The following is a 51090-nucleotide window of genomic DNA, read 5'->3' as shown; positions in this document are numbered from 1 at the left end:
GAGCTGAGATAAATTAAATAAGAAAAAGTCAAGAGAATCAATGAAATCAAAACTTGGTTCTTTGAAAATTGGCAAACCTTTGGCTAGGCTGACAAAGAAAAAAGAGAGAGAGAACACAAATAACTAAAATCCAAACTGAAAGGAGGGATTTTACCACTGATTTTGGAACTTAAAAAGATTATAAGAAAATACAATGAACAACTGTAAGCTAACAACTCAGATTATCTAGAGGAAGTAGATGTGTTCCTAGAAAAACACAATTTACCTAAACCGACTCATGTAGAAATAGAACATCTCAACAAACCCATAACAAGTGAAGAGATTAAATCAGTTATCAGAATCCTCCCAACAAAAATAGCCCAGGACCAGATAGCTTTGCTGACGAATTTTACCAAACATTTAAAGAAAAATGTGTTAATAAATCCTTCTCAAACTCTTACAAAAACTTGAAGAGAAAGGAACTTTTCCTAACTCATTCTGTGAGGCCAACATTAGCCAAACATCAGAGCCAGATAAAGACAAAACAAGAAAAAACTACAGAACAATTTCCCTCATGAATAAAGCTGTGAAAATCCTCAATAAAATTCTAACAAATTGAATCCTATAGCACATAAAAAGGATTATAAAGAAGCATAAGCCAGTTAGATTTATCGTAGGAATTAAGGATGATTCAGCATATGAAAATCAATCAATGTAATATACCATATTATTTGAATGAAGGAAAAAATCACAGTTATCTCAATTTATGCAAACAAAGCATTTTACAGTAATAAAACACTCAGGAAAAAAAAACAGGAATAGAAGGTAAATTCCTTAACATGATAAAGGATGTATATGGAAAACCCATAGTAACATCATACTCAATGGTGAAAAACCAAAAGTCTTCCCCTAAGGTGAGGAACAAGACACTCTCACCACTGCTACACAGCATTATACTGGAGGTCCTTGCTAGGGCAATTAGGCAGGAAAAAGAAATAAAAGGCATTCAAATTGGAAAGGAAGAAGTAAAATTATCTCTATTTATAGACGACATGATCCCTTATATTAAAAAATTCCAAGGAATCCACAAGAAAACAATAGAACTGATAAACAAATTCAGCAAAGTTGCAAGCTACACACATAAAAATCAGTTCCATTTCTTTCTCTCTAAGATGTGGAACAGACAAGAATGCCCACTTTCACCACTGTTATTCAATACTGTACTGCGAATTCTGGACAGAGCAATTAGGCAAGAAAAAGAAATAAAAGCCATCAAAACTGGAAAGAAGGAAGCAAAACTTTCCCTATTTTCAGATGACATGATCATATATATAGATAGATAAGTCTTAAAAAATCTACAACAGGGGCAAGATGGCAGCTTAGTGAGCTGTGGAATTTAGTTCCTCCTCCAGAGCAGCTAGTAAACAGCCAGGAACAGTACAGAACAACTGCTGGGGCTACATCAGTGACTGGACACACAGCATATACCAGTCTGGACAAGCTGGACCAGCTGAGACTCCACACAGAACTGTGAATACCCCAAGTCGTGGAAGCCAGTGCCCCTCCCCCATGGGCACTGCAGGCTGTTTCCCCCAAGGGGAAAGGAAAAAGACTTTACTAGCAGCAAGGGCTTAGCTCAACCAAGCTCCACTTGTGAAATTAATTAACAAATTCTGACTACTGATAATAGGCCTCTAGCACAGAGAAATCTGGAATAAGTGCTAAAGGTGCTAAGAGTTTTTGCCCCAGCAGAGAGGGAGTGGGGTTGACATTAAAAAAAAAAGCAACCCACGCCTTTTTGAGTTGGACAGCACAAAATACTGCAAAAAGGCTGGACCCCAAGAAAAAGGGGCACATAGAGCCTGGAGATATATCACCGTATAACAACTAAGCTCTTGACTAACAAACCCAAGGAGTATGGGTCCTGATCTGAAAAGGATTTTTTTTTTTGCTCTGTTTCTATTACTTAACACCTCATTAGATAGAAGTGGAAACCTTCTCAGGTTCCAGTACTGCTCCAGGCAAGGACAGAATCAAGCTTGTCTGAGAGACAAAACAACTAGTCATGTGAAAGGACTTAATTCCATAAAGGGTGTATTTTCCCCAAGAGAAAGGTGTGGCTCAGCTCAAGTGGATTTCAGGAATTCAGGCCCCAGGACTGGAAAACTGAAGCAATTAAAGCCATTTTGCAACCTCTCCTCTGTCTCAACCATGCCCCTAGCAGGGAGAGTCTGCTGAAGTTAAAGGCACTACATTTCTTTACCTGGTGGGAAACCATGCTGGGCAGAATAGGAAAAGCACAGAGTTCAGAGACTTTGTAGGAAAGCCCATCAACCTGCTGGGTCCCATCATCAGGGAAAATGGATGCTGGCTACTCTCTCCTCCTGAGACATGGGCCAGCCCAATCTGGGAAAATCTGACTGAGGTCTGTAATATAAAAGGAGGCCTCCTCAAAAAAAAAAAAAAGGCTCCATATAGACAGGGCAAGAAACAGAAAAACAAGAAATGAAAAATTCTGAGTTAAATAGAGCCTATGCCAGAGGTCTAGAATAGGCTGAACTGAATGCCAAAGAACAGATAGAGAACAAAGCCATACAGCAAGAAAACCATAGGTGAAAACAACTTCCAGAATAAACTAAGGAAATCAAATGCCTAGATGCCAGCAAAAAATTAGTCATACTAGGAAAATCGAAGATATGGCCCAATCAAAGGAACAAACCAACAATTCAAATGAAATACAGGAGTTGAAACAACTAAGTCAGGATGTTTGAACAGACATGGAAAATCTCATCAAAAATCAAATCAATGAGTTGAGGTAGGACATAAAGAAGGCATTGAGTAAACAGAAAGAGGAAATAGAAAGTTTGAAAAAGCAAATCACAGAACTTATGGGAATGAAAGGCACAACAGAAGAGATGAAAAGAAAACAATGGAAATCTACAATGATAGATTTGAAGAGGCAGAAGAAAGGATTAGTGAACTGGAGGCCTGGACACCTGAAATCTGACACACAAAAGAAAATCTAGGGGAAAAAAGGGAAAATATGAGCAGGGTCTCAGGGATTTGAATGACAACATGAAGCACACAAATATACATGTTGTGGGTGTCCCAGAAGGAGAAGGGAAAAGGTGGGGAAAGACTAATGGAGGAAATAACACTGAAAATTTTCCATCTCTTATAAAAGACATGAAATTACAGATCCAAGAAGTGCAGCAAACCCCAAACAGAATAGATCCAAATAGGCATTCTCCAAGATACTTACTAATCAGACTGTCATATGTCAAAGAGAAAGAGAGAATTTGAAAGTAGCAAGAGAAATGCAATCCATCACATACAAGGGAAGCCCGATAAGACTATGTGTGGATTTATCCATAGAAACTATGGAGGAGAGAAGGCAATGGTATGATATATTTAAGATTCTAAAAGAGAAAAACTGCCAACCAAGAATTCTATGTCCAGCAAAATTGTGCTTCAAAAATGAAGGGGAAATTAAAACATTTTCAGACAAAAAAAATCACTGAGAGAAATTGTGACCAAGAGACCAGCTCTGCAAGAACTAAAGGCAGCACTACAGGCAGATAGGAAAAAGCAGGAGAGAGAGAGGTTTGGAAAAGAGTGTAGAAATGAAGACTATCAGTAAAGATAAAAAGAGAAAAAAAATAGATATGACATAAAATCCAAAATGCAAGATGTTAGAAGAAAGTATTGCCTTTACAGTAATAACACTAAATGTTAGTGGATTAAACTCTCCAATCAAATGCACAAGACCTGGGTTCGGTTCCCAGACCATGCACCTAAAACAAAACAAAACAAAACAAAAACAACAACAACAACAACAAAACCTCTCCAATCAAAAGGCATAGTTTGGCAGAATGTATTAAAAAATAAAAAACAAAGGCAAACAAACAACAACAACAAAATAGAACCCATCTATATTCTGTCTACAGGAGACTCATTTTAGATCAAGGACAAAAATGGGCTGAAAGTGAAAGGTTGGAAATATATATTTCATGTAAACAACAATCAGAAAAGATAAGGAGTACCTATATTAATATATAACAAATTAGACTTCAAATGTAAAACAATTAAAAGAGAAAAAGAAGGACACTGTGTATTAATGAAGGGAACAGTTCAACAAGAAGACATAACAGTCATAAATATTTATATTCCAAGCCAGAGTGCCCCAAAATACATGAGACAAACACTGACAGCTCTGAAGGGAGAAGTAGACACTTGACCATAATAGTTGGAGACTTCAATTCCCCTCTCTCATCAGTGGATAGAATATCTAGACAGAGGATTGATAAAGAAAGAGAATTTGAATGATACAATAAATGAACTAGACTTTACAGACATTTACAGTACATTATATCCCACAACAGCAGGTACACATTTTTCTCAAGTGCTCATAGATCATTCTTTTTTAAAAAATTTATTTATTAATTAAAAAAATAAAGAAACAAAATAAAACAACATACATAATCAGTAATTCACAATATCATCACTTAGTTGCTCTTAGATCATTCTTAAGGATAGACCATATGCTGGGTCACCAAGCAAGTCTCAATAAATTTTAAAAGATTGAAATAATACAAAACACTTTCTTGGATCATAATGGAATGAAGCTGGAAATCAATAACAGGTAGACGGCCAGAAAATTCACAAATATATGGAGGCTAAACAATATGCTCTTAAACAACCAGTGAGTTAAGGAAGAAATTTCAAGAGAAATCAGTAAATATCTCGAATGAAATGAAAATGCAACATATCAAAATTTATGGGGTGCCAGAGGTGTAAACCTCCCTGGCAACATGGGTGAACTCCATTGGCCTTTCTTGAGTGAAGGTAACTTCTTGTTGGTGCCTTAATTTGGACATTTTATAGACTTGCTTTAATTGGGACATTTTCTCAATTTTAGAACTGTAAACTTGCAACTTATTAAATTCCTCTTTTAAAAAGCCATTCTGTTTCTGGTATATCGCATTCCAGCAGCAACCAAACTAGAAGTTGTGGGATAGGGGTTAGAACTTGTTGATATTCTGGAGAGGCTGGCCCCTCTGCATTTCAGGACTTCTCCAGCCTAGGAACCCATCTGGAGGTTATAGGTTTCCGGAAAGTAATCATAGCGGGTGGAACCTTTGTAAAATCTCAACCCTAGCTGTTCTTTAGGGTTGGAAGGAATGGTTGGGTTGGAGTTTGGCAAACCATGATAGTAGCAATATCTAGCTGAAGCTTCCATAATAGTAGCCTGCAGAGAAGCCTCTCAACTCTATTTAAACTCTCTCAGCCACTGATATCTCATTTGTTACAATTCTTTCCCCTCTTTTGGTCAGGAAGGCATTGATGATCTTCCAATGCCAGGGCCAGACTCATCACTGGGAGTCATATCCTACATTGCCAGGGAGACTTTCACCCTTGGATGTCATGTCCTACATAGGGGAGCAGTTAATGATTTCACTTTCAGAATTTGGCTTAGAAAGAGAAAGGCCACATATGAGCAACAAAAGAGGTTTTCTGGAAGTAACTCTTAGACATAACTATACATAGACGAAGCTTATCCTCTACCTAAATAAGCTTCACAAGAGCAAGCCTCAAGATCAAGGGCTTGTCCTATTGACTTTGGAGTCCCTAATGATAAATTAACTTTTGACAAGGCTGCCAAGCCAACCTGCCTGGGAAAGAATAGTGTTTTCAACAAATGATCCTGGGAGAACTGGATATCCATATGCAAAAGAATGAAAGAGGACCCCTATCTCACACCATATATAAAAATTAACTCAAAATGGACCAAAGAGCTAAATATAAAAGCCAGGACTATAAAACTCTCAGAATAAAATGTAGGGAAACATCTTCAGGATCTTGTGTTTGGCAATGGTTTCTTAGACTACACCCAAAGCACAAGAAACAAGAAAATACATAAATGGGACCACATCAAAATTTAATACTTTTGTGCATCAAAAAATTTTGTCACAAAAGTGAAAAGGCAACTTACCCAATGGGAGAAAATATTTGAAACCACATATCCAATAATATTTGGAATATACAAAGAAATTCTACAAGTCAACAATAAAAGACAACCCAATTTAAAAATGGGCAAAAGACTTGAATAGACATTTCTCCAAAGAGGATATACAAATAACTAAAAAGCACGTGAAAAGGTGCTCATCATCAGTAGCTATTAAGTAAATACAAATCAAAACCATAGTGTGATACCATTTCACATCACGTCCACTAGAATGGCTACTGTTTAAAAAACAGAAAATTACAAGTGTTAGAGAAATAGGAACACTCATTCATTGCTGGTGAAAGTGTAAAGTGGTGCAGCTGCTGTGGAAGACAGTTCTGAAGTTTCTCAGAAAGCTAAGTATAAAATTACTATATGGCCCAGCAATCCCTCTACTAGGTATATACCCAAAAGAATTGAAAGCAGGGATTCAAACAGATATTTGCACACTGATGTTCATAGCAGAATTATTCACAATTTGCCAAAAGACTGAAGCAACCCAAGTGTCCACCAGCAGATGAATGGGTAAAATAAAATGTGGCATGTACACAAAATGAAATATTATTCAACCGTAAAAAGGAATCCACTTCTGATACATGCTACAACATGGATTAACATTGAGGACATCATGTTGAGTGAAATATTCCAGATACAAAAGGACAAATATTATATGATCTCACTTATATGAAACACCTAGAAGAAGCAAACTTCAGAGAGACAAATGGTAGTTTATAGGTTGCCAGGGTGTGGATAGGGTAGAGGTTGGGCAGGAATAGAGTCTTAGCTTTATGGGTGAAGAGTTTCTGTCCATGGTGATGAAAAAGTAGAGATGATGGATATAAGTGATGGTAGCACAATATTTTGAATGTAGTTAATACAACTGAATTATACACTTGACTGTAGTTAAATGGGAAATTTTGACTTTTACATTTGATACTCCAGGAAACATTTTTTAAGATAGGAGATTAGATAGTAACTTGGTTGTCCATTGCCAATAAATTTTTGAATATGTAGCAGAATTTAGTCTGAGATTTGCTATGATTGTCAACCTGACAGCTGTTGAAAGCAGGTGATATTAAAATATTTAATAACCAGTGAGCCCCAGAGGGTGTAGTGCTAGATCAGGTCCTAGGGGCTTCTGGCAGCCTGGCAATATCCCTTTTGTTTGCTGGATATGGAAGTGGGGTTGGTGAGGGGTATCAGGACAGGGGTTAGAGCAGCTGGGAAGGAGTGGCTGCACTTAGGAGCGGAGGCCTTTGGATGATAGCTACTTGCCAACTAGTAGGAGAGTATTTCAATATTTTATCATCAGATCCAACTTCCCCGGGGCATCCTGGCTCAGTGTCAGCTCTGGTAAAAGGCCAATTTTGGCCTGTGCTGATTCTTATCATTGTTATATACTTCACTTCTCATCTCTCTTTTCCCTTTTGCTCTTCTGCCCCTACTTTTCACCTTTCCTTTGTTCCCAAGTGCTATTCCATTTCTCCTATCCACAAGAAGAAATATTTTCACTAATGCCCCCACCACTCCAGAGGTATCTGCATTTGAAAAGAGAATGTCTAGAAAGCAACTCAGTCTTCAAACTCCTGACTAATGGTGGGACTTCAGACACATGTGGAAGAAGAGGTAAGGGTAGAACCTTCTTGGTTTTCTTCCGGGGTATGTGGGAGGGAATGGAGACTCCCTGGTTCAGGACAAAGAGAAGTGACTGGTTTTATTTGAAATACCTTTGTCCCCATGAACTCCCAGAACCAACCTTATCTGTAGACAGAGAATAGAATCAATAAACCAGAGCAATGTCCTAGCCCTGGCTCACAGGCAGTATTGGAAGATGAAGGAGCTTTCAGGTTAGGACAGAGAGTTTTCAGGAGGAATTTACTTCATGATAAAGAAAGAGGACACTTGTGGCAACTCTCTTTAAGGATGGGTGAGGCAGAGAGAGTGGCAAGGTAAGTCAACTAGGGCGAACCATCCCATCCCACCTGGGCTGGCTTGGGATCTCCAAGCTGCTGTTGATGGAACTTAATGCTGGTAGCGCTGTCAGAAAGTTAGGATAGTGGTTTGTGTGTTACCTTGCCAGTCATGCTCTCAGTCTGTTACCACTGACTTTTTAGAGTCTCTTCTGGATGGATCTGTGTAAATCTCAGCCCCAAAACTAGGTGTACAACAAATACAGCAGATCTCCATTTTCCTTAAGTTACTTAATTTTTAATGCAATTTTATTGAGATATATTTACATACCATACAATCATCCAAAGTATACAGTCAATGGCTCATGGTATCATGATATAGTTGTGCATTCATCACTATAATTAATTTTAGAACATTTTCCTTACTCCAAAAAATAATAATAAAAATAAAAAAGAACACCCAAAATATCCCATATCCCTTTTTCTCCCCTATTATTTATTCATCCCTTTGCCTTTATTTTCTTACTTATCTACCCATACACTGGATAAAGGGAGTGTCAGTCACAAGGATTTCACAGCCACACAGTCACACCATGTGCCGGTTTGAATCTGTAATGGACCCCAGAAAAACCATGTCCTTTAATCCTCATCCATTATTGCTGGGTAGGAGTTTTTTGAATGTTCCCGTGGAGATGTGACCCACCCAATTGTGGGTGGTAACTTTTGATTAGATGAGTTCCATGGAGATGTGTCTCCACCCATTCAAGGTTGGGTTATTTACCGGAGCCCTTTAATAGGGTACCATTTTGGAAAACATGGCAGAGCCCACGCAGCCAGAGACCTTTGGAGATGTAGAAGGAAAATGCCTCTGGGGGAACTTCATGAAACCAGAAGCTGGGAGAGAAAGCTAGCAGATGATGCTGCCATGTTCACCATGTGCCTTTCCACTTGAGAGAGAAACCCTGAACGTCACTGATCTTCTTGAACCAAGGTATTTTTCCCTGGATACCTTAGATTGGACATTTCTAGAGCCTTGCTTTAGTTGGGACATTTTCACAGCCTTAGAATTGTGTACTTGCAACTTAATAAATTCTCCCTTTTAAAAGCTGTTCTGTTTCTGGTATATTGCATTCCGACAGCTAGCAAACCAGGACACACAGTAAAGCCATATAGTTATACACTCATCATCAATCATCAACCAAATCAATAATAGGGGGAACAAATGTTAAAATAAATTGAGTAGGTTGAAATACAAATGATCAATGAAAGGTAATGGTAAGGGGTTGTTCTAGTTTGCTAGCTGCCGGAATGCAATATACCAGAAATGGAACGGCTTTTAACAAGGGGAATTTAATGAGTTGCTAGTTTATAGTTCTAAGGCCGAGAAAATATCCCAATTAAAACAAATCTATAGAAATGTCCAATTTAAAGGCATCCAGGGAAAGATACCTTGGTTCAAGAAGGCCGATGAAGTTCAGGGTTTCCCTCTCAAGTGAGAAGGCATATGGCGAACATAGTCAGGGCTTCTCTCTCGGCTGGAAGGGCACATGGCAAACACGGCGTCATCTACTAGCTTTCTCTCCTGGCTTCCTGTTTCATGAAGCTCCCCAGGAGACGTTTTCCTTCTTCATCTCCAAAGGTCACTGGCTGGTGAACTCTCTGCTTCGTGGTGCTGCAGGACTCTCTGCTTCGTGGTACTGTAGCATTCTCTGCTCTCTCTGAATCTCTTTGTCCAAAATGCTTCCTCTTTTATAGGACTCCAGTAAATCAATCAAGACCCACTCAAATGGGTGGAGACATGTCATCCCCTAATCCAGTTTAACAACCATTCTTGACTAAATCACATCAACCAGGGAGATGATCTCATTACAGTTTCAAATATACAGTATTGAATAGAGATTATTCTACCTTTATGAAATGGGATTTATATCAAAATATGGCTTTTCTTAGGGGGCATACTTCCCCCTAAGAAAATATATTGAGTAGATGAAAATACTAGTGGTCAATGAGAGGGAGGGATAAGGGGTATGGTATGTATGAATTTTATCTTTTTCCTCTTTTTATTTATTTTTCTGGAGTGATGCAAATGTTCTAAGAAATGATCATGGTGATGAATATACAACTATGTGATGATCTTGTGAGTCACTGATTATATACCAAGAATGGAATGTTCACGTTAAGAATGTTCGTGTTTGTTTGTTGTTATGTTGTGCTAATAAAAATATCTAAAAAAAAAAAAAAAAAGAATCACGGTTACTGGGTTGCAATTCAACAATTTCAGGTATTTTCTTCCAGTTATTCTAATACATGCGAAACTAAAATGAAATATTCATATAATGCATACCAATAACCTTCAGAATGACCTCTCAATTCTATTTGAAATCTCTTAGCACTGAAACTTTATTTTGTCTCAATTCTTTTCCCCCTTTTGATTAAGAAGCCTTTCTCAATCCCACAATGCTAGGGCCAGACTCATCCCTGGGAGTCATGTCCCACATTGCCAAGGAGAATTACACCCCTGAGAGTCATGTCCCATGTAGAAGGGGTGGATATTAAGTTTATTTGCAGCATTGGCTTTGAGAGGGAGGCCACATATGAGCACAAAAGAGGTTTTCTGGGGGTGACTCTAAGGCATAATTATAAGTAGGCTTAGTTTCTCCTTTGCAGGAATAAGTTTTATAAGGGCAAGTTCCAAGATCGAGGGCTTGGTTTATTAAATTGGAGGTCTCTAATGCTTGCAAAATATCAGGAATTCCCCAGTTGAGGAAGTTTAATATTTCCACATTTTCCCCAGGCCCTCAAGGGGACTTTGCAAATACTTTGTTATTCTATGTCTAAATTACTCTGGGATGTATCAGGGTATTACATTAATCTGTCAAAATAACAGGATCTCATTCCTTATTCAAGGTTCCATATAATTATGTTGTTTGAGTAAACTAACCATACTGGTTAAATTAGATAGTGTACTACAGAAAATATAAGTTTTGTACCAAATAAACATCTCTTCTTTTGGTCTCACACCAAAGTTGAAGTTTTAAAATACAGTCAATACTATCCTTCACTATTTAGCCTGATTTACCTTAGTCCTATCCAGATCAGCTTCATTCATATCTTTAACTGAATTCTGATCTCTTTTTCAGCTTCTTTAACACTTGCTCTATTGGCTAATTCTGACTTTCATAGCTGAAGAACTCTAAGTCTCAGGTGTCACACAAATACCCAAAGTTCCAGGGAATGACCAGCTTAGACACAAAGAGCTCAGCATCTCAGAATTTAGAAATTACAGTTAAAACTCAGGAACAGATATGACTTCTGTAAGAGCTTTGAAAGGTTTTGGAGGTGAAAAAGAGAAAAGCAGACCAAGAAACCTTAGCATGAGGAGGTTTATTCCTGCGCTCCCAGGCAGAGCTCACAGAACCCAAGGTAGGGCCTGGTGAGACTGTGCCTGGGCCTTGGTACTCACGGTTTTGAACCAAGGGGGTCAGGTGACATTTGGTGGGGTCTTATTGCCGTGGTTCATCTCCTTGTTCCGGGAACTGCTTCTGCCTGCATCCAGAAGGGGCAGCCCACTTTGCACAGCTTGAGTCACGGTGACCTTCCCTGTTCTCCGGACCTAACATTCCAGCCTTTTTGTGATAATAGGGTGCTGAGATCTTTCTGGCTACTTCCTGCTGTATTGGGGCGGCGTGGGATTATAGGCTGGAACCTTCAGTCAGGAGAGGGGGCAGGTTAGCTATAGGAAAAAGCAGGTGGTGATAATGATGTAGGAGCATTTGGTTGACTGCCACCCATGACAGTTCCTTTATGCGTCCTTGAAGGAAGTTGAGGAGACAGGGAGCTAGGAGAAAGAAAAGACAGATTAGGATAACTGGTCCTAGTAGTGGGAGGAGCCATGTTGCCAGGGGAGTAGAAAACCAACTCAGGGCGAAGTTGGTTCCCTGTTTTCTATGGTAGAGATCTTCTTTCAGTTTGTTCAGGGTTTGAATATTGTGTTTTACCAGATCCAACTCGTTGACGTAATAGCAGCATTCTTGGAGGAATATGCACGTTCCTCCTTTTTCGGCTGTCAGCAGGTCCAAGGCCTGTTGGTTTTGAAGGATCACCAATGTTAGCAGGTAAGCTGACATTGCAGAGAAGACAGGGATTCTGAGGTTAATTCCAGGGCCACCTGTAATCAAGTCTCAAAGTTTCGAAAGGTTAAAATACCATGTCCCAGTGCCCCTCCCGCTGTAGCTGAGGCTGCGACTGAGGCAGCCAGGCTGACACCCACCAGGATAGGAAGGAAAGCAGCCCTTTTGGAGTGGGGGTGGGGGGACAACAGCCAAGTTAGCTCAGATTCACCACAGAGGGTTAATTGAGGAACTATGGTCACCAGGAAGCATGGTCCTGGAGTAGTAAGGTTGAGGCACTTGGTAAGAGTCCTGTTACACCAGAAATATTATCCTTTAGGGATGTGGGTGGATTTGTGGGTGGTGAAGTTAGTTTGGCATTTTCCATGGAGCTCCGTTTGACCCACAGTTGTGTGAGTAAGGTAGCAGACCCTTAGGGGGTATGGAAGGTTGTTGGGCTCTGGTCCCATAGGGGGATGTTCTTTAGGGTGATATGGCAGGGATCAGGGTTTCGATTGTGTACCTGGGTATGATTTATAGGGACGGCTGCCAATAGGGGCCTTCCCAACGAAGCACAAAGGAAACAGTGGGTTATGTCGGGAAGTATTTGTGTTTGGTTGAGGAATTGTAAGGTACGTTGGAGGATTTGGATCCATGCTAGAGGGGCTGTTGAGGCAGAGAGTTGGGTGAGGTGGCTGGAGAGGCTCTGTTCTGCTTGTAAAATGTTGATAGACATCTGGGTATGAGTATTATTAACGAGGATATACTCGCAATGTATCTCAATGGTACTTACAGGGTACTGGGACCAGCCGCCATAGTATAGTTTGCCTTGAACCCCTGTCACCCATTTAGTGTCCCAGGGATCTGCAATATTTATGTAAAATCATTGGGAGCTGATGTAGAAGATTCCTCCACCACTCGGCCCATGGTCAGCATCATGTATTTTGCATGACCAATAGGGACATCCCCCATATATGTTGTTATAATTGTCCTGGTTACAGTAATTTTTAGTCAGATCGTATGGAAAGCAGGCATATGGCCCCCGGACGCTAGCGACTAATGAGAAAAGATGTTCAATCTCACTGTCTCAGTATCGAGGCTGCTGAGACAAATATAACACAATGGGTTGGCTTAACAACAGGAATTTATTGGCTCAAAGTTGCAGAGGCCGGAAGGCTGGCTTCCTCACAGAGTCAGTAGCATTCTGCCTGGTTGGTAATCCTTGGGTTCCGTGGTTGTGAGGTGATATCCTCACTTTTCTCTTCTGGGTTCCAGCTGACTTCTGGCTTTAGGTTCCTCCCCTTGGTTTTCTCTTCATAAGACCTCCAATAATGGAATCAAGACCCAACATTTTGGTGAAAAGGTCCTATTCACAATGGGTTCACACCCACAGGAAGGGATTAAGAATGTGTTTTTCCAAGAAACCTAATTCAACCTACCAAGAAACCTAATTCAACTATAACCATCAATTATATAAAGTTTATTTATATGTTAGTCAAAAATTAAAAACATTTAGACTATCTGATATTGGCAAAGTTAGAGAAACAGGTGCCCTATGAGGTTGTAGGATGTAGGATGGGGTGGCCCTTTAGAGTTTCCCAGGCTTGGATGGACTCTGGGGCAGTCACTGGAGGCGAGCCACTGAGGAGAGGGTGTAACTGTAGATGAGCCAAGTGAGGCCACCCTGGAAGGGACTGGGTGCTGGAGGCCAACTGCCAGCAATACTCTCAGCAGTTAGGACATGTTCCTTATCCCTGCCAGGGGGTCTGAGCCACCACACAGCCCACTACAGTCAGCCCTGGTTATTCTCTACAATTACTCTCTAAAGCAGAGCAGTCTAAAGACTGCTTTAGAGAGTAATTGTAGAGATGAAGTTTATTTTAGAGATGAAGTTCAGAGAACATGCTAGGAAGTAAAGGGGCCAGAATTTCAATGTTCTCTACCTTCCCATGGAACCACCCAGATAGCTCCCAAATCATCCAGGCATAGGTGATTCTCTGTCCTTCAGGGAGGGACACGTGGCAGAACCATGGTCCCCATGTTTCAATTGCAAGACATTCTTCCTTTACTACCTGCTTTATTACCATGGGGCCCTGTAAACATGGATAACAACTTTTAAAGTATCACCACCTCCATAAAACCAACTCATCCTTTAGTCTCATCTAAACTTCCAAGTTTAGGTCTAACTTTCCCCAGAAGGGATTAGATTGCAGAGTCACTGCAAAGTCATAGCCAACTTTCAGTTGTCCTTAGAAACAGAAACTAAGAATGGCCCCAAAATACCAAATTCAACACTCTCCAACATCAGTAAGTAAAAATGCCAGTCAGCATCAACAACTTCCCCAAGCCTCACCCCACCGCTATCAAATACCTCATGTGGGAGAGGCCTTGGTGGGGAGCACAATGGACACAGAAGTAACTAGAACACTCAGTGAAAACCGTCTTGGGACCTGAAATGGGTGCCAAGGCTGTGCAGACCAAATATATCAATTTCTGTGGCTCACACTTATGTCTGAGAACAGTCACAAGATGAGAAGGTTGTGTTCACATTGAACAACCAATAAAGAGGCAGCATCTTGTATGGGAGTGAACAGTAAGAGGTACAAAGAGTATATATATATACAAGGTCACCGTGGAGAAGACAGACCTTTGAGGACCTTACCATCTCCATTAGAGAAGGCATGATAGTTACAAAGGGGAAAAACCATAATTTCAGGAAATATGTGTTAGGCAACAAATAATTGATCGTACTGTACACGGGCTCAGGTGTTTGGTTAAAGCACTGAAGGAAAGATCAGTTCATGTGGGACAGGGTGGGTAGGAAAAAATTTTTGCACAGGCATATTTGAGCTGGTTTGACTTATGGAAATGTTATTTTTTTTACCATTCATTCAGAAGCTTTTCAAAGTAAGGTGGTTTAATCTGTGGCTTACAAAAAAAAAGGAGCTTCAAGCTGATATGAGCAAAGGCATCTCTGATCTTCCCAAGCTTTTAGACAGTCACCAACATTCATAGAAGGGGGTCCTTTTAATTTGCTTTGCTTTCCACTTTGAGTAATTTATGTATTCCTTTTGGATTCGTCTCTGGGGGAAGGAACTGAAGCCCAGGGCAGGCCCAGTGCTTCCATTTGGGAGCCAGGCTCCTTTGTCCTGACATGATCACCTGATGCTCCTGCTCCAGCTTTTTGTCTGTCCCCCTGACACTGGGTTCCCACTTTCCCAGGGGACCTGCTGGCAGGATCCATGAGTACAACTGAAGCAGCTCCATGCCATCAGGTTTTGTTTCCCTTTCACTTCTAGTCCGGTTACACAGCATGGATGCTCCAACATTTGCTAAATGAATTAAAGGACAAAGTGGACTCAGAAGATCAGAAATGAATGTCTCCTGTTTGGCTGGCATGACTTTTGCTAAAAAAAATGGACAGGGAAAATAGTAAATTGTACCATCCTCTTTCCTACTGAAGTTTGCTCCTATTTGTTCTGGAATAAAATTTACAAATGAGTTTGAGCTCTTCTTAAAATTAAAAAAAAAAAAACACCATTCTGTACATATTGTTCACACTGGAATTCCTTATTTATGTATTATTTCTTATTTCTCTACAGACCAATTTCTTTACCTTGTCTCTTTCACTTCTCCCAGTTTCCAGCTAGCACAGATCAAAATACTATTACTGGAATTAGGGAAACTTGTGCTTAGCAGAATGACAAGAAAGACTCTGGGTTATTTCTTATTAAAGCACCAATCAGATTTTCTTTAATAAAGGACTCTGTGCTGGTTTGAAAGGATGTATGTCCCTTAGAAAAGCCATGTTTTAATCTAAATCCCATTTCATAAAGCAGAATAATCCCTATTCAATACTGTATGCTTGAAACTCTAATCAGATCATCTCCCTGGAGATGTGATTTAATCAAGAGTGGTTGTTAAACTGGATTAGGTGACGACATGTCTCCACCCATTTGGGTGGGTCTTGATAAGTTTCTAGAGTCCTATAAAAGAGGAAACACTTTGTAGAATGAAAGCGATTCAGAGAGAGCAGAGCAGAATGATATAGCCACGAGAAGCAGAGTCCAGGAACCAGTGACCTATGGAGATGAAGAAGGAAAATGCCTCCCGGGGAGCTTCATGAAACAGGAAGCCAGGAGAGAAAGCTAGCACTTGATGCCATGCTCACCATGTGCCCTTCCAGCTGAGAGAGAAACCACGACTGTGTTCACCATGTGCCTTCTCACTTGAGAGAGAGACTCTGAACTTCATCGGCCTTCTTGAACCAAGGTATCTTTCCCTGGATGCCTTTGATTGGACATTTCTATAGACTTGCTTTAATTCGGTCATTTTCTTGGCCTTAGAACTGTAAACTAGAACTTATTAAATTCCGTTTCTGGTATATTGCATTTCGGCAGCTAGCAAACTAGAACAGGCGCCATCTTCTTGCTGCCCTCAGCTGGTATAGAAATACAGTGCATAACTGAAATAAATTCACCCAGTCCATGCCTACTCCAAATGCAAACTAAAATTATCTATCTGATAGCATCCTATACCTTGAAAGGGGTTAACTGTCACTCATAAATGTTGAAGGTTTTCAGCTGCCCTACCAAATAAGAAATATCAGAAGTTACCCTCTTCTTCATTCTTCAGGAACAGAGGAAAAGACTTGGAGAGACCAGGTCTGTTTTTAAGAAGGGTGGTTAACGGGAAAAGTTATGGAAGGAATCCTATGTACAAGCACAAGCATCTGCCCCTAGTTTACTCCAGGATGTTCCTTTCACGGTCTTCATTAAATGTGCCTGAATGATACATTGTTCTCGATCTGAAGAGAAATCCCTCATGTCTTGAAATTGGAAGGTGGTAAGTTTATCAGGAGGGGGATGCAGAATGCCACCCAGCCTGAGCATTGAAAGTGTTTCTACTTGGGTAAGGAGCTAACGGAATGGAAGAAATGGATTAAACACACTTAAATTCTGCATCATTCATCTTTTATTAACTGCTACCCTTAGTTTCCTTTAAAACAATTAAATTTCACTTTTAGTGTTTTTACATCTGTCAAAACAACATCACTGAACAGCAAAATTAATTCATCATACGCAATTAAGTCCCTGATACATGCTTTTTAGTTGTGTTGGCAAGTGAAAGAAAAGAAGCACATTATCTTATTAGGAAAACATTCTCCTTAGACACCTTGCTCTTTCCTGATTTCTTTTTAAAAGAGTTTCAGCAATGGGATATTTCAAAGGCTTATTCTTTTTCCTTTCACAAGTCGAGCTCGAAACCTCCAGATATCCTGGAAATAATACCAAACAGAATGAGTTTATGGAATACTTCTATTTGCCTATTCACCATGAGACATGATAGATTTCTAGTATATACAAAATAGTTAAATAGGAAAAAAAAAAATCTCCCCAAGAGTCATTGGTTAGTGAATAGAACCTATCTTGAGACTCCAGTCAATTCACCTCCCATCATCCAAAATAGCATTAGCTTAACTACATCAGACCATCACTGAGCCTGTTCCTTTGCCTTTACAGGTGACGTTACCATCTGCCCATTGGGCTGGGTCTCCATACACATAGTTTAATGCTCACTTTTGTATATGTCACCTGCCTGGGCCATTCTGAGTGTCTCATTAGACCATAACAGGGAAAATTATTTTTGAGCCAACCTGAAGATGTGGTGGAAAGAATGATTCTGGGTTTAGTCCTGGCCCTGAGATCCAGTTCTGCCAATTATGGGACTTTGGCCAACCTCTTAGGCACTTGATTTTCTCACCAACGAGATGGAGCTACATGCAATGCCTCCTCCAATGGTTTTAGGTGAAGAAAATAGATACGAAAGGGCTTTTGTACTGTACAAAGAACTATATAGCAGAACTTACTATTGTTATTCTTAGCAAATCTGATAAACAATAACTCACAGAGGAACGAACATAAATATGGGCAGCAACTCATTTAGTGCGATCTTGATGAAACTCAAACATAATGAATGTATATATTTTTTCTCTTCCTGATAATTCAGGGTGTTGGAGGGAAGCCCCAGTTGACAAAAATAGGTTGGTTATGTAAGGCATTTTAATTACCAGACAAAAGGAGAAGAAAGGAAAGAAACTTTTGCAAATGTGAAATCAGAGCATCTTCAGATACAGGATAAGGTCATAGGTCATAGAGAGAGAAGGGTAAGGGGTGATACAAGACTCCCAAGCTGTATTTTGGGAGATGGCCCCCATGGCAAGGCACCATGTTCCACTCTGTGCCACACTCTGCAAAGTAAGAGCAGCTCAGGGTCGTCACTGCATGATATCCACTCTGGGGTCCCATCATCCCCATGGAAAATGTAGGTATTCATGATGATCTCAGATCCCAAAATAAAGTGGGATCAGCCTCTTGGTTCAGAAGCTAAAATGCATATACTCTGCAAGCTAATTTGCTCACTAATTTGCCTCAATTAATCACGTGTCTACTGATCATCAGTAGAATTGAATATTCCCTAGTTACAAATTATAGGGATGCGTCTTAATTGGGAAAGCAGATGAAATGATGCCTTTTCCACCATGTGAACATCAGCAATCTTCACCTCTGCTACCTGCAATCTAGGACTTAGAAAGCTCCAGATGCAAACTTAATAAAACAAAAGGTTGCTTGAGAATTGCCTTCTGGAAAATCTTACTGGATTCCCTAATGTGGAAATACTCTATTTCATACACATAAAGGAGGCCTGTGTTTGCTATCTGAAACCTTTCCTTTCCTTCTGAGTCTTCAGGTAGACTTCTGCTCCTTCATTTCCTCTCATCTCAGTCTGGTTTCTATTTATTTTCTAACCTGTTCCATATGAACTGTGATTTCCTGTATGCCACAGGACAGCCAGGGCACTTCCGAGGGACACGGAGCTCCCAAGTTCCCACAAGAGTGGTGGTAAACACAAACTGAGATCCCACCAGCATGATTAGTTGAATGAGCAAGAATCCTAAACCTAATGGAACAGGCACTTTAAACTTTCAAATAAAATTCAGTATGAGAATTATTAAGCATCTGAAGAAAACAAACAAACAAAAGCCTGAGATCTTTACCTTGTCATTTCATACAAACATACCTGCAGGTTCAAGTTAGTTTTTATCCCATATAATCGATTTGCGACTTGTGAAATTTCCTTCTCGATGTTTTCTTGGCTGGTGCCCTTCACATCAATGTAATGGCAATTGGCTCCGGCATAATGGCAGGAGATGGCCTGTGCAAAGAGAACCGGTTACATCGGGAAGGAGCATCTCATTAATGCCAGAAGCCCAGCAAGGAGCCAACATTTGGTTTCCAAAATGAAACCCTATTCCACTGTATCCTAAATCAGTCTCTTGGTAATTTAGGCTGAAGGTTAACAGAGAAATCATCCCAAAGTCTTAAAAAGGAATGTACTCTATGGTAATCCCAATCTTCTTCACTGTAAAAAGTTAGTCTCAGTGGTAGTTTGAAAGTACCCCAGAAAAGACATGTCCTTTAATCCTGACTCAGTATTGTAGGGTGGAATCCCTTTTGATTAAATTATCTTCATGGAGATGTGGCATGCCCAATTTTGGGTGTGTCCTTTTGGTTAGATGGAAATGTGACTCCTCCCATTCAAAGTGGGTCTTAATTAGTTTATCCAAGTTCTTTACAGGGGGAAACATTTGGGAGATTACAAGGGGAAACATTTTGGAGAAAGCTCAGACACAGACCCTTGGAGAACAGAAGCAACAGCGCCAACTCAAGACCCAGACATTTAGAGATGCGGAAGGAAAATGATCCCAGGGAAGCTGTTTGAAACCAGAACCAGAAAACATCAGCCATGTGCCTTCCCAGCTGACAGAAGTGTTCTGGACCCATCTGCCTTTCTTGAATCAAAGTATCTTTCCCTAAATGCCTTAGCTTAGACATTTCTATGACCTTAGAACTGTAAACTTGTAATGTAATAAATTCCCTTTTTAAAAGCGGTTTTGCTCCATACATTGCATTCTGGCAGCTTCAGCAAACCCGAACAATCACCCAGTCAAATCTGTGATAGATTGTTACTTCAGGAGTAATAGATTATAAAAATACCTTGAGAAGGAAAATAACATACATAGCCCTCTTCTCAAATCACAAAATACCCAACCTGTTTCCATTAAAGGTGCGTGGATCCTAACAGATCTCAGGCACAGCTTACAAGTTAGCTAGCCTAAGTACTCACACCTGTTCGAGGGCTTTATTCTTTGCCAAAGACATCAAATTCCTAGAGCACTGGAGTCACAAACTCCATATGCCATGAGAGCCCTGGTGTCTAGCCACTTTGAAGCTTGAAGTAAAAGGACAAATGTGCATCCTATTCCACACATTTTTATGAATTTTTAAAATGGTGATTATTTTTCCAGAACATTACAATGGTTGAAAAAATATTGAAACATGGACAGATCACTAAGTTAAAACTCAGCATTATTCCATGTCATTGTGCCTGTTTCCACATGCCCAGCTCTGAGGTCGAATCCCATTTTTATTAAAAATGCTGGTATTTTTGCTCATCAGCGATGTTTTGCATTAATTTTTATTCTCCGGACATCCCCCTTAACTTCTGCATCTGAGCCGAGGGCCTCATTAGCCTCCCCCAGTCCCAAGCCTGGTGAGCCTGGAGGAGATGTGAATGAATGGAAGCTGAATGATGACCATGAACCCTTGGTCTCGGGGAGCCGCAGGCATGAGTAAGAACTGTGTGGAAAACCTGAAAGTACCAGGGAGCCCTGAAGGACCCCACCATTTAACATCAAATCATGGGGCCATGTGAGCCCTCAGTTCTGTCAGATCACCTGAATTGAGAAGAAGCAAAAAATGCCAGTATTTGAGTCATTTTGGCAATTTTTAAATGCAAGCAACAAAATCATTAAATCAAAAACACTGAGGCTAAGGGGTGAAAAAACATGGCTACATGCTAAATCTAATTTCTGTGCTGCTATGATTTGGACCAGTAATTCTTTTTCCCAATGGCAGAGAGATTATGGTCTTTCCTCTTATAATGGCTACAATGATCTATGTGAATTCCAAATTCTATTATTTCAGCCATTGCTTTTACCACAGAACGCACTGGTGGTGGGCAACAATGAAAGCAAGTTATTTTTCTGGAACAATTCCATGGAAGTTCATGATTTGGTTGATCAATAGGATCTTGCTGATCCTATTGCTATTCAGATATTACTTTAGGGAATGGTGGTATTGCCTAGGTATCTTGATATTAGGATATTACAATGTGCTATTACTGATGAGACAAAAACACAAAAGGCAGGAAACTATATTTCCCTGTAAATGAAGTGGACTAATGCCCAGTGTAGTTAAAATTCACACATATTTTACATTTGAATATACTTCTAATTCAGTTTCTAATTCCATTCATCTTCAAAAGGCACAGCAATGGTCACACATACCTTCCGGAATCGTTGGCTTTTGTTCCGGCCCGACCCATGGATAAGCAGAGGGTGGAAGAAGACGGTGTCTCCCTTCTCCATCACCAGATGCACACGACCATTGTTCTTATCATAGTCCTGGATCCCATGGAACAGGATATTAACACCTCCCTACAACACAGAAGAGAAGCTGGGTCTATATTCGAGGAAGCACAACCTTAAAAACTTTGTTGTGATGCATCAGGGAAACAAGAAAAAGGCTCAATAAGTTCTTCCAGGAGAGAGATATAAATTAGATTCTCTTTAAAAATATATACAAATGCCTCCCAGACATCTTGTTTCAGAAAGTCACATGTTGACCTTAAAGTCATTGCTTCTTTGGGGTGAAATGAAAAATTTGGAATTTCCACCTAGCCTATACTTCTTCCTGAAGTATAAGTGAAACTCTAATCAGCTTTGCACATGGTGGCTAATTAATCATTCTTTCCCAAAATGATAATCTCCTCACCTAGAACTTCGATGTAAATCATTCTTCTATGATTCAGGACACTAACCATTCTCCGAAAATAGGGGAGAGAAAATACTCAAAACCCACTGATGTCACACCCAGAATAAAGAAAGATGAATAATTAATTGTATTTTGTGTAATTGTAACTGTATTTGTGTATAATTCTTCCCAAAGCTACTTATTGCTTTCTTAAAGAAACTAAAGTAAGAAGTGATTACTGTGTTCAAGCCTTTTGTGTGTGTGTGTGTGTGTGTGTGTGTATGTGTGTGTGTGTGTGTGTGTAGAGGGGTTCTTTGGGGGAAAGATCCAGCATCCCATTACCCCTCCTAAGACCCCTTGCCAAATTCCTTTTAGGAAATGTCACTTCCCAACTGGACTGTTTGTTGAGACTTTGGGGCAATGTTTCTCTCTCCTGGCCAGGCTGTATATGGGACCAAAGGCCAGGCTGACCAGTCTTCCCACTGCTGCCACGTTGATCTGAGCAAATTATCAGTGAAACAGGCAGGGAAGAACTGGGCCTGGGCAACGGAGCCTGACTGTTCAATAAGCAGAAGCTATTCCCGCTTCCTGGAAAAAAAATTCCCCTCTTCCCCCAAATAAAGTGCAGAGTCATTCATCTAACAAGCAAGGTCCTTTCCAATCTGGTCTTAATGTATCTTCTCAGCTGCATCTCTGCTGCCACTCCTGAAAAGGTATCTCCAGCCCTGGCCCACCCAGACATGAATGCCCCGGGGTCCTTCCCACTCCTCAGCCAGGCTGGTGCTCGCCCCCTGTCCCCATAGCCTCTCCACAGCCGTTGCTATGGAACCTCCCACCCTGGATGCAAGACCAGCCCTTTGCAGAGACTTCCCCCATCTCCCTGCTGGCAGGAGGGGATCCCTGCCCCATCTTTACTCCAAAAACTTCCATGCGAGACGTCCCGAGGCCTGGCACCACGAGAGCCACCTCGTTCTTGGGCTGCATTGCACATGCGCCCAGGGGTCCTGAAATGCTTTAAATACCGTCTTGCGAGGGTTCACGGTCTTTTTCCCTGCCGCGGCCGGGTCGTGCGGAGGCGGAGGCCTGGGTACTTTCAAAATTCGGCCCCACCCGTAACCCCACCGCCATGGCCGAGGAAGGCATTGTTGCTGGAGGTGTAATGGACGTGAACACTGCTTTACAAGAGGTGCTGAAGACCGCCCTCATCCACGATGGCCTTGCACGTGGAATCCGCGAAGCTGCCAAAGCCTTAGACAAGCGCCAAGCCCATCTTTGTGTGCTCACATCCAACTGTGATGAACCTATGTATGTCAAGTTGGTGAAGGCCCTTTGTGCAGAGCACCAAATCAACCTAATTAAGGTTGACGACAACAAGAAACTAGGGGAGTGGGTAGGCCTCTGTAAAATCGGTAGAGAGGGGAAACCCCGTAAAGCTGTTGGCTGCAGTTGTGTCGTTGTTAAGGATTATGGCACAGAATCTCAGGCCAAAGATGTCATCGAAGAGTATTTCAAATGCAAGAAATGAACAAATAAAAAACTTGGCTCTCGTTAAAAAAAAAAAACAAAAAAAAAAACTTCCATGCGTACAACTTACATTCATCTGTGCTGAAGTGTTTATGTCTCATCTCTATGATTAGGCTTTACAATCCCATACCCAGTGCACCCCACATTGGGTGGCTTTTGTACGCTTGTTGAAAGAAAAAAACACTAATGATTTTATCTGGCATCCTTGAACTTGCCCCAATCTTAATTCCAAAGCATGGTAAGGAAAATGCCACCGTGTTCGTGACGCTCTCTATGTCCCTAGACATGAGATAAAAATGGGAGCAGAGACTCTGCCCCAGTCCCAGCCACGGGGCAGACCTACCTCCCACTGGGGGTAGTCGTGCTGCTTCAGGGGCCCCTTGTGTGTGCCGGGGAGCACCACCAGGCACCCATTGTTGCGATCAATGAGCTCCATGGCCGTCCACGCACACACGACGAGATTGCTGGGCCTGAAGGGGAAATAGTGCAGGTCCTGGTGCAAAGGATGCCGGGACGTCTTCTTGCCTGCAATGGAACCTGCCATTAAAGTGGGCCAGGGGGCAAAAACTGCCTGCCCAACCAGAACAGCGGCCTGTCCTGGCAAACCCCAAATGAATGAAGTGACAGGAATGTGGTCTCCCATCGAATCCTCTGAACTTGGTCTCTGGGGGTCCCCTTGTCTCCCCAGCAAGCTATCCAGGGAGGGAGGTTCAGCAATTCCAAGTGACAGGCCTAACACATCGACCTTGCCAGCCATTGGGAGGAAGGAAAAGTAGAAAAAATATGACTCTCTAATGACAGGTTTAATACTACCGGGTTAGCAGAATTTCCCAAAGTGTGAGCCGGGTGCTCCCTGGTTAGCACCTCTTGGGAAGGCTGTTAAAATGTACATTCCTGGGTTCCACCTTCTGATTCAGTCTCACTGATAGAAAAGCTTTGGAGTTCACATTTTAGCAAAGACTAGAAATTTTGGGAATCACCATATGATTTATAAGAGTAGTTTTATTTTGCTAGGGTCAAGGCCTGTGGATCCAGAATGCAAATTCACACTCTCTCAGGTAAGAATGGTTGCCAAAGCTTAGAGGTATATAACAGGATCCTACAGGAACAGTTTTATTTAAATGTGTTTTGGGGAAGCCAAACACCTGAGAGTTTAGCACTAACCCTACAGATGATATCTGAAATGACTGTGATACCTCAATGGTGTTATAAACTATTTTAAGACAGTCATCCAAAGTGTGACCATTATGCTGTGGTTAGAACATCAGCCTAACATACTGCAAAAAGTTTTTTTTCTCATCTCTCCCTAACAAATGAAAGCCCTTTACCTGAATCTGGAGGCTTGTTTATCAGCATGGTGTGCATGGCCATAATATCGGGTCCAGTGAAACACTCCACATATTTCAGAATCTAAGGGACAGGGGAAAACAATCTCAGGGGAAATCAGAGTCAAGGGGGAGAGGCACAAACAAGACCCAGTGAGGGCAAGAAACCCAGCTGGGTATCACACCCTTGCAAACAGACCTTGTATGTCTGTCTGGCAAGGGGAAATCATTCTACAGCTGGTAGGACTTTCTCGCCATTCTCATTTAAACAGGCCTTTTGGAGCCAGGTGGAGACCTAACCATTCTTTTTTAAATAGGAAAAAGAGATGATTTTTCTCTGAAAAAAAAAATCTTTGAGGGTGGGAACTTCAGCCACAGACACGGAGGGCTGCCCAGGGAGAAGGCTGTTTCTCCCTCCCTCGTGGAGGCTCCTCCTAAGAAGGGACCACAGAAGACTGCCGTACTCTCTGTGGCTGCCCTGAGTAACCTAGAAGAAAGCAGAACAGTGGTCCACACCACCCAGCCAGTGGGGCCTCTCCTACAACCCATCTTTCCTGAGATCTATGAACGGGGCAGAGGGAAGGGAATGGGGACATGGGTTAATAGGAAAAGCAGGTTCCTGCCCTCTTGAAGTTTAGAAGGCAGTGGGAAGAAAGATGTGAAACAAAGGTCATGGAAACTGGTGGTGGAGACACCTGCCACAAAGAAGAAATGGAAGCAACGTGGCGGGTGGCAGGAAGGGAAGGGTTAGTCACAGGTCAGGAGCTGGGGTGCTACCTCGCATGTCGTTCCCAGCCAGGAGAGAGGCAGGAAGCACAAAGTTGAACACTGAATACCTACTGGTTCCAGGGGTTTGGTTCTCCAGCCTCACAATGACCTCTTACCATACTGCCCCACTAAGTGGAAACCTGAGGCCAGCAAGTTGCCTAAGTTGGCAAAGCCAGTTAGGTGACAAAGAAAATATTCAAACTCGGATTCTCAAAGCAATGAGGCATGTTCTAGTACTTCCTGACTATTTGACCTTCTGTGATAAAGGAACATTGGCCATTTGCCCATGAAACGCTTGAAATCTCAGGAACACCCTAGAGGTAGTCAGGCCCGAATGTTTTTTGGTAAAGCCAAAGTCATTTTCTGCAGGCCAGCATTTCCTAAACCGCACCCATTTGAGAGCCATCTTCACAACTGCCATATTTTAGACAGTTATTTCACCAACGATTTCCCTCAGCAAACTCACTCTTTTTATTTAATCTTATTCTGATTAAATAATATGCTCAAAACCATAGGTTTGCAGTGCTGGTGGGTTTTTTTTCCCCTAATACTAATTGAAATAAACACCTAACTACAGAAATGGTACATACCTCCCCAAACCACTGTAAGCAGCACCAGAGAGAGTCCACACGTCAGAAATGTAGAAATCACTAAGTTGCCTTCAATTTCATGCTTTTAATCCACAACCCACTTACAAACCTTCCATTTCCACCACAGGACTTGAGGTCAAGAAGCATGGGTGAGCAAAAGGGGCTCCTCTCCAGTCCTCCCCACAAGGGTCTGGATGTCACAGGTAGCCAGCTCACCTGTACAACATTTCTTCATCGAGTCAAATTTTTTGACAATATCTGGTTATCCTTTCTAGTAAGTATAATATGTAAAGTCTCCTTCAACACCACTCTAAACAAATAGTTAATAAACCATGGCTCATTTATACCATGGATTACCAAAGCAGCTGTTTAAAAGGAATGAAGGAGATCTGTGAATATTGATATGGAAAGTTGTCTAAGATCCAGTGACAGTGGAAAAAACAAAAAGATGAGCAGTACGCTCCTGTCGAGGAGATAAATTATGCCTGCACATATATGGACTCTTTCTAGGTGAATATACAAAAAGCTTAGCAGGGAACAGGGCTGGGGAGACATCATTTTTTACTTCATGCCATTCTATTCTGTGTACATTTTTTCATACATATGAATAATAATTTTAAAAAAATCTATTTGGAGTTGAAATACAATTCACATCTCTACTGACCAGATTCATGAAAGGAAAAAATACAAATGGATTGACAAAGACATAGCCTTAGCAATGTCACCTCTGTGGAAATGCCTCTATTGAGAGTCGGGGGAACCTCCTGTTCTTTAAAACAGAATTCCCCATCTTTCTCAACTCTAGGGCAGGTGCTGGGGAAGTGAAAGACACACTTGGCAGCCATCTCCCAGCCCTCACTTATGCACCTCCTTTTCCCCCCTTGCTTGTTTGTGTACAGGTGTTTAGTATGTTTCCATCTGTACTTGTCTGTGTGCAGGTATTATACTGGTATTGTTTTATTTTGTAAGAGACTGCAGGCAGCTGGGGTAGCTGTTAAATCCTTGGTCAGCCCCAGCTGTGTGCCAGGGCGCAAAGCCCTTCCTCCTGCAGTCTCTGAAAGCTCAGCATCAGGCAGCACAGGGGTCCCTCATCTCTGAGGCACAGTGAGGCATGCAGACCTGCCATCCACTACCCCTGACCTGAGCAGCTGGCCTCGCCGCCTGTGGGACTGGCCAAGGTGGGATCTTTTTTTTTCCTGCTTTTTCGGATCCTTTGTGCTGTATAAACAATATAGTGGTCATTTGCTGCCCGAGCCTGTGTTCCCATGACACACTATACAGCAATTTACTCATGCAGGGTTTCACAACCTTGGCACTACTGATATTTTGGACCAGATAATTCTTCCTTGCTGGGGGCAGGGGGCCTGTGCATCTTAGGTTTAGCAGTACCCCTGGCCTTGATGAACTAGATCCCAGTAGCACCTCCAACAGTGACAGCTAAAAATGTCTTCAGATGTCAAACTTCTTGGGAAGGTGGGCAGAATGGTCCTTGGTGACAACTAGTGCTCTAAGGCCAAATGCAGAAAAGGATTACAGCAAAACCAGCAGATTTTAGAAGCAGGAAGACTTAGTTATTAACTTAAATAGAAACAAACACAGGAAGGTCTCTAACCTCAGGGAGAGCACAGTATCTAAAGAGCTCCTCATCTTCTTGGAAATCCTGGATCTTTGTAATCACTTTTTCATCTGGAATATATTCTGATTTTGCAATGGTCACATCTCTCATAACCATTATTCCCATTGGTTTCACCTCCTTTCTGCAGATTTTTTCAAACTCATCCCTAGAAAATTAAATTGGAAAATATCATCACTGCTTACTCCAAGCACCTGCCTGACCCTGCTCTGTGGAAGGGTCCGCAGACTTTGGGGTATGTTTGCAGCTGGGTAGAAATAGTTCTGATGCGAGGGAATGGGACATGGCCAACTTTGAAGTCCTGGATTCCTACCCGTCAGTCTGGACCCCACTGCCACAACTAAACAATCCTTAATGCGGGAGACCAGGCGGAGCATCTGTGACTTGATTATAGGGTTGTAACAATAACAATAGCAAATGCTTCCTCTGCCCTTATTATGGCCTCCCCATGTCCCCATCTGCGGTATATAATACTGCATTCAGTCCTGACAACAATGCTGGGAGGCAATATGATTATATTCCCATTTTACAGATGAGGAAACAGAGGCATAGAATGGTTAAATAATTTGCCTAGGATCCACAGGGCTAAGTGGGTTGAACTAAGATTAAAGCCACGCAGTCTGGTTCCAAGCTCATGCTCTAACTATTCCCAACAAACCAAATCCTTCTATAAAAATATGAACATGCACAAGTGGATCTTATTTGTATTCCTGTTACATACACTTAGCACATACTTCTGTAAAATAGCAAATCGTGTTACTATACCTAAAGCGTTGGATATCAGCATCGGACACCAGATTTTTAATGACAAGAAACCCATTTTCCTCATAAAACTGTCTCTGTTCCAGGCTTAGAACATTGTTATCCAGAGTATACCTAAAGGAGAAAAAAAAAATCAATAAATAATTCCAATAAAATAATTCCAGCCTAACAGTATGTATCAGGAACATGTGAAATAGTGATACTCTTCAACCCAGTATTCCCTTTTTTAAAAAAATATTTTTATTGATGGAACAACATACAAACACAAACATTCTTAACATAAAGAACATTTCATACTTGTTATACAAACAATGGCTTACGATATCATCACACAGTTGTATATTCATCACCATGATCATGTCTTAGAACATTTGCATCACTCCAGAAAAAGAAATAAAAAGAAAAAAGAAAATATTCATACACAGCATACCCCGTACCCCTCCCTCTCATTGGCCACTAGTATTTCCATTTACCCAGTATATTTTAACCTTTGTTCCCCTTATTTTTTTCTATACCCCTTACCACTCCCTTTCACTGATCACTAGTATTTCAATCTACTCAATTTATTTCAACATTTGTTCCCCCCATTATTTATTTATTTTTATCCTATTTTTTACTCATCTGTTTATACTGTAGATAAAAGGAGCATGAGACACAAGGTTTTTACAATCACACAGCCACATTGTGAAAGCTGTATTATTATACAATCATCTTCAAGAAACATGGCTACTGGAACACAGCTCTATAGTTTCAAGCATTTCCCTCTAGCCACTCTAATACACCTTAAACTAAAAAAGGGATATCTATATAAGGCATATGAATAACCTCCAGGATAACCTCTTAACTCTGTTTGAAATCTCTCAGCCATTGACACTTTATTTTGTCTCATTTCTCTCTTCCCCCTTTTGGTCAAGAAGGTTTTCTCAATCCCTTAATGCTGAGTCCCAGCTCATTCTAGGATTTCTGTCCCATGTTGCCAGAAAGGTTTACACCCTGGGAGTCATGTCCCACATAGAGGGGGGAGGGCAGTGAGTGTGCTTGCCATTTCGCTGAAAGAGAGAGGTCACATCTGAGCAACAGAAGAGGTTCTCTTGGGGGTGACTCTTAGGCCTAATTTTAAGGAGGCTTAGGCTATCCTTTGTGGGGATAAATTTCAGAGGAACAAACCCCAAGATTGAGGGCTCAGCCTATTGATTTGGTTGTCCCCAGTGCTTGTGAGAATATCAGGAATTCTCTAAATGGGGAAGTTGAATTTTCCCTCTCTCTTCCCATTTCCCCAAGATGATTTTGCAAATAGTTCTTTATTTACTGTTCAAATCACTCTGGGATTTATCATCAAGCCAGTATTTCTAAGCTTTAAGAAAATAATACAAAAAAATGTTTTTGTCCAAAGCATTAACTGTAGTCACCAAAAAGACACTGTTAATGGAAGAACTAATCATATTGGTTAATTAACTAGTGATGAGTAATTATATTATATCTACTCATGGAATATGACTTAGGCATTAAAAATAAAACATTTATACTAACATGGACAATGCTTTTTATATTAAAATAGGATTAGAATGCTTGAAAACCAAGCCACTATTTGTAGAAAAAATGATAGGCCCAAATTTTTAAACAGTGATTGCTTTTCAATAATAGAATGATGGATAATCTTTAAAAATTCTTTCTATTTCTCTGAGTTTTAAACATTTTCAATAATAGGGTTTGGTTTCAAATGGAAACAGCACCAATAAAACTTATTTTATTTTTCAACTTTTATTATGGTAACATATTTACAACACAATATTTCCCATGTCATGTACTTTTATATATACAATTCCATGATATTACCAATACATTTTATTTTTAAAACTGTGTAGTTGATGCATTCTCAGAAGTAATCAAAGTAACAAAACCCAAAAAAGTGCACAAAACTCAAATTCCCCCAATCCATTCATTTAGATTTGAGTTGTGGCTGAGAATATTCTGTGGTGATCAATGTCTTCCCATTAAAGGAAATTCAAGATCAAAGACACTAGCTAATATATGTCCATATAATCCAGACATAATCTAATTTAAAATGTGATGGCTCATACCTGAGTTTTAAAACTCAGATTATGTATTTTTTTATATTTTTACCAGTTTAAAAATACAAAGAGAAAATAAAACTCTGGGTCTTCAAAATGGTCCATGATTGCACTCATTAGAACAAGTCCTGGAAACTGAGAATTTGTATTTGAATTCTAATCAGGCAGTAGAATCTTTTACATTTTCTATCTAGTTATCACTGGAAAAACTCTTAAGATACACACTAGAGTAAAAAGTTTAAAAATTATATGAATTTCCTGAAACCTAAAGGGCCCAGCCTAGATGGAACATCAGCTAGTTCCATCTCCCTACCCCATGTTACCGACAGCCCCTTCTAATATGAAAAAGTTAGAATGGCCATAGCCCAAATACCCCTAAAGAGCAGGATAGAAATATCAAAGGTGATGATGGAGTTATACAGAGAAGGTAGAATTTAACAAATGTATGATTGTTGAATCATTATACTGGTATTTCTTTTAGTCTCCAGTATCTTAGAGCAGCTAGAAGTAAAAACCTAAAACTATGAAATTGTAACACATACCAAACTCTGAAATCTGTTCTGCAACTGGTTGTTGTGCTATGCTTTGAAATTTACTTCGTTTATGTATATGTTATTTTTCAAAAAGAAAAAAAGAGTCAGTTGTGATCATAAAAAAAAATCTTTATTCCTTCTGGAGCAGCTAGAAGGAAAAATCTGAGATGATGATATGGTAGCCCATGACAAACCCTGGGATCTGTCCTGTAACTACTTGTTGAAGAGTGCTTTGAAAACTATTGCTTTTTTCTTTCTTCAGTATACATATACACTTTGTATATATGTTATATTATACAATTTTAGAAGTTAAAAAAAAATACATGTACTTACTGGAATTGTTGAGGCTGGAGACTGGAAGAGGAAACAGCTCCTGAAGTGGGGTGAGCTACCTAATAGATGAATTAAGGCAAATAAAGTGAAACTTGGGAGCCAGCCTTTTCTAGAAAGAATAATGAGCTCTGGACTGGTTCTCATGAGGAAGGACTGTTCTAAACATCTGTCAGCCAGCATGTTTCACACACAGCTGCTGGCATGGGTGCTGCTGCTTCAGGACCTCTTCCAGGTATCCCTTTGTTTTCAGTTTTCCAATAGCCTGAGGAGGCGGTAGGAGGAGCAGGAGCTGTTCTCCTCCAGAGAGCAAGTGGGCCAAGTCCATCCAGCTGAGCCGGGGTTTGGCCCTCACCCTTTCCTTCATTGCCTAAATCCTTTTTATTCTAAATGTCGTTACTTCCACTAAACAGCCGCATGAATAAAAATTCAAGTGCTCATCCCCAGAAGTCTGGAGAAAGCTGTGCTATATTCTCTTTTAATTTAGTGTCAATCAAGTCCCAAACATTAGAAAAAGTTTGGCTGGTCATCAAAAAAAAAAAAAAAGCCTATAAAATAAACAATGACTCCCAGAAAAGTCTAGGATAATTTTAAATTTCCTGAGGAACTAGAACTTCTTTCTGTAAGCCCTCTTTTCTACCCAGGGACTACAAGTTATTGACAACGCATCTTGTTGGTTTTTTTCCTTTCTTTTCTCATTGTTTCTTTAGCTTCAAGAGCTACTTTCGGAACTTCACTCCTCACTCCCATGCTGAGTGTTTCATAAATGATGCCCTCTTATAAGCAGGTGACATAATCATCAAAGAAGTCAGAATCATGGCTGCTGGCTTGTTTTCCTCAATGTACAAAGGTTAAAGACTTAAGTCAACTATCTTGAGCAGAACATGCTGCCAGGACAGTCCACACTTCTGCCTTCCAGTCTAATGTTCTTTTCGCCTCTCTACCACTCCTGCATTGTTTTAAACTTTGAAAACGATTATTCTTCATCCCATAATCCACTTTCTTTAGACACAGATGGAAAGAAAGGATGTCACAGAATTCCCGAAGTCTATGGAAAACCCCACACTGAGAAGGTAGGCCACCAGGCGCATCTGGCTACTTACAAATTTAAGTATAAATGAATTAAAGTTAAATAAAATTAAAAACTCAATCTCTAGCCACCTCAGCCACATTCCAAGTATGCAAATCTATATCTGGCTAGTGGCCACTGTACTGGACAGGGCACGTGCAGAACGATTCCATTAATGCAAAAGTTGTGTTGGATGGTGCCGCTACGGGAAATACAGGTGAAAATTCCAAGCTCTAGCCTCGGCCCTACTAGAAAACCCAGCAGGATCAGCACATCCACTCTTACAAGGCTGAAGGAGGTGGGCAGGTCAGCCTCAGTTCTAGTCCCAGGTATTGTCAGGGGTGCTCAAAATGTATCCTACATCAGAATCGCCAAGTTAAAGAGCAGACTGTTCAGCGCCCCCAAGAAATTCTGATTAAGCAGGGCTGAAATGAGCCCACGACTCGGCATCTCGTTCCCAGGTGATGGTGACATGCCAACCACTCAACCCCACTTTAATAACCACTGCTCTTGGTCAAGGCTAACCGTCTCCTAGCCTTAGTTCCTCAGGTTTCTCATGAGATTACATAATCACCCAGGTTAGCCTATCATTCTATGGGCAAAATTTTACACTTACAATAGTTACAGTATATGACTGCTTCGAAGTGCAGCACAAAGCAGTTAATGAAAATAAAAGAAACCTTAGGAGAGAAGTCAGGATCCCAAACATATAACAGCAAGACAAAAGCTCATTAGGTGGCTGAAGAAAAAAAACCGGGCAGAGTTTCCCGCAGAGCTTCTAAAAGTATGGCCCGTATGGTAACACTTAATCTGAGCTGGCCAGAAGAGTTCTCTAACTTCAAGGTTATTTTTTGCGTCCTATGGTGACACCTTTCAGGACCCGCACCATTTGCCACACCACAGCTCTCTCCCAGACGCACCAGGCGCGGAACCACCAGGTCCATCCCGTACTGGGTCCATTTCCAGAAGGCCACGCTTCAGTCCCGTGGCGTTCACAGGCACCCGGAGCCGGCGGCCCAGGAAGCTCGCCCGGACAAGGGCAGCAGGCTAGGGCGCTGCCCGGGGACGGCTTGCGGAAAGGCCGTGCGCCTGCTCCTCAGGGAAGGGGGACCCGGGCCAGCAGCCACCACCCACCCCGACGGCCCGTCGTGACCATCTCCAGATGGCGCCGGGCACCTCTTAGAGGGAGGCCGTGCGAGGACCTTTCAGGAGCCAAGGACAGAGGAAGACAAGCCGGGAGCAGTTCCTCTAACCACCTCCAGTTCACACTCCTCACTAAAGCAATGGCGAGGCTTAGCTCCCTCCGGGTGGCTGGGGCGCCCCAGCGCGGTCAGGCAGTTCCTACAGGCGCTCCAGGTTTCGGCGGCTCCGAACACTCCCCACACCCCGTCCCGGGCCGCAGTGGCCAGGGCAGGGGCAGCCGACCGCGCCGTGCGTCCTGAGCGCCACCATCCCCGCCGGGACATTAGGGCCCCACCCAGCGCGCAGCCGCGGAGCGCTCGCCCTGGGCCCCTCCACGCGCGTCCGAAAGGATACGACGGCCTCGGGCGCCAGCCGGCCGAGGTGCCTCAGCACGGTGTGTAAGCGGACAGCAGGGCGGGCCATGGCAGCAGAGGGTGAAGGCGGGTGGCAGGCGGCCTGGGCCTTTAACATCACGGCGCCCCGCCTTCAGGGCGGGATGGATACCAGGGGGCGGGGCGCGGGGGAGGGGTTTGGAACGCCGGGGAGGGAGGGGCGCGAGGCTCCGGGCGCAGCTACCTCAGGAAGCGCCGCCAGGCCGGAAGGGACTCTTCCTGGTTTTTTGGCAGAGACGCCAGTGTTTCGGTGCTCTCCTTCCCCCTCCGCCTGGGGTAAGTTATGAGGCCAGTTAGTCTCCCTACCACGCGGAGAAGGACACCCGGGCTTGCAGGGCCGACACCCCCCGGCACCTACCCCAAGTGTGAAAGAACTGAGCTGGGGTTTGGCCCCACGCCTTCAGCACCCAAGTTCTCGTCATTCCAAATGGCCATCCCTTTCCCTAAACTGCTGCACGAATAAGAAGTCAAGTGTTCATCCCCAGAAGTTTGAAGAAAGCTGTGCTATTCAAAAGAGGTGTTTAGAGGGAGTCCACTCCCAAACGTTAGACACAGTTTGGCTGGTCAGTTTTTTTTTCTAGTTATGTGTTACCAGGGATACCTGGGCCTGAGCAGGGGGTCCTCTCTGGTGCCATTGACAATGGGAATCAACCACAGGGGTGAGGTAAGCAGCTTTATTATTTGCAACTGCAAAAGCAAGGGGCCAGGGGCCAAGCCTAATACTGCAACCCACTGACTCCCCAAACTAACTTCTATTTCCCATCTTATATCCCATTTCCTCCCCTCCTCCCCAGCTCACTGCACTTTTCCTTATCATTCTGTCTTTTATGCATGTGCAAAAGTATGTTCTGGTATGATCAGGAAATCATGCATCTTCATACATTGCATGTTCAAGGAATAGCATCTCAACTCCTCCTTGAGGCAGGAAACATACTATTATAATGAGCCAAAGTTTATCTTAGGACAGATTAATCCTTTCTGCTCTTGCTCTAGAGTCCAGTTTGATCCAGCCTTGCAGCTATAGCTGTTGACCAGGATACTCTGACCACATCTCCTGGGTGCTGACAGCTGTTTTTTGTTTGTTTAGCTTGTTTTTCCATCCTCATCTTTGGTCGGCTGGATAGAATTCAACATCGTTAGTTTGGGTGCAATTAAGGGCCATTGGCCTCATCATGCATTTTGCTGGCTTTAATCCCTGCGCCCCTTTCATGTGTTCACAGGATGCTTCACATGAGGGCTTAAGGAGATGAAGGATGAGGTCTGTCTTCTATAGCTTCTTCCTGCTGACTAGGGGCAGTGTGAGTAGAAGAGGGCCTCTGCCTGGGATCGGGGAGGAGGGGAGGATTCTGTGGTCCGGAGAGACTGGTATCCCTGGAGGAACATGAGCTGGTCCTATATGTTTTTTGCTTGATCTTGAATGAATGTTTGCAGGCAATGGAGCCTTAGTGGGGCAAAAGTTAAACCTAAAAGCCAAGGTAATTAGTGACCTAAGAGGGGCAATAGCCACTTTCCCAGGGAACTGTGTACCCAAGAAGTAATAGAGTTGCCAAAAGAGAAAAGGTCACTTGCTTTTTTCTTCAAATCATTAATGCTCTGCTGAACTACCCCTGATTCATTCACATAAATTGTAATAATCTTCCTTTGAGAAATGACAAGCTCCTCCCTGAGTAGCAGTTAGGAGACCCAGGGCCCTTCGATTTTGGAATACTACCCTGGCAAGGGATTCTAGTTGTTTTTGCACTCTTAGCTCCAAGTTGGCTAGTTGTTTGATATCTCTTCCCACGCCTGCAACAAGTTTGCCATTATGTCAGGGTAGCTGCCAGTCTCGTGAAGACATTGCCACCAGAAATGCGAGAAGAACAAGATAGGGAGCCCTCTTGTGCCTGGGAAGGAACTCAGTGGTGATGTGGAAGGGAACAGAGGCATTGTCAGGTGCAGCACTTAACTTTGGGATGATGTATCTGAGTCCACAGAGACTGCTCCACTTCGGGGGCGGGGGGGAGGTAAGTAGAGATGCTACAGATGAAGTATATTCCTTGATTCGTATTTAAAGAGGTGGAGAAAGAGACGTTAGTTCAGTCAGTTGCTCCTATACAGGTCTCTGGAACATAGTTATATAACCCTAGATGCCGGTTTCTCAAGCTGAGAAATAGAGTTTGCCAACACTGCTCCAAGCAGAACAGGTGGTGAGTGGTCCTATCACAGATAAGGTTGGAATGCCATATTCTGGGATAGAGCCAGGCACACTGCCTACTTGCGGTGGAGGAGTCTAGGAAAATGGAGTATATGTTTTGGGGTCTCCCTTGGCATCTAAACTTCCAAAGGCAGAGTTCCATATTTCCCACAAACCCTCCCTTGAGGGGTTCTGCCAAGTAATCTCATAGCCTGGGATGAGGGAAGTTTTATGTATGCTTTAGAAAGAGGGGATCCCAAGGTCTTATGATATAAGACTTTGGCAAGGGATTGGGAAAAGGAAGGGAGGTGTTAGAAAGATAGTGATGTTACATGCCTAGTCAGGGAGGTGCTCAAGGTGGGACCCCACATTTAGATTTGAAAGGACGCAAAACCAATAGGACTTGTCCTCTGGTAGGGAGGGGGCAAATTGGAGAAAATTTTTCTGGGCACACTCCTGAACATATGCATAGATTAAGGATTTATTGAGGGTGCATGCCCCCTCTGGAAAACTCCACCAGATGCCAGTGGCCCCTTGGATATGGAGGGTAATGGAGGGATTCCATGTGAGCATTGGTGCAGGAACAGCCACATGGGTGGTCCTAAGGGAAAGACAGAGCCAACAGTTAGGTTGCTAGTTAACTAAATGCTTTGTAGAGTGGGAATATGGGAAGACCATGGCCCATTGATAGTCTAGAAGAGACTAAAAAACTGTGTCTGCCAGGGCATTATGGTACGTGCAGCAACTTTTTCCTCTGGAGCAGCAACCTCAGGTCACTTTGGGGCTTAGCAGTGTACTGAGTACTCTCCAGAGTTTCTTCTCTGTGTAGTTGCTTAGCAGTCTCAGGCTTTGGGATATATATTTTCATATGGAAGTGATGACCCCCAGCTTGACTCCCTGCAATTTAAGAGAGGAATGGGTAGTGAGGAGCACAGTGTAGTCTTTCATATTTGGGAAGCAGTAGATCTTCTGGGTGTCTGTTGGGAAAGCAAAACAAGAGTTAACATCTGCAGTCAGGGCTCCCAACCTTTTAGACCAGACATGTAAGGCCCCTTCCATGGTGAGAGGGCCTTTTTACTTCCTGGTCCCAGACAGGGTCTTCCATACATTTACACAAACAAACTTAATTTCAGCCCACTTCTAGGGTCCACCCTGATTCAGAGGAGAGCTATTGGCAGTGTCTCTGTCCATTTTAAATTTGCTTCCTGATAGATATTACTCAACATTTTTTTTAAGAGTGTGATTCATCTGCTCAACTTTTCCTGAAGATTTGGGTCTCCAGACTGAGTGGAGATTCCAATTAATTCCTAAGAGATTCCAGTTAATTCCTAATGATCCAGAAACCCTTTGCATTACTTATGAAGTGAAGGTGCATCCATTGTTGAATTGAATAGAATGTGGAAGTCTGAATCCAGATATGATCTTCTGTCACAGGAATTGAGCCACTGCCTTAGCTGTTCCATGTGACTTGTCTATGCTTCTACCCATCCAGAAAAGGTGTCTCCAGTTACTAGGAGGTATCTAACCCTCCAGCTGCTTTCGACATTAATGTGAAGTCAACTTGCCACTCTTCACGTGGTGTTGGTCCACTGCCATCTCTTCCAGGGACAAGATTCTCTTTGGCTTATTCTGCAAACAAATTATACATGTTCTGGTGACACGTTGGATACTCTGAGCCAGCCTTTGTCTGGCTACTCTTACTTTCAGGAAATTTAAAAGTGTCTCCTTTCATAGTGATTAACTTGATGATAGTGGCAGATGAGCAGCTCTACCAACTTTCCAGGTAGAAAAAAGAGTCCCTGGGGACTTTTAACCCATTCCTCTAAGGTGGTATGTTAGGTTCCCAGTGTCATCTGTGAAGCCCCATTCTATGATCCTTTTTCAGTCTTTTTCCTCATAGTCTGACTGGAAAACTTTTTTCAACAGTGATTTGCTGGGGCAACTGCAGGGACCCAAGTACCATGACCTGGTCTAGTTCCCAACATTTTTGTGCTGCTGCTCTTGCAGCGACGTCAGCCTTGTAATTCATTTGAACTACATAGGACTAGCCTTTTTGGTGTCCCCTGCAGTGCACTACAGCTACTTGGTGTGGAAGCTGCACTGCTTCTAGGGGCTACAAAATTAAATCACCATGCAGTGTGGACAACCAAAGCTATAGGCTGAGCCCCCAGTCTTGGGGTTTGTTCATATGAAACTTAACCCCACAAAGAATAGGTCAAGCCTACTTAAAATTAGGCCGAAGAGTCACCCCCAAGAGAGCCTCTTTTGTTGCTTAGATGTGGCCTGTCTCTCCAGCCAGCACAACAAGCAAACTCACCACCCTCTCCCTGTCTACGTGGGACATGACTCCCAGGAGTGCGGACCTTCCTGGCAACGTGGGACTGAAATCCCAGAATGAGCTGAGACTCAGCATCAAGGGATTGAGAAAAACCCTAGAATGAGCTGAGACTCAGCATCAAGGGATTGAGAAAACCTTCTCAACCAAAAGGGGGAAGAGTGAAATGAGACAAAGTGTCCATGGCTGAGAGATTCCAGAGTCAAGAGGTTATACTAGAGGTTATTCTTACGCATTAAGTAGATATCACCTTGTTATTCAAGATGTAATGGAGAGGCTGGAGGGAACTGCCTGAAAATGTAGAGCTGTGTTCCAGTAGCCATTTTGCTTGATGATGATTGAATAATGATATAGCTTTCACAATGTGATTGTGAAAACCTTATGATTGATGCTCCTTTTATCTACCTTGTGAACAGATGAGTAGAACATATGGAATAAAAATGAATAATGGGGGAACAAATGTTAAAATAAATTTAGTTTGAAATGCTAGTGATCAATGAAAGGGAGGGGTAAGGGGTATGGTATGTATAATTTTTTTTTCTGCTTTCGTTTTATTTCTTCTCTGTTGTCTTTATTTCTTTTTCTGAATTGATGCAAATGTTCTAAGAAATGATCATGATGTTGAATATGCAACTATGTGATGGTATTGTGAATTACTGATTATGTATAATGGAATATTATATGTTAAGAATGTTTGTGTTTCTTTGTTGTCATTTTTTTAATTTAAAATTAATTTAAAAAATTTTTTAAATAATGAAATGTGACTCCACCATACAGTACACAAAAATTAATTAATTAATTAATTAAATCACCATGTTTAACTTCCCGGTCTCCTGCCGACCGCAGTCCTGTTTCTTTCCAAAGGGCCCCACATGCGTGGAGAATTAAGAAGGAATATTTTGAGTCCGTATAAATGTTCACCTCTTTCCCTGTCCCTAGGTCCAGTGCTCCAACAAGGCAATTAGCTCAACTCTCTGAGCCAAGGTCTGTGGTAGTAAAGGTTTGGCTTCCAAGATATGCTCCCAGACACCAAGGCATACCCTGCTCTTCTCAGTCCATTTTCCACATAACTGCTGCCATCTGTAAAGATGTCCAAATTGGAATCTGGAAGGGAAGTTATCACTCAAAATTGGGGGAATTGTATAAGCTTCCTGTCGGACCTCAGCACAATCATGTATCAGCTCCCCCTCTTGTTCTGATGGGAACAAGGGAGCCAGATTCAAAGAAAGGGACACCTGCAACTTTACTTCATGGTTGTCCAGAAGCATGGCCTGCTATTTTCTGAGTCTGCCCTGAGTCAACCAAATGTTTCCTTTTCCTTCTAACAAAATTAGGACCCAGTGTGGAGTGTGCACTGCTATGGGCTGACCCAGGATAAACTCAGCCTCCTACAGTAGCAGCCACAGCCCATCAACAGAGTGGCCTGCCTCTTGCTGTATTGTCCAGTCCTTTGGAAAAATGAGCCACTGGTCTGGAGTCATTTTCCAGAGTTTGTGTCAGCACACCCATGGCTGTGACTTGCCTTTCATGCATGAACAGATCAAAGGACTCTCATAGGTCTGGGAGTCCCAGGGCAGGAACTCTGGTTAACTTATATTTTATTTCCTTAAAGACTGTCTTACAACAGGATCCCATGCTAGGAGTTTATTTTCTTCCCTTTTAGGGAAGGCTTGGCCATGAGGCCAAAATTGGGAATCCAGATGCAGCAAAATCCTGCCATGCTCAGAAACCCCCTCAGCTGTCCATGGTTCCTGGGCCTCTGGATCTGGATGGCTGTGCTGATGTGGGCAGCCATGAGGCTCCTCTTGCCCCCTGCTATCTGGAACCCCAGATACTTGACTTGTTGTCTTACTAGCTGAGCCTTTTTCTGAGAGATTTTATGGTCCAAGGTTCCCAAGTAGTTTAGTAACACAGGAAGTGTCCCTTAGGTCGGCAATCTCCAATGGGCGAGCAACTAAAATGTTATCTACATAGCAAATATTGGCCTTCCATGTCTCTGTGTAGGGTTTCCCTCAGATCCTAAGCCAGTCGTCTCAGCAAGCCTGTGGCCTCAAGATGGTGCCAGATGGGTAGGATGTCCAGTCGGACCTTCAGCAGGATTGGGTACTGCCGACCCTACAGGTCTAGCCTCTTCTTTCAGTTCTACTCAAATTGGAACCAATCAGTTGGCTTGGCCCAGAAGTCTGCAAGCCCATACAACTGGGTTGACCAGAGTCTTGACCTGTAAAGTGGGATAGTAGTTCCAACACCAGTGTCACCCAAGAGCAGGAGAGTGGCCTGCAGAGCCATCACCTGGTGGTCTGGCACCTTAGTTTTAAGGTAATGAGCTGAAGGAAATTTGGGTTTGTAATTTTGTTAGCATGTTCCATCCCAGTAATAGGATAGGGCACTCTGGCATGTATGAAAACTTGTGTTTAGTCCCTACTTTGCATTCCAATGAGGCAGGAATCTGGGTTGTTGTCCCCTGTCGTGCTCAGACCTGTAACGAAGGTGAAAGCGGGGCCGCAAAAGAAAGAGAAGAAACACAAGTAAAGTAAAGCAAAAGAGTGGGGACAGGGGTCAATGACTGAAGCGGTCAAATCCGTCTTCTTTTTCCACTCAGCATTTATTCATGAATCATAAGAGAAAGTGCATGCGTGCTTATTTTTTATTGTTCTTAACACCATGTATATTTCTTGCTTAATGTTTAATCTTTATTTACAACTCTTATGGGAAAGGATAGTCTGAGGACACGGCCCAGTGTGTTGACTGTTCTCTCCCCGTGCCTCAGAACAGGCCTTTTGGCCATTTGCCGTCATCTGGCAGAACACTGTGTGCTGTGCTCAGCTGTTCTTCATCCTGGTTGAGTGCAGCCATGTGTGTTCCTTAGACTGAAGTCACCACATCTTCCCCTTTCTTTTTATTTAATATATCCATGATCAGTTGCACTTCTTTGTCTCTGTTTGCTCTTTGTCACTTCTCTGGAAGCATTGGAAGACTAAATAAATGAGAAACAGAAAAATCATACACATAATACCAACAGTTCCTATACTATAAGGTATGTGAGATAGCCATAATCTTGGGTCTAATGATGAAAGCCCTTTTGCAATTCCATTCATAGCATCAGTGCCCTCTAATTTTGGAATATTCTTTTGCATGTTTACTATTCTTGCTTGAAACTTATTAATGGCTAAAGTTAAATTATTTGATGCCCTAATGTCTTTTAATTTGTTCCCACTTATGTTCATTTTCATTATACAAGAATGGAGAAATACAGAAAGATGTAACATTCCAGTCACACAACAAGTGCTGTTGCATTTTAAGCAATTGGATTTCGTCTCCCAACATAATTACAGTTTGCTCTAAGTTATCTATACACAGATTAATTTCTTTATCTATATTAACCTCCTGAGTCCATACCTTACTTGCATTTTCATGCTATTTTTGCACATAATGTGTAGTTTGAATTTCTTGTGTTAAAGCCACTCTAGCTACTGCTGCTGTGGTAGTGAGGGCTATGATTCCCAAAACTACCATAATTAAAGTACCACTAAATCTTTTGGTGCATTTAAACACATATTGTAATGTCTTGAATAAAATGTCTTGAAGATTCCCATGGTCAAGTTTGGTTCACAGGAAGCCATACCCCAAGGCGCCTTCATAAAAGGAAAAAAGTTTGATTTTTCAAAATAGAAGAAGTGAGACAGGTAAATAATTGACAATCAGAACATTGTATTTCTGATGAACATGCATTAAAAGCAATTGTTCCTGCTAAAATAACATAAGGGTTAATCACACAAGCTTGAATATAATTTGTTTGATTAATTGTAAATTTAAGAGAATGTACTGAATTATTTGAAGAATAATTTTCTTTCCAAATATGAATAGGGTCTAGATTCATGGCTAATTTCCAGACTGCTATTTGTCATGGACCCGAGCCAATGAAAGGGGATGGGACTACCATTCCCATTCCATGCCACAAGATTTTATTCGTCGCATTGATATAAATCTCAGTAGAATTATCATTCAAGGTATACCAAGGCAACTTAACTGAACAATGACTGTCAGAACTGCAATTCTGAATTGCGCACCCCTTAGGGGACCAATCTGTTGCAATTTCATAGAAACCATTAACAAGTACTGACTTTTGTTGGCATGGCATTGTACCCATTGAATATGTTCTGACTCTGGCATCCATGTATGTGTATTTTTACATAAAGACAGTCTATTAGGAACAGGCTCAGAAATTGATTTTTCTTTATAGGCAAAGCTTAGTCCAGAAAGCAAACGCAATTGAGATAGAGAATTATTTTTCTTAGGAGTATAAGTTAGGCATCTCTGACTTTCTAATTTTAAACAAGGGGTATTATCATGGCTTGAGAGACATAAAGGAAAGCCTTGAAATGCCATCACAGAAATATTAAATTTTTCTCCTTCCTCCTTTTGAAAGTAAGGAATATGAGAATCAACTGGTCCAGGAAGATGAGTTGAATCATTAATATAAACAGCTAAAGGATTGTCCTGCCAGGTAACAGGTCTTAGTAATGGAGAATTAGGTACAAATGCCCAATACACATATTGACTATTAACACTAGGAATCATCATTCTTCACCCCTGTTACGATAGCTAGCATGGCCATAAACAAATTCTCTGGCATTTGTCTAACTCTGGTATCATTTAGCATTTTTTGAACGAGCTACAAAATCCACATATGGTTCATTAGCTCCTTGTAAAATCTTTTTCCACTCAGTTTTATTCATGAATCATAACAGAAAGTGCATGCATGCTTATTTTTGATGTTCTTAACATAATATATATTTCTTACATTTACAAAATTTGTAAATGTTTAAAAAATTAAATTTAACGTTTAATTTTTATTTGCAGCTCTTGTAGGAAAGAATGGTCTGAGGACACGACCCAGTGCATTGACTGTTCTCTCCCAGTGCCTCAGAACAGGCCTTTTGGAGATGCCCAATGACAACACCAGTGTCCTTTGACAAGGAGCCCGCTCTCTCATTTAAGACTGAATATGTGGCTCCTGTGTTTACTAAAAAATCCAGCAGTTGTGTGAGATTAGCCAGAAACAAAAGGACAAATACTGCATGGTCTCAGATATGAACTGACATTAATGAATGAACTTGAAGAATTTCAGTTGGTAACAGGGACCATCAGGAGATAGGAATAGGGTAGATATTGCGTAATTGGAGCTGAAGGGGTACAGATTGTGCAACAGGACTGATTGTAAAAATTCGGAAATGGATAACACAATACTACCTAACTGTAATACGATAATGTTAGAACACTGAATGAAGCCGAATGTGAGAATGATAGAGGGAGGAAGCCTGGGGACACTAATGAAATCAGAAGGAAAGATAGACGATAAAGACTGAGATGGTATAATCTAGGAATGCCTTGAGTGTATAATGATAATGACTAAATGTGCAAATTTAAAAATGTTTTTGCATGAGGAAGAACAAAGGAATGTCAATAATGCAGGGTGTTGAAAATAAATGGCAATTTATATTTTAAAATTTCAACTTATGTGTGAGACTAAAACAAAAAATGTGTATTTGGTACAAAATTTATATTTTGACTAACGCATTTCCTAATAAAACTTATGTGGGCAGCTTAATTGATCACTATAGTACCTAGAACCTTGAGTAGGTCATGAGATTTTGTATGTTAGTCCAGAGTGATGCCCCAATAAAATCCAGAGTGATTTGAACAATGAATAAAAAAGTATTTGCAAAGTCCCCTTGGGGGAATGGTGAGAAAGGGGGAAAATTCAGCTTCCCCAAGTAGAGAAGTCTTGATATTCTCACAAGCAGTGGGGACAACCAAAGCAATAGACTGAGCCCCAATCTTGGGGTTTGTTCATATTAAATTACCCCGCAAAGGATAGACTAAGCCTACTTAAAATTAGGCCTAAGAGTCACCCCCAAGAGAACCTCTTCTGTTGCTCAGATGTGGCTTCTCTCTCTCAGTCAACATGACAAGCAAACTCACTGCCCTCCCCCTCTGTACATGGGACATGACTCCCAGGGGTGTGGACCTTCCTGGCAATATGGGACAGAAATCCTAGAATGAGCTGGGACAGAAATCCTACAGTGAGCTGGAACTCAGCATCAAGGGATTGAGAAAACCTTCTTGACCAAAAGGGGGAAGAACAAAATGAGACAAAATAAAGTGTCAATGGCTGAGAGATTCCAAATAGAGTCAAGAGGTTATCCTGGAGGTTATTCTTACTCATTAAATAGATATTACCTATTTAGTTAAAGTGTAATGAAGAGGCTGGAGGGAACTGCCTGAAAATGGAGAGCTGTGCTCCAGTAGCCATATATCTTGAAGATGATTATATAATTATATAGCTTTTGCAATGTGACTGTGTGATTGTGAAAACCTTGTTTTTTCCTTTTATCTACCTTATCAACAGATGAGTAAAATATATGGATTAAAAATAAATAAATAATAGGGGAACAAATGTTAAAATAAATTTAGTAGATGAAATGCTAGTAATCAGTGAAAGGGAGGGGTGAGGGGTATGGTATGCATGAATTTTTTTTTCTTTTTATTTCTTTTTCTGAATTGATGCAAATATTCTAAGTAATGATCGTGATGGTGAATATACAATGATGTGAAGAAATTGTGTTATTGATTATATAACAAGAACGGAATGATCATATAAAAAAAAAATCCAGCAGTTTTCCTCCCACCTAAAGTTGTACCCAGGGTTCATGGTGGGAGATAGGGATTATGGCCGGGAAGTCCCTATTTAATGTCTGCGTTACCCACCATTGCCATCTTGGGGTCTTGCTTTCCCCAACCCAGCTTGGGACATCCCTTTTCCTTACAGCAGGCACATTCCTGGAGCCTAGTGGTGGCCAGCTCCCTTGAGGCTTCCTTGGTGGTCCTGGCCTGCACCTCTGCCCTGGCCCCTCCATTACCTGGAGGAGGCACACCTGAGTAATGGCCCTGGCCAGGAGCGCAGCTGGCTGTTTCAGGGCCCCCTCTGGAAACATCCCTATTTGTGCACACTTTAAAGGCCATTTCTACCAACTGGGACATGGGACATATTTGTAGCCCACTATCCAGCTTCTGGAATTTACAATGGATGTCAAGGGCACCTTCACTAATAAAGGTCATATTTATCAGCTTGTTGTTCTCTGGCTTTCAGGATCAATATCAGTGTGCCTCTGGTATGCCTCAAAAATCCTTCCCAGGAAAGCCAAAGGATTTTCTGGGGCCCCTGTTGCACCTCCTGGATTTTAGTCAAGAACTTCTGTCTTGGAGCCCCCTTCTGCAGCCCTGATGCCACATACACACGTTATAGTGCTCCAGACAGTTCCTTTGCCCCAGGTCATTCAGATCCCAGTGGGATCAGCCTCAGGAATGGTTTCTGCTTGTGGATCATAGAAGGGGTTTTGGAGAGTCCCTTGACAAATTGCCTCTGCTTCTTACCGTTCTTTTTCTAAGACCATACATCTTTCTTCTGGGGTAAGGAGGATATTTAGAAGGGCTTGAATGTCTGCCCAGTTAGGATTATGGATAGTGAAAATGGAGACAAAAAGGCTCGTAACTTTCTCAAGGGTCTGCCCAGTAAGAAGGTGTGTTGTGTTTCCAATTGAACAAGTCTGAGGTGATAAAAGGGACATGCATAAAGACAAATCCACCAGGATGCCCCTGCTAATCTATACCATTCCACACTTGTCTTGTTGGGAATCAGCCCTGCACATGGGTTTTGGCTAAAGGAGAGATGGCCAGGGAGCCATCTCAGATTGGTTGCCACTGTGCATACGAGAAGGAGGTGGTAACTATCCCAGGAATGGGGACAGAGGCAAGGGTGGTGGAAGGGGTGGTGTCCCCTTAAGGGGGTCAGGATACTAAGGGTGCCTCCTGGATGAGGCAAAATGGATCATCTAATGGGTCCTCAGCTGGCGCATCAAGGACTGGTGAGCTTCCCCTTCTCTGAAATGGTGGATGTTGAATCGCCATGGCCCCCTCTGGAAGCAAACTGTCAGATAACACTGCCGTTTCACCTCTCCAGCCCCAAATAAAGCCATAAAAGCCTGAACGTACAGTATTTCGGCCCATTTTTCCTTCCTTTTGCAAAACAAGTCTAGTCATGGAATGATATTATTAATCAGATTGTTAGATGTCAAAGACAAAGAGAATTCTGAAAGCAGCAAGAGACAGCAATTCATCATATACAAAGGAAGCACGATAAGACTATGTGCAGATTTCTCAGCAAAATCAAGGAGGCGAGAAGGCTGTGGTATGGTATATTTAAGATACTGAAAGAAAAAAATTTCCAACCAAGAATTTTATATCTGGCAAAACTATCTCTCAAAAATGAGGGAGAGGAGACAGATTTTGAGCCACTAGGCCATCTGCTCTCCTACTACATGCCTAATAATAAACACTTTGAAACCCTGCTGTTTCAGGAATTGGTTATTGAGTGTGTTGGGCAAAAGAATCCACAGCCTTTGCCTGGTAACAATTTGACAACCCTCCAGGATGAATGCCCAAAACTCTGGAGCTCTAGCAGAGCAGGTAAGCCAGGTGACCAAGCCTCTTGCGGCCACTGGACTGAATTTAGGGTTGAGGCTCGGCAACTGAGGTTTTCTGTTCTGCCAGCATGCCAGAGACTTTTGTAACCTTAAAAACCTTCAAAGAGAGTAGCCATTTTTAGTTCTATGTCTGGACATCTGACTGGGTGAGTGGGTCATCAGGGTAAAAGTGGACTGGGTAGTAAATAGGTGGTTTGGGTTCCCTTGACCTAGGCCTGGGTCTCACTTCCACAGTGATCCCTTTTGCTCTAACCTCTACATCTTCTGTTTTTGGGTACCGTAATATATGGGGTTTGAAGCCCTGATCTAATCCAACAATGAACTGATATTTAATGAAATTAAATAGTCCTGTTTAAGTCCTGTCTGGTGTGTTGGATATATATAACCTGGGTATAGTAAAATAAATGTTTGTTTAATTGTTGATTGGTGTGCTTTAATGTCTGTTTGTTAGTTGGTGTGTTGAGTCTAGTTATTAGTTGTTACTCAAATATAAAAAATGGTAAATGTCTGTTTAAATGTATTGATTGGTATGTTTCTGCACTTGCATTGGTCAAATGTCCCTAGCTGGTTACTGATTATGGAGATTCTTTGAAAAGGGAAACTTTAGGTTGGAAAAAACATTCCATGCAAGTACTAACTAAAAGGAAGAGGGGGAATGACTATGCTAATATCAGGCAAAATGGACATTAAGTAAAAAATTGTTACAAGAGACAGAGTCATTACATATTTATTAAAGGGTCAATTCACAAAGAAGACATAAGAAGTATGAACATATATGCACCAACAACAGAACCCCAGAATATATGAAGCAAGCATTTACAGAATTGAAGGGAAAAATAATGTCCTACAATAATAGTTGGAGATTTCAATATGCCACTTTTAATAATTGATAGAGCATCTAGGCAAAGCTTTTTAAGGAATTAGACGACATGAACAACGTTATAAAACAACTATATCTAACAGACATATAGTATACTCCATCCAAATACATCAGGATGCACATTCATCTCACAGCACATGGAACATTCTCCAGGATAGATCGTGTATTAGGCCACAAACAAATCCCAATAAATTTTAAAAGATGAAAATCATACAAAATATATCATCTCTGCCCAAAATGAAATGAAACTAGAAATCAGTATCAAAGGGAAACTTGAAAAATTCAGAAATATGTGGGAAAAATTCACAAATATGTGGAAATTAAACATGACGCTATTAAACAACCAGTGGGTCAAGGAAGAAATCACGAGGGAAATTACAAAATTCTTTCAGATGAGTAAAAATGAAAACATACTTGCTTTCCCCACTATTCAGCATTGTACTGGACGTGCTAGCCAGAGTGGTTAGACAAGAAAAAATAAAAAGCATGCAAATTGGAAAGGAAGGAGTAAAACTAACTTTATTAGCAGATGACATGATCTTAATGAATCCATAAAAAAGCTATTAATAGGTTTTCTGTGGATAAACAGATTCATTAGAGTTTCAGGATACAAGATCAGAACACAAGAATTGGTTGTGTTTCTATACCACCAGCAGTGAACAGACTGAAAATGAAATTAAGAAAATAATTCCATTTACAAGAGGATCCAATAAATTAATCAGGAAGAATTTAATCAAGGAGGAGAAAGAGTTATACACTGAATACTGCAAAACTTGCTGAAAGAAATTTAAAATGACCTAAATTAATGGAGATACATCCTGGTTTGGAAGACTTAATATTGTTAAGATAGTAATATAACTCAAAGTGATGTATAGATTCAGTGAAGTCCCTATCAAAGTTCCAGCAGGCATTTTTGCATAATGGAAATGTCAATCTTCAAATTCATATGGAATTGAAAAGGTCCCAAATAGACAAAATAATCTTGAAAGGAAAAAAATTAAAGGATTCATTTTTTTATTTTAAATTTTGAAATAATATCAAACCAATAGGACAGATGCAAAAATAACACAAAGCCCATTTGGAAAACTCCAACACATCCCCCACCTAAATATCCAGATTACTGGCTTTTAACATTTTCCATATTTGCTGTATCACTTGATCCATTTATCTCATGTGGTAGTTAGGTTCGGGTGTCAACTTGGCCAGGTGAACGTGCCTAGTTCTGTTGCTGTGGACATGAGCCAATGGTATGTGAACCTCATCTGTTGCTCGTTACATCTGCAGTCGGCTAGGAGGCGTGCCTGCTGTAATGAATGACATTTGATTTAATTGGCTGGTGCTTAAATGAGAGAGCTCAATGTAGCACAGCCCAAGTAGCTCAGCATACCTCATCTCAGCACTTGCAGCTTAGCCCAGGCCTTTGGAGATGCAGAAAGGAATCACCCCAGGGAAAGTTGTCGGAACCCAGAGGCCTGGAGAGAAGGCCAGCAGAGATTGCCCTGTGCCTTCCCACGTAAGAAAGAACCTCAGTTGAAAGTTAGCTGCCTTTCTTTAGCTACATGTTAACCAAATAAATCCCTTTTTATTAAAAGCCAATCTGTCTCTGGTGTGTTGCATTCTGCCAGCTAGCAAACTAGAACGTCTATCAGTCTATTTTCTAAATAGTTGTTCTAAGCAGTTTATAGTAGATTGTATACATCATGAACCTTGAACACTTAATACTTCCATGTATATGTTCTAAGAACAAGGATATTCATTTATATGCTTCTCTTCAGTATGGTTATATTCAAGAAACTTAAGTGTTATAGAGCTTATAGCCTATATTCTATTTTTTTCATGTGTTCCCATCATGTTCTTTTGTACATTTTCTCCTCCATTATTAGGTTTAGTCCAGGATCTTGTATTGCATGTAATTGTCAGTGCTCTCTCATTCTTGCTCTCTCTCACTCTCTCTTTTGATTGTGGAAACTTATGTACAACATAAAATTCCCCCATCTCAACCACTCCCAAACATGCAGTGCAGTGTTGGTCATAGTCACAATGTTGTGGTGCCCTCACCATCATCCATTACCAGAACACTCCTATCCCCCCAAGCAAAACCCTGTACCCATTATACAGTAATTCCCCATTTTCCCTCACCTCCTGCCGCTGATATCCGGTATTCTGCTCTCTGTTTCTGAAAATCACATTATAGTTATTTCACATAAGTGGAATCATACAGTATCTGTTCCTTTGTGTCTGACTCATTTCATTTAATATGGTGTCTTCAAGGTTCCTGTTGTAGCATGTGTCAGAACTTCATTCCTTTTTTATGGCTCTATGATACTCCATACATATTTTGTTTGTCCATCTGTTAACAAACTGTTGATGGATAATTGGATTGCTTTAACTATTGTGAATAATGATGCTATGAACATTGGTTTACAAATACCTGTGCAATTCCCTGCTTTAAATACTTTTAAGAATAAACTTAGAAGTGGGATTGTTGGGTCATATGGTAGTTCTTTCTGTGTAACTCTTTAAGGCATCTCCAAATTGTTTTCCACAGTGGCTGCACTATTTTACATTGTCACCAACAAATGTTTTAGGGTCCCTATTTCTTCATATCCTCATTGGCACTTGCTGTTTTATAATTTTTTTAATAATAGCCATTCTAGTGGGTGTGAGGTATCCCAGTGTGGTTTTTTTTTTTTTATTAATTAAAAAAAGAATTAACAAAACAATTAGAAATCATTCCATTCTACATGTACAATCAGTAATTCTTAATAACATCACATAGTTGCATATTCATCATTTCTTAGTACATTTGCATCGATTTAGAAAAAGAAATAAAAAGACAACAGAATAAGAATTAAAACAATAATAGAAAGAATAAAAAAAACCTATAACTCACATGCAGCTTCATTCAGTGTTTTAACATAATTGCATTAGAATTGGGTAGTATTGTGCTGTCCATTTCTGAGTTTTTATATCCAGTCCCATTGTACAGTCTGTATCCCTTCAGCTCCAATTACCCCTTCTCTCTTTTTTTTTTTAATTAACGGAAAAAAAGAAATTAACCCAACATTTAGAAATCATACCATTCTACATATGCAATCA

At 41.4% G+C, this 51090-nt stretch overlaps 1 protein-coding gene, 1 long non-coding RNA gene and 1 pseudogene across 5 annotated transcripts; 2 read left to right on the top strand and 1 right to left on the bottom strand.

The window, feature by feature from the left end:
• Positions 1–16958: 16958 nt before the first annotated feature.
• Positions 16959–34152, bottom strand: PHYH (phytanoyl-CoA 2-hydroxylase). 2 transcript variants are annotated; one of them, XM_077169398.1, is made up of 9 exons: positions 34020–34152; positions 31418–31476; positions 28483–28593; positions 27697–27865; positions 24730–24811; positions 23745–23926; positions 21412–21561; positions 19083–19217; positions 16959–17280 (listed from the first exon to the last, which is right to left on the bottom strand). In XM_077169398.1, the coding sequence occupies exons 1-9, from the start codon at positions 34134–34136 to the stop codon at positions 17227–17229; spliced, it is 1059 nt and encodes a 352-aa protein (XP_077025513.1). In that variant the 5' UTR covers positions 34137–34152; the 3' UTR covers positions 16959–17226. The 2 variants fall into 2 exon arrangements, with proteins under 2 accessions (XP_077025513.1, XP_077025515.1); XM_077169400.1 differs by lacking the exon at positions 34020–34152 and adding an exon at positions 33404–33937.
• LOC143691216 (small ribosomal subunit protein eS12 pseudogene) lies at positions 22925–23418 on the top strand (annotated as a pseudogene).
• Positions 34153–34216: 64 nt separating the features above from the next.
• On the top strand, positions 34217–41001 carry LOC143691214 (uncharacterized). 3 transcript variants are annotated; one of them, XR_013179401.1, is made up of 3 exons: positions 34217–34333; positions 35278–35355; positions 38526–41001. It is a non-coding gene; the product is annotated as an uncharacterized LOC143691214 (long non-coding RNA). The 3 variants fall into 3 exon arrangements; XR_013179403.1 differs by having other exon boundaries at positions 38507–41001; XR_013179402.1 differs by having other exon boundaries at positions 37665–41001.
• Positions 41002–51090: the final 10089 nt, after the last annotated feature.

The sequence above is a fragment of the Tamandua tetradactyla genome, chromosome 7 (assembly GCF_023851605.1).
Source record: "Tamandua tetradactyla isolate mTamTet1 chromosome 7, mTamTet1.pri, whole genome shotgun sequence".
NCBI lineage: Eukaryota > Metazoa > Chordata > Mammalia > Pilosa > Myrmecophagidae > Tamandua > Tamandua tetradactyla.
Note: the sequence above shows the minus strand (reverse complement) of the source record. Positions and strands in the feature narration are given on the sequence as shown.

What these genes read in the sequence shown, in the direction of transcription:
- PHYH (XM_077169398.1), bottom strand. Translation starts at nt 34,136, where the DNA reads ATGTTAAAGGCCCAGGCCGCCTGCCACCCGCCTTCACCCTCTGCTGCC. An exon ending in GGCTGGCGCCCGAGGCCGTC is followed by an intron (nt 31,477 to 34,019) that starts GTATCCTTTCGG and finishes TTCATCTATTAG; the next exon opens with GTAGCTCACCCCACTTCAGG. An exon ending in ACGACTACCCCCAGTGGGAG is followed by an intron (nt 21,562 to 23,744) that starts GTAGGTCTGCCC and finishes TCTGTGTTGTAG; the next exon opens with GGAGGTGTTAATATCCTGTT.